This window comes from Megascapheus bottae, chromosome 37 (assembly GCF_031878675.1).
Source record: "Megascapheus bottae isolate mThoBot1 chromosome 37, mThoBot2.hap1, whole genome shotgun sequence".
Taxonomy (NCBI): Eukaryota; Metazoa; Chordata; class Mammalia; order Rodentia; family Geomyidae; genus Megascapheus; species Megascapheus bottae.
In genome coordinates this window covers 5647663-5719751 of record NC_143545.1, presented here as the reverse complement: position 1 = coordinate 5719751, position 72089 = coordinate 5647663, and the positions used below count along the sequence as shown (strand labels likewise).

At 38.3% G+C, this 72089-nt stretch overlaps 1 pseudogene; it reads right to left on the bottom strand.

The window, feature by feature from the left end:
• Positions 1–28144: 28144 nt before the first annotated feature.
• LOC150042146 (vomeronasal type-2 receptor 116-like) lies at positions 28145–66035 on the bottom strand (annotated as a pseudogene).
• Positions 66036–72089: the final 6054 nt, after the last annotated feature.

Here is a 72089-nt window from a genome sequence, read left to right as displayed (position 1 = left end):
ATGAGTGTTCCATTGTCTGTTTATATTGAGTGGGGGATGTTATTCCTTGATTTGACATTTTTCTTGAGTTTCTTATTCTGCCCATTTGAAAATGGGAGCAAGACTAATACTAAACAAGATTATAAATTTTCAGATATAACGAACCTAGACCTCTTTAGCTGGGAGACACTAGATGTTCACAATTTTTGATCGGTGTTATCGCTCTTTCTTTTTGTGTACTTACAGACCAGTCTAATACAACCACTGATAACTGATTTATGACCAAAACAATAAGCCTCTCAATCAAATCTCTATTATATTTAGGTCCCTCTGGATCTAGAGTATAATTGAACATCTAGATATACAGTATTGCTCAACAACCATCAAGAGTAGTTCCATGCATTATAAGGGTTGAAAGATGAACAGAGGACCAGAGATAGAAAAATAGTATGAGAGAGAACAGGGGAGGTACAAGGGGAATAACGTAGGAGTGTAAGATTATTATAGTAATGAAGAAAAGGTATAGTGTAAGGATAACTGACCTAAGTTGATAAGCAGATAGCATATTTGAGTACAAAGTTTGGAAAGGATTAGATAAAAATTATGAAAGTAAGAAGGGTAATAAGAAGAATATATCGAGAAAAAAGGGAGGTAGATATAGGAGATTACAATGATGAAAAATTTTGAAAAGAAAGAAAAAAACAAAGTAAGACAAAAACAACAACAAGCACAAAAAACAAAAAAACACAGAACAAAAAACACAGAAACAAAAACAAAAACCAACAAGCAAAATCAACAACAACAACACCAACAAGAAAAAGAAAACAAAATCAAAAAAAGAAAAGAAAAAGAAAAAGGTGGGGGGAGATTCCTCAATACTGTGAGCTCTTACTTAAGAAATACTAGGGATGAGACTATCAGATTAAAAAGCAGGTGACTCTATCAATATAGATATCATTTGTATTCAGACTGTACCCAGAACTGTCACTGTTTCAGGAACAACCACAATGACAGAGGGATGCGGGAGAGGAAAGAGAAAAAAAAAGGTGCAGGTAGGATAGTTAAGAAAAAATAAGAACACCTAAAAATGCAAATAAAAAAGGGATGGGAGAAAAAAAAGAAAAAATCCCCAAAACAAAGAAAAAGAACAAAAATTAAAAAAAAATATAAAAGGGTATTCTTCAGGATTTTTTTTTAGGGGGAGTGGTCAGGGCAGGATAGAAAACTTTTCTCTTCACTAAATTCGGGATCCAAATACTTCAGAAAGTCTTTTTCTGTTGTGATTTGGCTATGAGGTTTTTCAGTTCTGATTGTTTGTTTGTGAAAACAAGCTGAAAGATTCGTGGGTGGGTTTTGTGCACCAGCCTTGTGGCTGGCACCGGGGATGGACTTCAGCAGCACTGGGGCTGGATTTCTGGCAAAGGGATCACTGGGAAATCCTTTTACAGTAAGAAAGTTGGTGCTGTCAGCAACACATCCCAGGTTATCAATGTTTTGGCCAGGTCCTTGCCAGTAGTCAAGATGGCGCTGCTCTCAGCTTGTTGGGGAGGGGCTCCCTCCCAATGCCAGTCCTTGAGCAGAAGTGGAAACTTGTCCTCGGAGGTACTCACAAATTGCTGGATTTCCAGTTCCATGAAGCTGGCAGGTCCCTTCACGGCCGGGTTTCGGCTTTGGGCTCACGCAGGCTCTGTGTGGTTATGTCTGAAGCCGGTTGGTCTGCGACACTGAGCAGAGCTTTTGCTCAGATTCAGAAGAGCCGCATTGTCTCTGTGGCTGCTCAGAGCGACTGGAACCGGTCCCAGCTGTCTTCTTTGTGCCGGATTTCTACCTTTTTCCTCTGTGACTGAGGTCTATGTATCTCTCTAGAGCTTATTTAGGATTGATTTGAGGTATGTACTGTCCCATACGCTGCCAAAAATGGTATCTTGGCGAGAGCTCAGAAAGACTCACACTGAACCACCGCCATCTTCCGGGTCATTAACCTATAAATACAAACCAATCAGAATAACCCCAGATTTCTCAGCAGAGACCATGCAAGCAAGAAGAGATTGGAAAAACGGGTACCAAGACACGTGAAAGGGTATCAATGCATGTGAATTAATGCACCTTCTATCTGGCAAATATCATGTAACCCTTTTACTAATTACAATAAAAAAATAAATAAAAATTGCCAGAAAAGATAAAAAAAAGAAGAGATTGGAAGCATATATGTCATGCCCTTGAATCAAATAAATACCAACCAAGAATAATGTAACCAGCTAAGCTCTCATTCATAACGGAGGGAACAATAAAAACATTCCATTCCAGGGAAAAGCTGAAACATTATGTAGCACCCAAATCAACATTACAAAATATTCTCAAAGATGTTATACACATAGAAAACCAACATAAATGCAATACAGAGAAAGAAATGACACCAAAACATCATACCATCTAAGTACCACAAGAACTGACAAGACACGGGCCCTAATAAAACCTTTTAAAAATAGTAGGAACAAATGAATAACTCTCAATCCTAACTCTCAATGTCAATGGACTTAACTCTCCAATTAAATGGCATAGACCGACTAGTTGGGTCAAAAACCAAGATCAATCGTTCTGCTGTCTTCAAGAGACACATCTTACCCCAAAACCCAAATATTTTTAAAGTGAGAGGTTGGAATAAACTCTATCAAGCTAATGGCCCCCATAAACAGGCTGGAGTTGCCATCCTCATAACAGATAAAATAGACTTCAAACTAAAATTAGTAAGAAAAGACAAACAAGGTGACTACATACTACTAAAGGGATCTTTCCTCCAGGAAGACATAAGGTTCCAAAATATGTACACACCTAATCCCAAAGCTCCAAACATCATCAAGCAAACTTTACGTTCACTGAAACCATACATAGATCGACACACAGTGTTTGTTGGTGACTTTAACACTCCACACTCACCTATGGACAGATCAACAAGGAAAAAATTCAACAGAAAAATCTTAGAATTACACAACCATATACACCAACTAGATCTAACCGACATCTGCAGAATATTCCACCCAGCAACAACACAATATACGTTTTTTTCAGCAGCATATGGAACATTTTCCAAAATAAACCACATCTTAGGCCATAAAACAAACCTGGACAGATTCAGAAACACTGAAATTATTCCATGCACGCTCTCAGACCACAAGGGCATCAAATTGGAACTGAACACACATCTCCACCAACGAAAAACATGTAACTCATTGAGATTGAACAACACATTGTTGAATGATCAATGGGTCATCGAAGAAATCAAAACAGAAATCCAAAGTTTATGAAATTTAACAATAAGGAGCACACGAAATACCAGCTCCTTTCGGGCACGGTAAAGGCAGTACTCAGAGGAAAATTTATAGCTCTGAGTGTCTACAACAACAAGTTGGAAAAATTACAAACCAACAAGTTAATGTGTAACCTTAAGCTCCTGGAAAAAGACCAACAAACCAACGCTAATCCCAGTAGAAGGAAGCAAATTATTAAAATCAAGGAAGAATTAAATGAATTGGAGTCCAAAAAAACAAACATAGAAAAAATCAACAAAACAAGGAGTTGGTTCTTTGAAAGAATTAACAAAATTGACAAGCCCTTAGCAAATCTTACCAAAAAAAGAAGAGAGCATACCGAAATAAACAAAATCACAGACAAAAATGGTAATGTCATGACAGAAAATACCATGATTCACAGTATCACGAGGGACTATTTCTCAAAACTTTACGCCAACAAATTTGAGAATCTAGAAGAAATGGATGAATTCCTAGCCAATATTAACATACCCACACTGAACCAAGAAGAACTAACCCAACTAAACAGGCCTGTTTGAAGCACTGAAATAGAAATGGCAACAAGAGACCTTCCACCTAAGAAAATCCCAGGGCCAGATGGATACACAGCTGAATTCTATGAGGTCTTCAAAGCAGAGCTCACACCAATACACCTCAAGCTTTTCAGCGAAATTGAAAATGAAGGTTCTTTACCAAACTCATTCTATGACGCCAGTATAACCCTCATTCCAAAACCAGACAGATTCATGAAAGAAAGAGAACTATAAACCTTTTTCTTTGATGAAAATCGATGCAAAACTTCTCAACAAAACACTGGCCAACTGTCTACAACAACTAATCAAAAAAATTTACACTATGATAAAGCAGAATTCATCACAGAGAGACAAAGCTAGTTCAAAATGCACAACTCTATTAATATAATTCAACACATCAAGGGAGCAAGGACAGAAATCACATGATTGTCTCAACAGATGTAGAAAAGGCATTTGACAAGATACAACAACCCTTTATGTTTAAAGCACTGGAGAAAGTAGAAATCCATGGAACATTCTGCAATATAATAAAGGTTGTGTATGCCATACCCACAGCTAGTATTATACTTAATGGCAAAAATCTAAGGCCATTCTCTCTAAAATCAGCAATGAGACAAGGATGTCCACTCTCTCCACTTCTCTTTAACATAGTATTAGAATTCCTATCCAGTGCAATAAGGAAAGATGCAAGCATAAAGGGGATCCAAAGAGGGAAAGAGGAAGTAAAACTATCCCTCTTTGCAGATGACATTATTCTGTAATTAAAGAATTCTATAGACTCTACTTCCAAGCTCCTTGACCTGATTCAAAACTTTGAAGGGTAGCAGGCTACAAAATTAAACCTCAAAAAATCATCTGCCTTCCTTTCCGCCAACAGTGAGAGGAACGAGGCAACAATCAGGAAATCAACTCCCTTTGCAACAGCCACAAAGAAAATAAAGTACCTAGAAATTACCTTAACTAAGAATGTAAAGGACAATTTTGATGAAAACTTTAAAATCCTGAAAAAGGAAATTAAAGCACAACTGGGGAAATGGAAAAACCTCCCATGCTTCTGGATTGGAATAATCAACATTGTGAATATGACAATCTTGACAAGTGCTATCTAGAAATTCAACGCAATACCCATTAATATACAAATGTAATTCTTTAAAGAATAGAAGAGGCTTATCCAAAATTTCATATGGAATAATAAAAGACCCCGTATAGCAAAAACACTTCTTAGCAGAAAGAATAGCGCTGGAGGAATTTCACTTTCAAACTTTAGACTCTATTACAGAGCTATAATTATCAAAAGAGCTTGGTACTGACACAAGAACAGGCCTGAAGACCAATGGAATAGAACTGAAGACCCAGATATTATACCACAGGCCTATGGCCACCTAATCTTTGACAGGGAGCCAAAAATATACAATGGAAGAAGAGAGCCTCTTCAACAAGTTGTGCTGGCAGAACTGGTTAAGCACCTGCAGAAAACTAAACCTGGATCCTTCTTTGTCACCCTGAACTAGAATTAACTGTAAATGGATCGAAGACCTCGAGATAAGAGCTGACACACTGACAACTTTATAAGAAGGAATAGGAGATACACCAGGCCTCCTTGGCACAGGTCGAAACCTTCTTTTTTTTAATTTTTTTATTTTTTATTGTAATTAGTAAAAGGGTTACATGATATTTGCCAGATAGAAGGTACATTACTTCACATACATTGATAGCCTTTCACATGGCTTGGTACCCATTTCCCTCCCCCCCACACCCCCCACCCATCTTGGTTTTCCCCCCTTCCCTATCAACTTTCAAATATCCAAATACAAATAAATTCAATATATCAGATAACAAAGTGAGATACTATACCAATATGAGATAACCAAGGGACAGCAAAGGAGATGAGAGACAACATAGTACATTAAGGACAACAATCATTCATTATATGGCTTTTGTTTCACTATCCTGGAGGTCCTTTCAATTAGCTTCACATTATATGTCCTTATGTATCAAGATTTTGCTCTATTGCAGATCTCTGCTAGTAGAGCCCAAGGTTTCTACTGATTATGATGAATGAGGGAAACCATTGAGCCTAAGTTCCTTTGAGTCTGGCTTACTTCACTTAATATGATTTTTTCTAAGTCTTTCCATTTCCTAACAAATGGGGCGATGTCATTCTTTCTGACAGCAGCATAAATTCCATTGTGTACAAATACCACAACTTGTTGATCCACTCATCAACTGAGGGACATCTAGGTTGGTTCCATATCTTTGCTATGGTGAATAGTGCTGCAATGAACATTGTTGTGCTAGTGGGTTTAGTATGTCCTTGTTTCTGGATGGTTGGGTAAATGCCAAGTAGTGGAATTGCTGGGTGATAGGGGAGTTCTATGTTTAGCCTTATGAGGCAGTGCCACACTGCTTTCCATAGTGGTTGAACGAGTTTGCACTCCCACGAACAGTGTAGTAGTGATCCCTCCTGGCCACATCCCCTCCAGCATCTGTTGTCATTCGTTTTCCTGATCCTGGCCATTCTAACTGGAGGGAGGTGGAATCTTAGAGTTGTTTTGATTTGCATTTCTTTTATGACCAGAGATGTTGAGCATTTCTTCATGTGTCTATAGGCCATTTTTGTTTCTTCTTCAGAGAAGACTCTCTTTAAGTCTTTGGCCCATTTTTTAATGGGATGGTTGTTACTTTGGAGGTAAGTTTTGGAGTGATTCAATTTTGTGAGTTGTTGATATATTTTAGATATGAGGCCTTTGTCCGTTGTTTGGTTGGTGAAGATCTTCTCCCACCCTGTAGGCTTCCTGACTAGTTTACTAGCTATGTCCTTTGCCATACAAAAGCTCTGCAGTTTAATGCAGTCCCACTTATCCAGCCTTTCTCTGATTTGTTGTGATTCTTGGTCCTTATTAAGAAAGTTTCGACCTGTGCCAAGGAGTCCTAGTGTATCTCCTATTCCTTCATGTAAAGTTTTCAGTGTGTCAGCTTTTACCTGAAGGTCTTTGATCCATTTGAAGTTAATTCTAGTGCAAGGTGACAAAGAAGGATCCAGCTTTAGTTTTCTGCAGGTGCTTAACCAGTTCTGCCAGCACAACTTGTTGAAGAGGCTGTCTTTCTTCCATTCTATTTTTCTGGCTCCCTTGTCAAAGATTAGTGGCCATAGGTCTGTGGTTTAATATCTGGGTCTTCAGTTCTATTCCATTGGGCTTCAGGCCTGCTCCTGTGCCAGTACCAAGCTGTTTTGAGAATTATACTGTGTAATAGAGTCTAAAGTTTGGAACTGAAATTCCTCCAGCGCTGTTCTTTCTGCTAAGAAGTGTTTTTGCTGTACGGGGTCTTTTATTATTCCATATGAAATTTTGGATTGCCTCTTCTATTTCTTTAAAGAATGACATTGGGATGTTGATGGCTATTGCATTGAATTTGTAGATAGCTCTTGGCAAGATTGTCATTTTCACAATGTTGATTCTTCCAATCCAGGAGCATGGGAGGTTTTTCCATTTCCTTAGTTCTGCTTTAATTTCCTTTTTCAGGGTTTTAAAGTTTTCGTCAAAAAGGTCCTTTACATTCTTAGTTAAGCTAATTCCTAGGTACTTTATTTTCTTTGAGGCTATTGTGAAAGGAGTTTCTTTCCTGATTATTGCCTCATTCCTCTCACTGTTGGCATAAAGGAAGGCAGTTGATTTTTGAGGGTTGATTTTATAGCCTGCTACTCTTCCAAAGTTTTGAATCAGCTCAAGGAGCTTGGGATTAGAGTCTATAGGATTCTTTAAATACAGAATCATGTCATCTGCAAAGAGGGATAGTTTTATTTCCTCTTTCCCTACTTGGATCCCCTTTATGCTTGCTTCTTGCCTTATTGCACTGGCTAGGAATTCTAGTACTATATTAAAGAGTAGTGGAGAGAGTGGGCATCCTTGTCTCGTTCCTGATTTTAGAGGGAATGGCTTTAGATTTTCACCATTAAGTGTAATACTAGCAGTAGGTTTCTCATACACAGCCTTTATTACATTGAGAAATGTTCAATGGATTCCTAGTTTCTCCAGAGCTTTTAACATTAAGGGGTGTTGAATCTTCTCAAATGCCTTTTCCGTGTCTATTGAGACATCATGTGATTTTTGTCCTTGCTCCTGTTGATGTGTTGAATTATATTAATTGATTTTCTTATGTTGAACCAGCTTTGCCTCCCTGTGAAGAATCCAGTTTCATCATAGTGTATAATTTTTTTGATCAGTTGTTGTAGACGGTTGGCCAGGATTTTGTTGAGAAGTTTTGCATCGATGTTCATCAAGGAAATAGGTCTATAGTTCTCTTTCTTTGAAGAATCTCTGTCTAGTTTGGGGATGGGGGTTATACTGGCTTCATAAAATGAGTTTGGTAAGGAAGCTTCATTTTCAATTTCGTTGAAGAGCTTGAGGAGTATTGGTGTGAGCTCTGCTTTGAAGACCTTGTAGAATTCAGCTATGAATCCATCTGGCCCTGGGCTTTTCTTAGGTGGAAGTTCTCTAATTGCCATTTCTATTTCAGAGCTTGAAATAGGCCTGTTGAGTTGGCTTAGTTCTTCTTGGTTCAGTGTGGGTATTTTAATATTGGTTAGGAATTCATCCATTTCATCTAGATTCTCAAATTTGTTGGCGTAAGGTTTGAGAAGTATTCCCTCATGATATTCTGGATCTTGGTAATTTCTGTCGTGATATTACCATTTTCATCTGCGATTTTGTTTATTTTGATATGCTCTCTTCTTTTTTTGGTAAGATTTGCTAAGGGCTTGTCAATTTTGTTAATTCTTTCAAAGAACCAACTCCTTGTTTTGTTGATTCTTTCTATTGTTTTTTTGGATTCTAAATCATTTAATTCTCCTTTGATTTTATTAATTTGCTTTCTTCTACTGGGATTAGGGATGGTTTGTTGCTCTTTTTCCAGGAGCTTAAGGTGACATATTAACTTGTTGGTTTGCAATGTTTCAACTTGTTGTTGTAGGCACTCAGTGCTATAAATTTTCCTCTGAGTACTGCCTTTGCTGTGTCCCAAGGAGTTGGTATTTTGTGTGCTCCTTACTGTTAAATTTCATAAACTGTTGGATTTCTGTTCTGATCTCTTCGATGACCCATTGGTGATTCAACAATGTGTTGTTCAGTCTCCAGGAGTTACAGGGTTTTCGTTGGTGGAGATGTGTGTTCAGTTCCAGTTTGATGCCTTTGTGGTCTGAGAGTGTGCATGGAATAATTTCAGTGTTTCTGAATCTGTCCAGGTTTATTTTATGGCCTAAGATGTGATCTATTTTGGAAAATGTTCCATGTGCTGCTGAGAAAAATGTATATTGTGTTGTTGCTGGGTGCAATATTCTGCAGATATCTGTTAGATCTAGTTGTTCTATATAGTTGTTCAGTTCTAAGTTTTCTCTGTTGAGTTTTTGCCTTGTTGATCTGTCCATAGGTGAAAGTGGTGTGTTAAAGTCACCGACAATCACTGTATTTCAATCTATGTATGGTTTCAGTGTAAGTAAAGTTTGCTTGATTAAGTTTGGAGCTCCGGGATTGGGTGTGTAAATATTTAGGATCGTTATGTCTTCCTGGAGGAAGGATCCCTTTAGTTGTATGTAGTAACCTTCTTTGTCTTTTCTTACTAATTTTGGTTTGAAGTCTATTTTATCTGATATGAGGATGGCAACTCCAGCCTGTTTATGGGGGCCGTTAGCTTGATAGAGTTTATTCCAACCTCTCACTTTCAAAAGATGCTTGTTTTTTTGGGTAAGATGTGTCTCTTGAAGACAGCAGAACGATGGCTCTTGCTTTTTGATCCAACTAGACAGCCTATGCCGTTTAATTGGAGAGTTGAGTCCATTGATATTGAGAGTTAGGATTGAGAGATATTTATTAGTTCCTACCATTTTTAAAAGCTTTTATTTGGGCCTGTGTCTTGACAGTTCTTGTGGTCCTTACGTGGTATGCTGTTTAGGTGCCATTTCTTTTCCTATATTGCATTTATTTTGGTTTTCTATGTATAGAACATCTTTCAGAATTCTCTGTAGTGTTGGTTTTGTTGCGACATATTGTTGCAGCTTTTCCCTGGAATGGAATGTTTTTATTGTTCCCTCAGTTATGAATGAGAGCTTGGCTGGGTACAGGATTCTTGGTTGGTGGTTATTTGACTTAAGGGCATGACATATATGCTTCCAGTCACTTCTTGCTTGCATGGTCTCTGCTGAGTAATCTGGGGTTATTCTGATTGGTTTTCCTTTATAGGTTACTGAACCCTTTTCCCTGGCTGCCTTTAGGATCCCTTTTTTGGTTTCTACTGATCCAGTTCGGATTACGATGTGGCGGTGAGATGTTCTTTTCTGGTCAGGTCTGTTTGGGGTTCTAAAAGCTTCTTGTATCTGGATGGGCCTGCCCTTCTGGATATTTGGGAAATTGTCTGAGATGATTCCCTGAAGTATATTTCCAATACCATTGACCTCTTTCTCCAGACCCTCCTCAATACCAATTAGCCTTAAATTAGGCTTCCTAATTGTATCTTGGACCTCCTGAAGTGCTCTCTCATTTTTCCTAGATTTGGATTGACTCATTTTCTGTTCTTTCTCTATAATAACTAAATTATCTTCAGCCCCGGAAATTCTCTCCTCTGCATTGTCTAACCTGCTATCAAAGCTATCTACTTTATTTTTCATCTCCCTTGCTTCTAATTGCTCATTTTTGATGCCTTGCATCTCTTCTTTTAGATCATGTATGGATTTCTTTAGCTCCTTGATTTCCATTTGAGTGGTTAGCTCAGTAGCTTTATTTTCTTTGAACATTTGCTGGAGTTCAGTCACCTTTTTATTTGTGGATTCTATGAATTCATCCATCTTTCTTTGAAAAACCTTTATTATGGCCTCCTTTATGGCTTCTTTTTCACTTATCACCTTGTTTATGGTTTCCTCTTGTACAGCTATGACTTCCTCCCATATCTGTTTCTTTATATTTTCACATTTTTCATTAATGATGTTTATCAATTGCATTTGGACAGCACTTGGAAGACTCTCCTCTAGGTTTACCAGTGACTGTTCCATTGGCTGTTTACATTGGGTGGGAGGGTGGGGGATGTTGTTTCTTGATTTCACATTTTTCTTGAGTTTCTTGTTCTGCCCATTTGAAAATGGGAGCAAGATTAATACTAAACACGATTATAGTTTTTCAGATACAACCAACCTAGACCTCTGTAGCTGGCAGACTCTAGATGTTCACAAGTTTTGATTGGTGTTATCACTCTTTCTTTTTGTGCAGTTACCGACTAGTCTAATAATTCACTGATAAGCGATTTATATCCAAAACAATCAGCCTCTCAATCCAATCTCTATTGTCTTTAAGTCCCTCTGAGCCTAGAGAATAATTAAACACCTAGATATACAATGTTGCTCAACAGCCATCAAGTGTAGATCCATGTAGTATAAGGGTTGAAAGCGGAGCAGATGTCCAGAGAGAGAAAAATAGACTGAGAGAGGTCAGGGGGTAAGTATGTAGCATATTTGAGTACAAAGTTTGGAAAGTATTAGAATAAAACTTATGTGTTGCTGCATGACTAGCTCTTAGCCCAACCAGTGGCCTCACAGTGGACCATGGGATGGATCTGCGAGCTTCCGTCTGAGCACGGTTGGCGGACGTTTTCCTGTGCTGCTTCCAGGGGCGGCCCCAAGCCAAGGGTCTGGGGATTGAGAGTTTCAGGGGCTCTCAGCAGGACCAGCAGGAGACCCCTCTGTTCCCAGGGGCGTGGCCCAGCTGGGGACGTGGGCTCCAAGGGCGGAGCCGCGCCTTTTTGGTTCTCAGAAGGGAAGCTTGGCTGCTGGTCGGCCCTTCAGATCCCTGCTGTGTTTCCACTGCTTTGTCAGAGTCTGTGACTGTGGGGGGGGGCCCTCGGTGGTGTCTTGCTCATTATTCCCAGCTGGAGGATGCCCCACTCAAGAATTGAGGGGGGGCAGATGCACGCTCCTATTTACCCGCACCCCCTACCCACTGTTGTAAGGCAGGGTCCCAATGCCCTCCACTCTCCAGATCCAGTGGCCTGGGAGAGGAGCCTGGTGGGCGGGTGGGAGCTGGGACAGCTCCGCCTCCCCTGGTGGGGTGCTGAGTCTTAGGGTCCACCCGCTTGTCAGTCTGCAGTCAGAGGGCTGGGGGTTGAGCCCGTTGGGCGGTTGGGAGTTGGGACAGCCCCGCCTCCCTTGGTGGGGTGCTGGGTCTTATGGGTAGCCCGCCTGTCAATCTCTAGTCAATGGCCTGAGGGAGGGGGCTGTTGAGGGAGGGGACGGGATTCTAAATTCCTTGCCCCCCTGCTCCCGCCAGTCTTTCTCGGGCGGGGTGTTGGAGTCTGGGTTAAGTTCTATTGCTTGGCACCCGCTCTGCTTTCCTGATGTGTTTGGGGAAGCGCTGTATTACTCACGCCTCTGCGTCCCTCTGCGGGTGCTCCACGGTGGTGGGGAGCCTTTCACTCCCCTCGGGTCTCCGCCACCGCCTGTGTTCTGCCTCTGGGTTCCGCTGCTTGCTGTTCTGGTTCCGCGTCTGGTTTCCACTGCTTCCGCCGTTCGATGGCCCTGTTCTGTGCTGGTTTCTGCAGCCTTTGGGCTCCCAGCCTGGTGCCCTCCACTGCCGCTGCTTTTCGTGGATTAGAGCCGGTGCCCGCCCCCGCTTTCCTGGCGTGGAGCCGGCACCCGCTGAAGCTGCTTTTCGAGGCTTGGTCCAGCGCCAGCTGCTGCTTTTTGTGGCTTTCCACGGCTTTGGGAGAGAGGTGGGGGAGGGGTCCTCGCGTTCCGAATTCTTTGAGAAAGTTGGATGTGAGCTTTATCTGGATTTCTTTTCCGGTTTGAGTCCTTCTCTGTTGCTTTTTGAGTTTGTTGTTGTGGATTTCTTTAGGTAGTTGGCTCGTGGGACTCCCTGGTTCTCTCTTTTTGTCAGAGAAAACTAGGCAGCGTCCCTATTGTCTCGGCGCCATCTTCCTTAGTCCAGATTTATCTTTAAGTACTACCAATTTTCTTTGGCCTTGACTTTTGCTATGAAGAGATCAATGAAAACCCTTATCTTTACATAACTTGAGTCTGGGGTTTGATGTATGTAATGTTCAATGTGAGTCTTGAAAAGCATTTAAAAACATTCCCAACTACTCCTATATGAGAGAGAGAGAGAGAGATCAAATCTCTAGCAGCACTTACAGGACTATCAAGATTAACAAATGCTCAAGTTGGGACACTTTTGGACCTCTACCATTTTCCAAAAGTAAGGGTGGGAGGAGTGGAGTGATATTGTTTAAATGTCAAGTTTGGTATTAGAAAATTATATAAAGAGACTGGATTTATGAGCACATAAAATTGGAAATATTAAAAAATAAGAATTCAAGATAATGGGAATATTGTCCAATTTATTGGCAATGATGAAGGAAATGTGGAGCATGCAAATGGAGTTTTCTGAAGCTTTAGCTTTATCAATTATTTTCTTTAAACTACCAGGAAATGAAAATAGAATATAAAGGCATGTTGAGCTGGTGCTTTTGGCTCACAAGTGGAATATTAGCTACTCAGGAGATATATTCCTAATTCACTAGCAAAAAGAAAGGAGGAATGTGTGGTGCAAATGGTACAATGCTACCTTTGTTATTTATTCACAATGGAATTCTGTGCTGTTATCAGAAAGAATGACATCCCACCATTTGTAAGGAAATGGAAAGGCTTATAAAAAATTACATTAAGTGAAGTAAGCCAGACTCAAAGGAACATAGGCTCAATGGTTTCCCTCATTTGTCATAATCAGTAGAAACTTGGACTCTCCTATCAGATATTTACTATAGAACAAAACCTAGGTACATACATATAGTATGACGCTAAATGAAAGATATCCAGGATATAGAAACAAAAGCCATATGATGTGTGATTGTTGTCCTTAATGTACTATGTTATCTCTCATCACTTTTGCTATCCCTTAGTGTGGTTACTTTTAAAAGAAATCCTCATACTAGACATTTCTTAAAGACATAATACTAATGAATTCACTTTCTTGAAAGTACATTGAATGCTAGGCATTGGAGGTTTATATTTGTAATCGTAGTTATTCAGGAGACTGGGATCTGAGTACAAAGCCAGCCCAGGTAGAGAGGATCATAAGGCTCTTATTTACAACTAACTATCAAAAAGCCTAAAGTGGAGCTATGGCTCAAGAGGGAAGTACCATCCTTGAGTGAAAAAGCTAAGAGACAGAACTTAGGCTCTGAATTTAAGCTCCATTACTGGCACACACAGACACACATAGACATAGACACATACACACACACACACACACACACACACACACATACACACACACACACTTGCACAACAGACGTGTGTTATGGATCTAAACTAAGAATATGATGTTTGTATGAATCCTTCTTTTTTAAAACTTTTTTCATGCTACAAATATTTTTATTGTGAAGGTGATATACAGAGAGGTTAGTTATAGAAGTCAAGTAATAAGTGGGTTGCTTTTTTCATGTTTAATAAACAAGTATTCAAGGAAGGATTCTTTTTTATATATTTTTATTGTAATTAATAGAAGGGTTACATGTTATTTGCCAGATAGAATGTGCATTAATTCACATACATTGATTCCCTTCCACCTGACTTGGTCCCCATTTCCCTCCCCACCACCCCCACCCCTTATCTTGTTTCTGCCTTCCCTATTCAATTTCAAATAACCAAATACAAATATGTCCCATATAGCAGGTAACAAAGCGAGATACTGTAACAATATGAGATAACCAAGGGACAACAAAAGAGATAAGAGATAACATAGTACCTTAAGGACAACAATCATTCATTATATGGCTTATGTTTCTACATCCTAAAGATCCTTTCATTTAACATCATACTGTATGGCCTTTGGTGTCAAGCTTTTGCTCTATTGCAAACCTCTGCTAGGAGAGCCCAAGGTTTCTACTGATTATGACAAATGAGGGAAAACTTTGAGTCTAAGTTCCTTTGAGTTTGGCTTACTTCACTTAATATGATTTTTTTCTAAGTCAGTTTCCTAACAAATGGGGTGATGTCGCTCTTTCTGACAGCAGCATAAAATTCCATTGTGTACAAATACCACATCTTGTTGATCCATTCATCACCTGAGGGACATCTAGGTTGTTTCCATATCTTTGCTATGGGAAATAGTGCTGCAGTGAACATTGTTGTGCTGGTGGATTTTTTATGTCCTTATTCTGGATGATTGGTAAATGCCAAGTAGTAGAATTGCTGTGTCATAGGGGAGCTCTATGTTTAGTCTTTTGAGAAACTGCCACACTGCTTTCCATAGTGATTGAACGAGTTTGTAGTACTGCCAACAGTGTAGTACTGATCCCTCCTGGCCACATCCCCTCTAACATCTGTTGTTATTAGTTTTCTTGATCCTGGCCATTCTAACTGGGGTGAGGTGGAATCGTAGAGTTGTTTGGATTTGCATTTCTTTTATGACCAGAGATATTGAACATTTCTTCATGTGTCTATAGGCCATTTTTGTTTCTTCTTCAGTCTTTGGTCCTTTTTTTTAATGGGATGGTTGTTACTTTGTAGATTAGTTTTGGATTGATTCAATGTTTTGAGCTGTTGATATATTTTAGATATTAGGCCTTTGTCCATTGTATGGTTGGTGAAGATCTTCTAATACTCTGTAGGCTTCCTAATTTACTAGCTATGTCCTTTCCCATACAAAACTTCTGCAGTTTAATGCACTCTCACTAATCTAGCCTTTCTCTGATTTGTTGTGATTCTTGGTCCTTATTAAGAAAGTTTCCACCTGTGCCAAGGAGGCCTAATATATCTCCTATTCCTTCTTGTAATTTTCAGTGTTCAGCTTTTACCTCCAGGTCTTTGATCCATTTGGAGATAGCTAATGCAGGGTGACAAAGAAGGGTCCAACTTTAGTTTTCTGCAGGTGCTTAACCAGTTCTGCCAGCACCAGTTGTTGAAGAGGCTATCTTTCTTCCACTCTATTTTTTTGACTCCCGTGTCAAATATTAGGTGGCCATAGGCCTGTGGTTTAATATCTAGTTCTTCAGTTGGCGTAAAGGTTTAGAAGTATTCCCTCGTGATAATGTGGATTGTGGTAATTTCTGTCATGATATTACCATTTTCGTCTGCGATTTTGTTTATTTCGGTATGCTCTCTTCTTTTTTGGTAAGATTTGCTAAGGGTTTGTCAATTTTGTTAATTCTTTCACAGAACTAACTCCTTGGTTTGTTGATTCTTTCTATAGCTTTTTTTGGACTCCAATTCATTTAATTCTGCTTTGATTTTAATAATTTGCTTCCTTCTCCTCTTTTCCCAGGAGCTTAAAGTGACACATTAAATTTTTGGTCTACCACCCCTCCCACATCAGACTATCTTCTACTTATTGCTATCTATCAATCATCCACCCAACCATTTATCATTAGTCTTTTGGGTATCTATCTTTAATCAATCTACCTATCATCCATCTATGTACCTGTCTATGTATGTACGTTTGTATGTGCATACGTATGTACATATGTATGTATGTATGTATGTATGTATGTATGTATGTGTTTATGTGTTTATGTGTTTATGTATGTATGAAAGTATGTATTCATGTATGTAATCTATCTATCATTTGATCGATCTGTCTATCTGTGTATCTTTATTTTCTATCATCTGTTTTTGCTATTCAGTTGAAACTCTCAGGTTGGTATGCTAGATAATTTTTACTGATTACCCAAAGGCTTTATTTCTTTATGAATTTTAAAAAGTGATATGGTACATATTTTTGATATTATATATTAGAAGAACATACCTGAATTATTACTGTTCTCAAACAATTCAGATATTAAATAATTCCCTGGTTCAATTCTTCTTGATTTATAATCACCTAGGGATGGTGTTTTATAAATCTCTTTGCTTTATAAAGTTTATTTTATTTTATTTTTTTAGTCCTGGGAATTGAACTCAGGGCCTAAGCACTGTTCTTGGGCTTTCTCAAGCCTGGATCTTTACCACTTGAGCCACAGCACCACCTGTGGCTTTTTCTATGTTTGTGTCACCAAGGAATTGAACCCAGGTTTTCATTCATGCTAGGCAAGTACTCTACCATGAGGCCAAACTGCCAGCCCCTCTCTTACCTTTTTTATGATAATTTTGTCCAGACACACAGTTTAGTCTTTTCAAATGTCCCATGAGTAGCTGGTATTGGGATTCTGTCTGCTTCATATTAGCATTGTGTTTGTGTGTGTTTGTCTGTGTGTGTGTGTGTGTGTGTGTGTGTGTGTGTGTGTGTGATCTTTGTGTCACTAGAAACATTATTCTCTATTATCATACTATGGAAAAATTACCTGTGCTCCCTAATGGTCCCTCCTGGTCCACTGCTCCAGCATTCCAAAAATGATGTAAAATCCTGGAACTCACTTTCTCTTACTGTTACAATGACAGATTCATTTCTAAAATTGTTCTTACCAACATGCCATTGAAAGTGAGATGTATTGAGATGTGTTGTTTATAGTTCATGTTCCAGTCAGGGAAGCCCTGGCAGTTTCTTCCTAGATGAGCAAAATCTGTCTTGGCTGTGTTTCTTTGACTATATGCTGACATTATACATTCTCTTCTACCTAAATGAATCAATATATGGTACTTGAAATATCTGAGGAAGAAAGCTGTTGATCACAGAATTTAGGTCAGGGATAATGGGAAATGTGTTACATTTAAAGTGAAGACTTGAAAATTATTTGGTTAGAAGACAATTGTCTTTCAGAAATATTCCAGATTTTTACAGTAAATGCAACATAATATAAATGACATAGGTGCATTATATATGAATAAAAATTTCCAATGGGTTGCCAGTGGCTAATGGTCAAAATCCTTCTCAAGGGTCCTAAGATCCAAGGATCCTAAGATCCAAGGATCATGATTTGAAACCAGCACAGTCAGGAAAATACGTGATACTCGTATCTGCAAAGATCCACCAAAAAGCCAGAAGTGGAACTATGGCTCAAATGGTAGAGTTCTAGCCTTGGGCAAAAAGAAGTATATGGACAGTGCCCATGCTTGAGTTCAAGCAAAGACTGGCACAAAAAATAAAAATAAAGTTTCCAGCCCAAGTGAGTTCAGAGAAGTTTTTGTACCAGCCTCCAGAGATGCATTGAGACCATAAGTTTCATTTATTAAAATGACAAACCCTTCAGACATCTATGAGTGGTTCAAATAAAATGCTTTCCTTTTTTCCAGCAAGACATCTTCACTTTGTTGGGTTTGTTTTCTTGCCTTCTCATTCTTATCAGAGATTTATAATCTGATCTGTTTTGCACTTATAGAGAAGAGTCATATTCTCTTTAGGGCGTTAGAATCTAAAGTCAGCGAGCAAATTATGAAGGATCTATAATCAAAATTTCTCTGAAAAAGTTTCCTGACCTGAACAATCTACAAAGTACAAGATAAATACTTGGAGAGCTAATACCTCCAATGGTATTTTTGAAATCGTTTTTCTGTCCTGTCAGTACTGCAGCCTGGGAAGTGTCCTTTAGCTCTTTTGCTCAATGATTGTACTCAACCACTTCAGACATACCTTCACTCCCAGGTTTTGGCTAGGTAATTGAAGGTAAGTCTATTTTTTCTATTTTTGTATATTATTGTAGGGGTAATATATAGAGGGGTTACAGTTACATTTGTCAGGTAGTGAAGGTCAATCTTATGGACTTTCCTGCCGTCACTGGCTTTGAATAGAGATCCTCAGATCCCAGATATCTGAGTAGTTCAGTAGCAGTAATTCCTTAAGAATAACGAGTTATGAGACTAAATAAAAAAGAAACTAGTTAGACTCATTTAAAGAATTGTACTTTAATGAAAAGCATAAAATGACATTGATAAAAAAAAAACTTCTCCTAAAATAAAATGACTCTCTTAATGCTGTCTCTATGTTTAATATTCCTTCGAATGAATAGGGGGAAATTTATGTGAAATTAAGTAGTAAAGTGCTTTTTTCATCCATATATATATTTATTGTAATTAATAGAGGGTTACATTATATTGACCAGATAGAAGGTGCATTGCTTCACAAACATAGATACCCTTTCTCATGTCTTGGTCCCCATTTCCCTTCCCCCATCCCTAGTACAGAGCTTTATATAAAGTGCTATATTAGTTTCACACTGCTACAATAAAATACCTGAAAGGCTTATTTTGAATCACAGTTCCAAGATTTGGGTCTATCATGAAGGTTTCATATAAGGAGGGAATATATATTTGAGTATTTACATTTTGAGCCAGGAAGAAGAGAGGGAGTGAGGGATTGAAGGAAAGGGAGAGAGAGAGAGAGAGAGAGAGAGAGAGAGAGAGAGAGAGAGAGAGAGAGAGAGAGAGAGAGAGAGAGAGAGAGAGAGAGAGGGAATTTTATAATCTATCTTGAGGATATAATTTCAGTAACTTTCAAGTAACTTTTAACTAGGCAATGCTTCTCAAAGTTAAAATAGCATTTATCAATCTTAGGGCAAAAACCTTTAGAACAGAGCTTTGGGGAACACAATTGTATTTAGGTGGAAACCAGATGGTCACACACTTAGCTACACAGGAGGCTGAGATCTCAGGATTGGAAGAAAGCCTGTGAAAATCTTATCTCCAAAGAAGCATTAAAAATGTTAAAAAATGGAGTGGTTGGCTTAAGTGATAAATCACTAGCCTTGAGCACAAAAGCTCAAAGAGCACTAAGTTCAACCCCCAGAACCAACAGGCGCGTGAGTACAAAGACACAGACACAGACACAGACACAGACACACACACACACACACACACACACACACACACACACACACACACAAGAGAGTTAAATAATAGAAAATAGTGAATAAATATTTGCTGAAATTGTATCAAGTACAGCTTGATCCTGTCCATTAGTACGCTATGTTTGGAAAAGTTAAACAACAGTTATTTTGTTTGTTGATTCACTTCTGTCTTAGCTGCCCCATTGAACATATTATTCTCACACAATCTTCGTTTTCTTAGAGTTTATCATATGTTGATGGAGTCTATGAATATCAGAAAAAAAGTCTTAGTTTTTGTTTTCAATAACTTCTCTCTCTTTTCTTCCAATATGAATCCTTGTTGCCAAGGAAACAGTTTGCTTTCTAGGGTCAAAGACCCTCAGGTTATCTTTGTGAATTCTTTTGAACTTGAAAGCTGCCTCTGATGTTGGCTACCGTGTCTGGAGAAAGCCAGCAGATGGACATCTTTGCCCATTACTTATGTTTGCTTGACCTAGTTGTTCTGTGCTCTTGGGGATCAAACGACACAAAAAGGCAATGGCTGTGGTTAGACTGAGCCTAATTCTCATCTCTCCCAGAATTCTCCTTCCTTGTTCATTTACATGATTGAAATCTCTGGGGCTATATGATATCCATAATATGAAATGCACAATTTATTTTTGAGAGTCGTGCGACTTGAACCCTGGACCTGGGCGCTGTCTCTGAGCACTTTGGTTCAAGGCTACCACTCTACCCTTGATCCAAGCCTGGTAAAATGCACACTTTCTAAGCTGTTTGTCCTAGATTCGTAGTGTATTTTCTAAACACTTCTATTTCTTCCCCATTAAGTACAAGGAGAACAAGTTGTTCTACTTAAAATGGGGAAATGTGAGATCTGCTGGAACAGAATCAGAATGTTGGATGTTAAAACAGAATGTTGGTGCTTTCCTGGGCATACGAAGGCACAAGTTACATTTGGTTGGACCATTCCTCAGCTCTTCGATTTTGAGCACAGAGCTTCTCCATTCTCCTAATTGGGTGCCAGTGGCTCATGATTGTAATTCTAACTACTCAGGAGTCTGAGATATGAGAATCGAGGCCAAAACCAGCCAAGCAGAAAAGTCTGTGAGACACTTTTTCTCCAAATAACCCACGAAAATTTGGAAGTGGACCAATGGCTCAAGTGTTAGAGCACTTGAGCAAATTGTTACAGGAAGAGTTCCCAGGCCTTGAGTTCAAGCCGCAACACTGATACACATACTGACACAGGTAACATACATACACACAAACACACACACACACACACACACACACACACACACGCACACACTTCTCCAAGCCTCACATTATTTTGCTGAACAAATGATGAGGATAAATGCATTTTCTACCACAATCTTCCATCAGGTCCTTCACTACTCTTAAATATAGATATATAGATATTTGCACATTTCTGAATCCAGATATTTGTAAAAGAGCACTACTGGCAGATCTATTTATCTTTGAGGGGGTGGCTTTTGGTAAGCATTGGAATTATACTCTTCAAATGGGTACATCTGCATGCATGTCAATGACCTGGCCATATGAGTCAGAATTATATTTAGATCCTTCCAATGAAGCAAAAATATTCTCATGAAATTTTCTATACCTCATGCCCTAGAGCTATGCAGACAAGGACAATGAGTTATTCTACATTTCTATAAATTAAGTAAAAATGATATCGTTTGACTCAAATATACATTTGAATGTATCTCTTTCTGATTTGAAGAGAACACTATCCTTTTCTTTTTTTTTCTTTTTTTTCACTGTCCTTTTCTTTTTTTGTATTGTAATTAGTAAAAGGGTTACATGATATTTGCCAGATAGAAGGTGCATTAATTCACATACATTGATACCCTTTCACATGTCTTGGTACCCGTTTCCCTCCCCCCACACCCCCCTCCCATCTTGGTTTGCCCCCCTTCCCTATCAAATTTCAAATATCCAAATACAAATAAATTCAATCTATCAGATAACAAAGTGAGATACTATACCAATACGAGATAACCAAGGGACAGCAAAGGAGATGAGAGAATACATAGTACATTAAGGACAAGAATCATTCATTATATGGCTTTTGTTTCAATATCCTGGAGGTCCTTTCAATTAGCTTCACATTATATGTCCTTATGTATCAAGATTTTGCTCTATTGCAAATCTCTGCTAGTAGAGCCCAAGGTTTCTACTGATTATGACGAATGAGGGAAACCATTGAGCCTAAGTTTCTTACAATCTACTGACTTAAAGAAGAGAAGAGGAAATTGAATTATTACTGTCTTTTAATTTTAGGAAGGAGTTTATATTTTTATACAGTAATTACTTTGTGTTAGAAAATTCATTATAGCCGACCACTTGTGGTTCATACTTATAATCCTAACTACTCAGGGGGCTAAGATCCAAGCATCAGAATTCAAAGCCAGCCTGGGTAGGAAAGGCCATGAGACTCTAATCCCTGATTACCTACCAAACACACACACACACACACACACACACACACACACACACCTCAAAATGAAACCAAACCAAACCTAACATATCATAAATGGAGCTGTGGCTCAATTGGTTGACAAATACCTTGAGCAATAAAGCTCAGGCTTAGCACCCAGGCACTGAGTTCAGGGCCTATGACCAGCACCGAGAAGTATATATCTATACTTACATCTATAAATAATAGGTAAATTATATAGTGTATATGGAATGATAATATAACAATACATATAATTAATATACTATTATTTTAATATTATATATAATTCAATATGTAATAATGCATACATATGCATAATAATATTATGTGTAAAATTATATGATATATATCACATAATATTCATATTCTATGCTATGTAATTGTATATACTATACTATACACATTCTATAGTGTATATACAATTATATGTGACATACTATATAGTAATACATATTATTCATTATGTAATAGACATTATATACTATATAATTGTATAGTGTCTACAAATTATATTATATATACTATATAGTATGTTATCTGAATTTATTTCAATATAAATCTAGCATAATTATTAATCCACACAGTTAATACAATATAGTGTAATAATATAACTAAGATAATTGAGTTAATATAATTAACAGAATAATTTATACTAAATGTAAACAAATTATGCCTTGTTGTGTATTATTCTGGTTTTGCATGATATGATACTGATACAATCCATTAGTTCCAGGAATGTTTGCACATGTTACTATACAGACACTAATGTCCTATGTGGACAAAGATACTTATCTTCTTAAAATATGTTATCATATACTTGGACACTTTTGTATGGTGTTCTAGGTGGACCCTATTTCCTCAAGCATACTGGGTACTAAGTGAGCTCACTGCTAGTAACCTACATTCTTGTCTCTGTATCCTGGGAACCTTTAAGTTTCCTGAAGGCTTCCCCTTCTGTGTGCAGCTTAAAATTTGTGGATTACTTGTTTGTTTCTCCAGAGGATTTAAACCTGCTGCTTTCTAGTATTATTTCAGTATAGCTTTATAGATAAAGAGGATATAATGCAGTATTTATGAACATTAAAATCTATAATGTATTTTGTAGAATACGGCATCATCTGGTGGTGAATGCACTATGTTATTTGATAGATTATGTACATTGCAGTTGTTGTCATGAAATGTTCTGTCATGTTAAATGAGTCCAATAGATGGAATATGCTATGAACTGCAGCAATGTCGTTTCTGACATTCTAGACTTTTTAATGTATAACTGATCTAGATGCCTCAAAATCACCACATAGAGTTATGGATCTTGATTTTGGTTTTCTCTTTCTCCTGTGATTTGATGCTCTCTTTAGCATACCTTTTATCACAAAACATATTAAAGATCAGTACATTTCTAGGAAAACACTGTAATCTTAATTAGTCCCATTATTCCTTTAGTCATCCTTTTCCTGAGATATGATTTGACCAGTTTCACATAAATATATTTGTTATGCCTTTATGTCTATGTCTCTTCATGATTATTTTTAAGATATCCATATCTAGCTTTAAGAAAACCCAAGGAGAGTGCTCAGGCCCTATGTTCAAGCCCCAGGAATGGAAAAAACAAAACATACCAAAACAAAACAAAAAAACCAATATTTCCACCTGAGTACTTTACCCTTTTCTCCCCAATCTCAGAAGAAGTCAGGGAATTTGAACTGTTTGTCAGGGTGACATGGCATAGATTTTTGTTCATGTTCAGTTTTCAGTATAATTCATTTTTCAAACCAGGTGCTGGTGGTTCATGTAATCCTAATTACTCAGCAGTCTGAGACCTGCGAACTGTGGTTTAAAGCCAGCCCAGGTACAAAAGTCCATGAGACTCCTATCTCCAATTAGCTACCAGAAAACGAAAGTGTTGCTGTGGCTCAAAGTGGTAGAGCAATAGCCTTGAGCTGAAGATCAGGCCCAGAGTTCAAGCCGCACGACTAAAAGACAAAACAAAAACCCAAAGAAAAGAAGGCTAATTTTCCTTTAACCAAAGGGCTGTTAAAGTATATATGTTGCAATCTTTAAGAAAACGTAAGATTTTAAGTCCCTTTTTTTTTGAAATTCGATGTAAACTAAGTATCAAACTTTAGTCCATAAACACAGTATTTTTTATACCTGAAATGTGAAAATATTTTTTATTCTAAGGAATCAGGAACTTTGAATAAAATGTTCTCAGTAAAGTGGTCAATGCAATTTTACCATAACTAGAATGTGTGAGACTGGTGCAATATATTTGCATTACCGTCCTTACTACTGCATTATGACCAATTTCCTACCAAAGTTCCTTGTATTTTAAAGAGCCTTTTCATGTCTCTCTTCTAGGATGTCAGGATAGCTCTGCTACCACATTGGGGTAAGGAGAGAAAATACAGGCCACATGTTCATTTCAAACTACAGGGAGAAGAACTGAGGCAAAAGAAATGAGACTAGATTTTGCAGCTTATGAAAGACCAAGAGTATATGTTGTACGATTCTGATAGAAGTATGTTAGAATGTAGTATTTATTTCCAGATTATAAATGTAATTGCTAATTTTCTTTTACTTGGCTGCTTAAATTTCCTATTTCAAAGAATTTTGTTTGATCTTTATCTGAAAAACATCCTTGCTTGTCATTTTTTTTCTTTTAATCAGGAGAAGACTAGGAATGTGAAGGCCAATAGGATCCAAGGATTGTCAAATATACTCAAATGTGGAAGACTAAGTGAAAGATTTGAACCACCCCAGATGATGTCTGAAAGTCTGCTTCACATGTTCCTGTCCGTGTGTGTGTGCGTGTGTGCGTGCGTGTGTGCGTGTGTGTGTGTGTGTGTGTGTGTGTGTGTGTGTGTAGATGTGTGTAAAGGTCATTGGGCCTGGGTGCTGTCTCTGAGCATTTGCACTCAGAGGTTAGCATTCTGCCACTTGTGCCACAGCTCCACTTCTAGTTTGGGGAGTGGTGATGGTGAATTGTACTTGAGGGTCTCATGGACTTTCCTGCCTAAACTGGCTCTATGATCCTCAGATCTCAGCCTACTCAGTAGATAGGATAATAGATGAATCTTGTTTTCATCACCAGTATATTTGCTATGAATTGTATTTCATCTTGTTTTTCTGCATCTAAAAGAGTGGTTCCTTTTTTTCTTTACTTTTTCTTGTGTGCTTAAGAAGATATTTTCTATATCCTTTCAGCAGGAATTATAATGTTAAAATATGTGACATCGTTCAACCATGATGGTAAGGGAGTTTCACTCTGATTTTGTGAAAATAAAGTGATCAGAAGCCTGGGGACGTCATCCTAATGAAAGGGGACTCAATCCAGTCATACATCTGCCCTTTTCAGTGAATCTATAAATACATAAAATACTATTTGTATTTAAGATGTACTTCCCTGAAATACTTGCTACCACTTTGAGTGGCCTTCTCATCTCATGAACTATCATTTCAGGGAGTAGAAAGCCTTTACATGCCCTCTTGAATTTTTGCCAGTCTTGAGGCCTGAACTCAGGTCCTGAGCGCTGTCCTTGGTCTTTCTCAAGGCTAGAACTCTAGCACTTGTGCCACGGCACCATTTCTGTCATATTTTGTGTATGTGGTACCGAGGAATCACACCCAGGTATTCGCCTATGCTAGTCAAGCACTTTAACACTAGGCCAAACTTCCGGCCTGTCTCCTTGATTTTTATGCTTATTATCACTATTGTGAACACCAGAGCTTCTATCTACAATGGGTATAACATTTGCACAACACGGATGGGATGTCTTAAGGACCATCATTTGTCTCTTTTTCCTTACTCAGACTTGATAACCTGCTCCCTTCCTGATGGTCAACATACACTCTGACTTCTGCACAGTTGATACTGGGGAGTTTGTATATTGTGATAATTGATTATTGGATTGCTACTGAATGGGTAAGCAGTGTTTAACTCAACAATAACAAACCAACCCTGTTGATAAAATTAAGAAAAAATTTTAAAAAATGGGCTTCATTAGAAACAAAGAGTTTCACCATCTCTTATAAAATATTAACAATTTAGAAATATTTGCTCAGTGCTATCCCTTTTTAAAAGGAAAACAAGCACAGTGTTATTTTTGGCCAATACATTGTTATACTTCCAATTTCAAACTAAAGTAATAGAAGTCCACTGTCAGTAAGTGATTGTCAGTATGTAATCACTTACTTATTAGAAACATAAATATAAAAAGGTAAAATAAAAATGAACAGGAAGGATGGCCATTATGTGACACTATGTCTTAAATAGTGATGTTTCATTAAACATGTATACAGCCCAATAATTCAGTCTGTTTAAAATAATGAATAATGCATTACATAAAAAGAAGGTAAGAGAAATGTAACATTGTTATAATCATCAGATAACCAAGTACATATCTAATATATGTATGTTCCATAATTTAAAAATAATTAAACAGAGATTTGTAATAGAGCAAAACCTAGATACATAAGGCCCTATAGTATGACGCTAAATGAAAGGACCTCTAGGATATAGAAACAAAATCCATGTAATGAGTGATTGTTGTCGTTAATGTACTATGTTATCTCTCATCTCTTTTGCTGTCCCTTGGTTATCTCATATTGTTTCACTATCTCACTTTGTTATCTGATATATTGGATATATTTGTATTTGGTTATTTGAAGTTGGATAGGGAAGGGGGGAAAATAAGATGAGGGGTTGTGGTGGGGGGGGGGGAAATGGGGACCAAGGCAGGAGAAAGGGTATCAATGTATGTGAATTAATGCACTCTGCACCTTCTGTCTGGCGAATGTAATGTAACCCTTATGTTAATTATAATAAAAATATATGAAAAAATAATTAAACAAGGATATGTTGAAAAGCATATCCAGCAATGTATAAGCAAACTTAGGAATCCACATTTTTCTTCAGCTATTCCTTCATAAATCTAATACATTGTAATATACATTAGAAGTATATTTTTGTAGGATATATAAGCAATACTGACATTCTAAAAACCATATAGAAAAAGAAGCCTTATAGAAAACCATAGAGAAGAAGGAGGAGGAGGAAAAAGAGGGAAAAAGAAAAGAGAGATGGAAGGGAACTACAGAAGATGGGGCAAGGTAGATTGATTCAAAGAAACAGATTTATAAATACTGCAAAACAGATGTGGGAATAGAAACTATTAAATAAAATGCAGTAATGAGTATATGAAATCATGGAACATGTTAATAGGAAAATATTATTAAATATATTTGAGGACTAAGCAGCATAATGATATGCATGCAAGAAGTTAATGTACTTTAAAATTTAGTTCCTAGGTACTCAAAGAGCTGGGATCTGATTAACACAGTTGGAAACCAACCTGGACAAGAAAGCTCATGAGAATTTTATCTTGAGTTAACCACCAAAGATCCAACAGTGAGGCTGTGGCTTAAGAGGTAAAGCACTTAGCTTTGAACAAATACACTCAGTGACAGTACCCAAACTTTAAGTTGAAGCGCCAGAACTGACACAAAATAAGAAATTTTAGACAAGTTATTAATAAAGCAATATAAGAAAACAAGTCAGAAGTGAAAATATAATAGTGAAGCTGGTTATGGTGGCTTAGGCCTATAATCCTAGCTACTCAGGAGGCTGAGATCTGAGGATCAAGCTTCAGAGAAGCCCGGGAACAAAAGGACCTGAGACTCTTACCTCCAATTAACCTCTAGAAAATGGGAAGTGGGACTTGTCTTAAGGGGAATGTGGTATCCTAGAGCTGTAGAGTTCGGGGACAGTGGCCAGGCCGAGTTCAAGCCCTATTATATATGTACACACAGACATACACATACATGCACACACACACACACACATAAACACACATACGCACACATACACACACATATACACAAACACACACACACACACAAAATATAATAGTGAAGATGAAAGGAGATGGAAGGTTAAATAAAGAGCAAATAGAAAGAACCAAAAAATTCAGAATTAAACTCAAATTTACCTGGTTCTGGCTACTACTTGTGACTGTACCATTACTAGAGAAATGAATGTCACTCATATGTTGAAGTGATTCCAAGAACACAAATGAGTATATTTGGTCAAATATTTAAATTTCAGCTTAAGAGTGCCTATTTGTTTGAGGATGTCTTCTATCCCAGAAGCCATGCAGAGAATATCTATCTGGCCTTAACAAAATGATGTGCACTTGGGGACAAAGATTCAGCCCAGAAGCCCAGTACTGGAGGCCAAGATAGAGAAGACCTCTACAGCCACCATGACTTTCCCTGTGGCACTGTGGTAAATAGGCAGGAAAGTGAGCCAGACACTGCACAACAACAGCTTTCTGAAGGTCAGGAACTTGGCTTCATTGAAGGTGTTAGGCAGGTTCCTGGCAAAGAAAGCCCCAGTGAAGCTGGCCAAGGCCAGGGAGCCCAGGTATCCCAAGACACAAAAGAAAGAAGTGAGGGAGCCCTTGCTACATAACACGATGAGGTGACATTGTTCAGAGTATGCATCTGTGTCAATGAGGGGAGGAGAGGTTCCCAGCCAAATTCCATAGAGAGTCACCTGGATCAGAGTGCAGATGGGAATGATGAAGTTAGGAGCCCCTGATACCAATAGCCACCTCATCCTTCTTGATGGAAGAGTGACTTGAAGACCAGAACTACACTTACAGTTTTGGCCAAGACAGCAGAAACAGCTACAGTGAACACAATTCCAAATGTGGTTTCCCATAGAATGCAGGTGACTGTGTTGGGATGGCCAATAAAGAGCAAGGATCAGAGAAAGCAGAAGATGAGGGAGCTGAGCAGGTTGTAGCTGAGAGCCTGGTTATTAGCCTTGACAATGGCAGTGTCTTATATTTCAGAAACACCCCAAGAACAACTGCTGTGAGTGCAGATAAAGAGCCATGCAAGCCAAGGCCACCCCCAAGGGTTCTCCATAAGCCAGGAAACTTGCAGCTCTTAGGAAGCACTGATTGCTCTCTGTGTTGGCATACTGTGTTGGCATTTCACACACTGTTCCAAATCTCATAAGAAAATCAAATTCCCATTACTCCCTTTTCAGTACTTAAAAAGCAAACATTATGACATGTGAAAATTTAGTAATATAAAATAAATATTACCAGATATTCTCAGTATTACTTTTATGCATTCTTCATGTTCTTACAGGAATTCTTACATCCTCATATTTTAGTCTCAGTGAAACTCTTTACGGCCAATGATGATTGTTCATATTATTTATTGCCATTTTTAATACCCAACAAATTATTTCATTTCTTCTTCATACTGACATAACTCTCAGACTTATGTACACAAGTCCAAACCTCATTCAAAATTTTATATATTGGGGCCAGGAATGTTGCTAGTGGTATAGTGCCTGCCAAATATGCATGAAGCTCTGGGTTTGATTCCTTAGGGCCACATACACGGAAAAAGATAGAAGTGGTGCTGTGGCTACGTGTTAGAAAGCTAGCCTTGTGAAAATCAAGGACACTACCCAGTCCGTGAGTTCAAAGGCCAGTACTGGCAAAAAAGAAACATTTGTGGAGTAAACCTTGAATGTTCCTGTATGTCTCTGTAGCACACTCTGGTTTTTCTTTTCAGTTGTTATGTTTGTCTCTTCTATTCATCTGTACAGGAACAGATAATCAAATCAGTCTTTGAAGATATAAAGTCATGCTATGCACAATACTTGTGCCTGATTCTGATTCTTTTTGTTATTTTTTTTCAGTCCTGGGGTCTGAACTCAGGGCCTGAGCACTGTCTTTGGGCTTTCCTCAAGGCTGGCGCTCTACCATTTGAGCCACAGCACCAGTTCAGGCATTTCTATGTATGTGGTACCAAGGAATTGAACCTGGGTCTTTGTGCATGCTAGGCAAGAACTCTACCATTAGGCTAAACTTCCAACGCCGTGCCTGATCCTTAAATCAACCCAACCCAGAATACTTGCTCTCCTGCCCCAAGATTTCTAAGTAATAGGATGTAATGATGTGCAAAATCTGTGTTTTCTTTGTTCAAAGGTAATATTGAAGATATAGATCTTGTTCTTAAAAATTCTTTGCATGTAATGTGATGGAAGTTAACGTTACTTACTGAGTAGTTGAGTAAACATACATACAACAGACCAGAAAAAATCCTACATGTAAATCACAGCTCATGTCTTTTTTTCCCCTGAAGAGAAGTAGCAATCACTGTCACAATTAAATTACTAAGTGAAGGAGGAATAATTTCAGTCTGCAATTCTGCATTTGTATTGACTTGCATGGATGAGGATAATAGGAGACAGTATGAATTTCCCCCTAAGACATGAGCTTACCTGTTCCATTAGCAATCTCATTGTCTGGGCAAGGTGTGCCATCAAAGCAACAGGCAGCCTTTCCCTACTGAGGAGATTTTCTGAATCCAGGACCACAGCTGTCACTGCAGACAGAGTGAGTAGGCTGAAGAAAATCAGATATGTGTCAGTAACTGCTCAAAATTTTACATAATACTCAAAAATATATTATTTTAACATAATGTTCCATTAAGCATATTATTTCTTTTTTATTGCCGGTCATGGGACTTGAATTCAGGGTCTGGGCACTTTCGTTGAACTTTCTCAATGCTAGTGTTCTAGCACGTGAGCTACCACTAGCACTCTACCACTAGGCCAAGGCATAATTTCATCTTACTTTCTAGTGGCCATGAAGTGAGAATCTTCTCATTCAAGGATTCCTTGAAGATGCTTAAAATAGTAGACCAACTAACCACTGAATGAAGCCTCCACACAATGTAGCAAAGTAAACACTTCAACCACATGAAGTGATTCCTGTGTTACTTTGAAAAAGTGTTAAAAACTTGCTAAGAAATATGGGAATTATATTTTATGGTGCTATTCTATATCATTGCTATTCTAAACAATCAGTGTTAATGTCTACTTTTTTCATACTGGTCCTGGGGTTTGATCTCAGGTTCCAGTCCTGAGGCATGAACTAAGGGCCTAGGCACTTTCTTTGGACCAAAGCATCACTTCAAGATTTTTGTGTGTATGTGGTACCGAGGAATTGAACCCAGGTGTTCATACATGCTAGGCAAGCAAATCTACCACTATGACAAATTCCCGGTCCCGGACTTTTTTTTCCCATAAGGGTAGCACTCTACCACTTGACCCACAGTTCTACTGAAGATTTTGGTGGCCAATTGAGATGAGAATCTCAAACAATTTTCTGACAGGTTAAACTTCAAACAGAACCATAATCTTAGATGTGAGGACGTCGGCTTCATCAGTAGATAGGCATGAGTCACTAGCCCCAACCCTTCGTTCCTGCTGATTAAATGAATTTAAGTCTCACAAAAGGTCTTTGTTGGACTGCCTTCCAATTATAGTATTTGTAGCTCACCTACCTAAGTAGAAGTTATTGCAGCAGTATATTGCTTGTATCCAACCAGCTATAAATTTTAAGGGTGAAAGCCTACAGAATAGGAGATCTTCAAAAAACAAAGGCCTAATATCTAAAATATATCAAAAGCTCAACAAATTGAATCACTCCAAAACTAATCTCCAAACAACCATCCTATTAAAAGATGGGGCCGGGAGTTTGGCCTAGTGGTTAAAGTGCTTGCCTAGCATGGATGAAGTCCCGGGTTCGATTCCTTGGTACCACATACATAGAAAAAATCTGGAAGTCGTGCTAAGGCTCACGTGGTAGATCAATAGCCATGACAAAGTCCAAGGACAGTGCTCAGGCCCTGAGCTCAAGCCCAGGACTGGCAAAGAAAAACAAAAGAAATAAAAAAAGATGGGCCAAAGATTTAGAGTATTCTCTGAAGAAGAAATAAGAGTGGCCTATAGACACATGAAGAAATGCTCAATGTTTCTGGCCATAAAAGAATTGCAAATCAAAACAACTCTAAGATTCCATCTCACTCCAGTTAGAATGGCCAGGATCAAGAAATATAATAACCAATGCTGGTGGGAATGTGGCCAGGAAGGATCACTACTATACTAATGTTGGCAGTGCAAATTCATTCAAACACTATGGAAAGCAGTATGGTGGTTTCTCAAAAGACTTCACATAGAGCTCCGCTATGACCCAGCGATTCCACTACTTGGCATTACCAAATGGTCCGGAAACAAGGATATACTAAATGCACTAGCACAATGATGCTCATTGCAAGACTATTTTCCACAGCAAATCTATGGAACAAAACTAAATGCCCCTCAGTAGATTATTGGGTCATCAAGATGTGGTATTTATTAACAGTGGAATTCTATGCTGCCATGAGAAAAATGATATAAAGGAAACAGAAAGACTTAGGAAAAGTAATATTAAGTGAAGTAATTCAGAGTGAGAAGAGCATAGGGTCAATGGTTTCCATCATTTTTCATAATTAATATAAACCTTGAACTCTTAGCAGAGGTTTACCATAGGGCAAAACCTACATACATAAGGCCACAAAGGATGAGGCTAAATGAAAGATATTCAGGACATAGAAAAAAGAACCATATGACGTGATACAGTTGTTCTCAATGTCCTAAGTTATTTCTCATCTCTTTTGTTGTCCCTTGGTTATCAAATATTGTTACTGTATCTTACCTTGTTATCCGGTATATTGCATTTGTTTATTTGAAATAGGATGGGGAAGGGAGAAAAAAGTTGAGGGGAGGGTGAGGCTGGAGGGAAAGGGGGACAAAAGCATTAGAAGGGTATCAATTTTTGTGAAGTAATGCACCTTCTATCTGACGAATATAATGTAACCCTTCTATTAATTAAAAATTTTTAAATAATGTGGAAGAAGCTTCAGTTAATGCAGAGAACAAGTAACATATTAGCTGTGTTGCGATGTGATCTGTCAACCTCGACTGTGAATGGAAATGCCAGAAATTCAACCAATAAAAATTAGAATTGCCAGGTGTGGTGGCTCACACCTGTCATCCTAACTGTCCTGGGCCTGAGATCTAAGGATCAAAGTTCAAAGCCAGCCCAGGAACTAAAAAGTCTGTGAGACTCATCTCTAATTAACTGCTAGAAAACTGGAAGGGGCAGTGTTGCTCAAGGGTAGGATGGTTGCCGTGGCTCACACCTGTCATCCTAACTGTCCTGGGCCTGAGATCTAAGGATCAAAGTTCAAAGCCAGCCCAGGAACTAAAAGTCTGTGAGACTCATCTCTAATTAACTGCTAGAAAATTGGAAGGGGCAGTGTTGCTCAAGGGTAGGGTGGTTGCCATGAGTTGAAGAACTCAGTGTCAATGTCCAGACCCAGAATTCAAGCCCTGATGGCCAAAAAAGAGTTAAAATGGCTAAATGTAGCAAAACACAAGGTCAAAGGATACCTTGATGTCAACACCCCTCAGTGAGTATAAGAAAGGGTAGTCCATGCAAATGAAATCTAAAAGAAAGCTGCCGTATCTTAACATTTCACATTCAATAGACTTGAATTAAAGTGAAAAAAGTGACACAATTGTAATGTAATGAAAGGATTAAATGTACAAGATGAAATTGCAGTTGGGAAATGTGTATTTACTTACACACTATCCAACCACTGAACTATGTTAATCAGACTTTGAAATAGTCCTCAATACAATACTAGCTGAAGATTTTTATGGAGGGATCATCCAGACAAAATTAACAGGGAAGAATCAGAGTTTAATTTCACACTTGATCAGGATAGCCTCATACAGACTTACAGAATATTTTGTTCAACATCTGGATAAAACTTGGCTCATCAACATACTGAGCATTCACTAGGAGAAATTATCGTATGGGACACAAAGTCAGCCAGATTTTAAAAAGTAACACTGAAAGTGTATTGAGCACACATGCAGACATACGGTAAGAAAGCCAGAAATTAATGAGGAAAGACTCACATAATATGAAAGTTAACTTAATCACTGTGAACCATAATTAAATAGTAAAATAATAATACGAAAACTGTTCAACTTAATTAAATAAATAATTTATGATAGTGAATTGTTTTTCAAGACAAATTTCATCAAGTAAATTTATCATCGGAAAAAATGAAATTGAAAATCATATGTATATAAAAGGGGGTGGGAAGAATAACAGGAAACTGTAACCTTTTATTAAATCAAGCAGACAGATACTGGGCTAACGAATCTGCACTAGATCTCAAGGAACTAGAGAATTTTTATAGTACTATTTGCTGTTCTTTTTTCCTCTTTTTTTCTGTTTTTTTCTATCTTTTTTCTTTGGTTTATTCAATTTCATCATCGTTTTTATTCTCTACTTTATCTTGCATATAAGATGGTCTGATTTGGGGAAGAGAATGTGAAACACAGAAAGGGCAGGACAAAGCGTGAACCAATTCAGCAGACATTACATAGTATGGTGGAAACATACTGTACAACTTGGCATGGAGACAAGTCTGAATGTTTAAAACAGAAAATAAAGGAAGGATTTACACTGATCAACAAGAAATATACTCATAATCTGAATTATGCAAATACTCTGTTCATCATGTACAATAAAATTTTAAAAACTTAAAGTAAAAATAAAACAAAGTAAGGGAACAGACACTGAACTGAAGAATTTACACAGAATCTCAAAGAACTAGAAATAACAATCTTCAAGTTAGTAAAAGGAATGAAATAATCAAGCAGAAAGAGTAGGTCAAAGGATGAGCCAACTCAGTGATATGAGACACTGTATTCGAAGTGAACTTTACAGTTTGATGTGGGGAGTGGAGTGGAGTTAGGAGGTCAAAGAGTGGGAGAAAATGAGAGAAGAGTGACACTTCCAAAAAAGGCACTCATTACTTGACTTACATAAATTTAACCTCTCTATATTTCAACTTTATAATAAAATCTAAATTAAAACAGTAAAGGAGATGGTTTGAAAATGCAGTATCAAGAAAAAAGAAAAAAAGAGGAGTTTCTACAAAAACAAAAAGGAGATAAAACAAGTAAAAATTATGAAGTGCTTACTGTCCTGGAAAGATGATACACAAAAGGAAACTGAGAGTCCTCTTCTACAAACAGGCAGAAAATCACTTAAAGGTAGATTCAAGATAAAATAATGAAACGAAGGTGTTTCTCTTGCATAGGGATTGGAGGTAATGGTAGAGGATACAGAGAGCATTCATGTGTGAACATAGAAGTCCATCAGCCATGCCCATCCTCAAAACTAATCCGCAAATGGAAATGAAATGTTGAGTTACTTATGGATTGTACTGTTCATCTCCAGAATAATCACTGTTTCTGTGATCTGTTCCCAAAGCGTAGAGAGCAAAAAACCCATCAATCATCTCATCTCCATCCATGTGTGTTTGCTGCTTCATTGTAGAAAAGCAGCTAGTGCCAGCCAAGAAACTGACAGAGAGAGGAAGCTGAAGAAGAATGAGTATGGGAATCAAATGGTACATCTCTAAAGCATCTGCCCAGCTGAAATTCTGCCTGGAAGTGGGGTCCACTGGGTCAGGTATGTGTATTCATAAATCTCTGTATATGTACATATGTGTCTTTTTATTGACAGAGATGTATGCTGTAGAAGTAGATGTGTAAGCCTACAGTGAATTCCCAGAAAGAATGAGTAATCAACTTCCCTGGGGCTCTGCATTTGTGGACTTGAATGCAGGAGAAAAACACGAGTTGGAAAACATGTTTGCACATTCTCCTTCACTATCCCAGGTGCTATGATTTCCTCCAAGACACCAGAGACTGACTCCCATGGAGGAGGGTATCTTTGATATGTTTCGTTAATGTCTGTGTCCAGAAACTATTTGCATGAAAGCCATTTTGGATGATTCAGCTGGATTGCATCAGAGTATGCCATTTTAGGTATGCAGTGAAATGGGTAGAAAAAATTGTACGCTAGTGAGATGTCAACCAAAGATATTAGTGCATCATACCCAGATGGTCAATTCGCACACACATTGCCCAAAACAGCTACAGAACGTTGGTAGTTGATTCAAGCAGGTTTCAATAAGAAGTCGACATACAGATGCCTCCACACATGCATCCATTTACTATTGCCTAAGGAAACAATGATGTTCCTGATACCACATATTGTTTACTTATGCTGAAGAGTCTGATGTAATCCATTTTTCAATTCTTGCTTTTATTTTGTGAGCTCTTTGAAGTTTTAATCAGGAAGTTACTGCCTAAACAAAAGTTTTCTTTTTTTTGTTATCCACATTGTAATGCTTTAAGTTTTAGCTCTTTAATATATGGGTACTAGAAAAACAAGGATCATTCAAAACTTATGGTATCCTGGGATGCCTGGTTACAGGTTCCCAGGTGTGAAGTGTGTTCATAGAGAAAAAAAGGTCTGTGAGGAAATAATCAGCACATTTTTTAGTTTTGGTGTGCACAGATGGGGGGCATATAGAGCTGAAGTCAACATGGTGGCTAAGAATTTCTCAGCAGCTAGCATTGCTTCCAGGACTCAGAATAAAGTCCCACAAAGGACTAAAGGATCAAGAAAGGAGATATTGAAATTCTCTACTTCCATAAGATTCTGCACCATTCAGAAGGAAATGGAAAGATGTGGAAAAATATTATATGAAGTAAGCCAGACCCACAGATATATTGGTTGCATTGTTTCCTTCATTTTTTGCTATCTAAAATATGTATATAAATCTATAAGTAAACACAGTAGATGGTAAAAGAAAATAAATATACACTTGGACATTATACTGAACTCCAGATAGTCACACTATAAGATCTAAGGAGGGAATTCTGTTTTCCATAATTAGAAGATTTTTAATTGGAATGTATACATAAAATCTTTACATATTATTACATATCCATATCTATTTATCATTGATCCAACTATCTAATGGTATTTATTAAATAACTAAGGAAGGGATCATATCTACCAAAACAAAATAGTTAACCGTGTTCCTTTGTTTTAATTGGACACATTAAAATGTGTGAAACAGGACACTGAAGATGAATATTTACATCACTTTGGTCAACATGATTCAACTCCATTTCAGAATATAGTTAAACATTAAGTACATTTTTAAGAGGAAACAAAATTAAGTTAAATCACTTAACGGTGTTTCCATGAAGATTCTGGAGGATAAACATTTCATGTAGCAGATCTCCAAATGTAAAGTATTCCATATATGTTTGAATTTCTGCTGACAAAAATTAAAACCTATTAAATTATAAAGAGAACCAGCACATAGGAAAGTGACCTGATGTTAGGATGCTAGATTGTTGTACTTCTAGGTCATTATAAAGAAAGTTTGACCTGTGTCAAGGAGACCTATTGTCTCTCCTATTACTTCTTGTAAAGTTTTCAGAGGATCTGATTTACCTCAAGGACTTTTATCCATCTGGGATTAATCCGGACACAGGGTGACATAGAATGATCCAACATTAATTTTCTGTGTGTGCTTAACCAATTCTGCCAGCACCCCTTGTTGAAGAGGCTGTCTTTTTTGCATTCTATTTTTTGGCTCCTTTAACAAAGATTAGGTGGGGTTGCCTTCTGGGTCTTCAGTTCTATAAAATTAGTCCTCAGTCCTATTCATATCCCAATACCAATCTGTTTTGCTTACTATAGCTTAATAATAGAGTCTAAAGATTGATATTCATATTCCTCCATGGCTGTTCTTTCTGCTAAGGATTGTTTGTGCTATACAGGGTCTTTTTTCCATATATTTTTATGGTAATTAATAGAAGGGTTACATTATTTTCACCAGATAGAAGGAGAATTTCTTCATAAATGTTGATACCCTTTCTCATGTCATGGTCACCATGTCCATCCCCCCCACTCGTCTTGATTTTCCCCCTTCCCTATCCAATTTCAAATAACCAATTAAGCATATATAAAATATATCAGATAACAAGGTGAAATATTATAACAGTATATACAGGGTAATTTAATAGTCCATATGAAATTTTGAATTGCCTCTTCTATTTCTGTAAAGAATGACATTGGAATACTGATGGGTATTGCATTGACTTTGTAGATAGTCCTTGGCAGGATTGCCATTTTCATGATGTTAATTCTTCCAATCCCAGAACATTGCAGGTTTTCCCACTTCTTCAATTCTGCTTTAATTTCCTTTTTCAGTTGTTTTAAAGTGTTCATCATAAAGTCCTTTAAATTCTTAATTACATTAATTTCTAAGTGCTTTATTTTCTTTGGGGTTATTGCAAACGGAGCTGCTTTTCTGATTTTCTGCCTCTCTCTCATTGTTGGCAAATAAGAAAGCAGTTGATTTTTGAGGGTTAATTTTATACACTGCTACCTGCTCAAGTTTCAAATCAGCTCAAGCAACTTGTGAGTGAAATGTACAGGATTCTTTAAATATAGAATCATGTCATCTGCAAAGAAGAAAGTTTCACTTCCTCTTTTACTATTTGGATTCACTTTATATTTGCATCTTGCCTTATTGCTCTAGCTAGGAATTCTAATAGTACATTAAAGATGAATGGAGAGAATGGGCTTTAGTTTTTTTGCCATTAAGTATAATGCTAGCTGTGTGTATGTCATACACATCCATTATTATACTGAAGAATGCTCCATGGATTCCCAGTTTCTCCAGAGTTTTTAGCATGAAGGCATGTTGTATCTTATTAAATAGCTTTTCTGAATCTATGTAGATAATCAGGTGATTCTTTTACTTGCTCCTGATGATGTGAATTATATTTACTGACTCTTGTGTATGGAACCAGTTTTGCACTATTCTGATGAATCCTGTTTGATCATAGTGCATAATTTTTTGATTAGTTGTTGAAGATAGTTGGCCAGTATTTTGTTGAGAAGTTCTGCATCAACATTCATCAAAGACATAGGTCTATAGTTGTCTTTCTTTGACGAGTCCCTGTTTGGTTTTGGGATGAGGGTTATGCTGGCTTCATAAAAGGAGTTTGGTAAAAAGTTTTCTCTTTCAATTTCATTGAACAGCTTGAGGAATATTGGTGTGAGCTCGAATTTGAAGGCCTTATAGAATTCAGCTATGAATCCATAGGGCCTGGTCTTTTCTTGGATGGGAGGTCTCCTATTGCCATTTCTATTTCAACACTCTAAGTATGTCTGTATAGTTGGTTTAGGACTTCTTGGTTGAGTTGGGGTATGTCAATATTGCATAAAAATTCATCCATTTGTTCTAGATGCTTAAATTTGTTGGCATAAAGGTGTGGAAAATATTCCCATATGAGGGTATGTATCTTGGTTATTTCTTTATGATTTTCCATTCTTTTTCCATCATTCTGTTTATTTTGGTATGCTGCCAAATTGGGTGGGGGGAGGTATTTCCTTATGGTCTGTCAATTTTGTTCACATTTCAAAGAAACAATTCCTTCTTTTGTTTATTCTTTTTTTTTGCTTTATTTATTTATTTTAATTAGTAAAAGGGCTACATGATATTTGCCAGATACAAGGTGCATTAATTCACATACATTGACACTCTTTCACATGTCTTGGTAGCCGTTTCCCTCCCCCCACACCCCCCACCCATCTTGGTTTTCCCCCGTTCCATATCAAATTTCAAATATCCAAATACAAATAAGTTCAATATATCAGATAACAAAGTGAGATACTATACCAATATGAGATAACCAAGAGGCAGCAAAGGAGATGAGAGACAACATAGTACATTAAGGACAACATTCATTCATTATATGGCTTTTGTTTCACTATCCTGGAGGTCCTTTCAATTAGCTTCACATTATATGTCCTTATGTATCAAGATTTTGCTCTATCGCAAATCTCTGCTAGTAGAGCCCAAGGTTTCTACTGATTATGACGAATGAGGGAAACCATTGAGCCTAAGTTCCTTTGAGTCTGGCTTACTTCACTTAATATGATTTTTTCTAAGTCTTTCCATTTCCTAACAAATGGGGCGATGTCATTCTTTCTGACAGCAGCATAGAATTCCATTGTGTACAAATACCACAACTTGTTGATCCACTCATCAACTGAGGGACATCTAGGTTGGTTCCATATCTTTGCTATGGTGAATAGTGCTGCAATGAACATTGTTGTGCTAGTGGGTTTAGTATGTCCTTGTTTCTGGGTGGTTGGGTAAATGCCAAGTAGTGGAATTGCTGGGTCATAGGGGAGTTCTATGTTTAGCCTTTTGAGGCACTGCCACACTGCTTTCCATAGTGGTTGAACGAGTTTGCACTCCCACCAACAGTGTAGTCGTGATCCCTCCTGGCCACATCCCCTCCAGCATCTGTTGTCATTCGTTTTCCTGATCCTGGCCATTCTAACTGGAGTGAGGTGGAATCTTAGAGTTGTTTTGATTTGCATTTCTTTTATGACCAGAGATGTTGAGCATTTCTTCATGTGTCTATAGGCCATTTTTGTTTCTTCTTCAGAGAAGACTCTCTTTAACTCTTTGGCCCATTTTTTAATGAGATGGTTGTTACTTTGGAGGTTAGTTTTGGAGTGATTCAATTTTGTGAGTTGTTGATATATTTTAGATATGAGGCCTTTGTCCGTTGTTTGGTTGGAGAAGAACTTCTCCCACTCTGTAGGCTTCCTGATTAGTTTACTAGCTATGTCCTTTGCCATACAAAAGCTCTGCAGTTTAATGCAGTCCCACTTATCCAGCCTTTCTCTGATTTGTTGTGATTCTTGGTCCTTATTAAGAAAGTTTCGACCTGTGCCAAGGAGGCCTAGTGTATCTCCTATTCCTTCCTGTAGAGTTTTCAGTGTGTCAGCTTTTACCTCCAGGTCTTTGATCCATTTGGAGTTAATTCTAGTGCAAGGTGACAAAGAAGGATCCAGCTTTAGTTTTCTGCAGGTGCTTAACCAGTTCTGCCAGCACAACTTGTTGAAGAGGCTCTCTTTCTTCCATTCTATTTTTTTGGCTCCCTTGTCAAAGATTAGGTGGCCATAGGTCTGTGGTTTAATATCTGGGTCCTCAATTCTCTTCCATTGGTCTTCAGGCCTGTTCCTGTGCCAGTACCAAGCTGTTTTGAGAATTATAGCTCTGTAATAGAGTCTAAAGTTTGCAATTGAAATTCCTCCATCGCTGTTCTTTCTGCTAAGAAGTGTTTTTGCTATACGGGGTCTTTTATTATTCCATATGAAATTTTGGATTGCCTCTTCTATTTCTTTAAAGAATGACATTGGGATGTTGATGGGTATTGCATTGAATTTGTAGATAGCTCTTGGCAAGATTGGAATTTTCACAATGTTGATTCTTCCAATCCAGGAGCATGGGAGGTTTTTCCATTTCCTTAGTTCTGCTTTAATTTCCTTTTTTAGGGTTTTAAAGTTTTCGTCAAAAAGGTCCTTTACATTCTTAGTTAAGCTAATTCCTAGGTACTTTATTTTCTTGGAGGCTATTGTGAAAGGAGTTTCTTTCCTGATTATTGCCTCGTTCCTCTCACTGTTGGCATAAAGGAAGGCAGTTGATTTTTGAGGGTTGATTTTATAGCCTGCTACTCTTCCAAAGCTTTGAATCAGCTCAAGGAGCTTGGGAGTAGAGTCTATAGGATTCTTTAAATACAGAATCATGTCATCTGCAAAGAGGGATAGTTTTATTTCCTCTTTCCCTACTTGGATCCCCTTTATGCTTGCTTCTTGCCTTATTGCACGGGCTAGGAATTCTAGTACTATGTTAAAGAGTAGTGGAGAGAGTGGGCATCCTTGTCTCGTTCCTGATTTTAGAGGGAATGGCTTTAGATTTTCACCATTAAGTGTGATACTAGTAGTAGGTTTCTCATACACAGCCTTTATTATATTGAGGAATGTTCCATGGATTCCTAGTTTCTCCAGAGCTTTTAACATAAAGGGGTGTTGATCTTGTCAAATGCCTTTTCCGTGTCTATTGAGACAATCATGTGATTTTTGTCCTTGCTCCTGTTGATGTGTTGACTTATATTAATTGATTTGCGTATGTTGAACCAGCTTTGCCTCCCTGTGATGAATCCAGTTTGATCATAGTGTATAATTTTTTTGATGAGTTGTTGTAGACGGTTGGCCAGTATTTTGTTGAGAAGTTTTGCATCACCTGTGTTCTGCTTCTGGGTTCTGCTGCTTGCTGTTCTGGTTCCGAGTCTGGGTTCCGCTGCTTCCGCCGTTCGCTGGCCCGGATCTGTGCTGATTTCTGCAGCCCTTGGGATCCCAGCCTGGTGCCCTCCACTGCCGCCACTTTTCGTGGATTAGAGCCAGTGCCCGCCCCCGCTTTCCCCGCGTGGACCCCGTGTCCGCTCAAGCCGCTTTTCGTGGCTTGGTCAGACACCAGCTGCCGCTTGTCACGGCTTTCGGCGGCTTGGGCGAGAGGTGGGGGAGGGTTCCTTGCATTCCGAATTCTTTGAGAAAGTTGGATGTGACCTTTATCTGGATTTCTTTTCCAGTTTGAGTCCTTCTCCGTTGCCTTTTGAGTTTGTTGTTGTGGATTTCTTTAGGTAGTTGGCTCATGGGACTCCCTGGTTCTCTCTTTTTGTCAGAGAAAGCTAGGCAGCGTCCCTATTGTCTCGGCACCATCTTCCTTCCCCCCTTGTTTATTCTTTCTATGTGTTTTGTCTGTAATTCCTTTAATTTTGCAATGATTTTTAATAATTTGGTTCCTTCTACTGATATTTGGATCGGTTTGTTGCTCTTTATCCAAGTTGTTAAGGTATAATATAAAACTGTTGGTTTGAGACAAGATCCAATACCCCTTTATACTAAAATTTCTGGAGAAACTAGGAATCCATGGAACATTGCTCAGCATAATACAGACAGGGTACCACAAACCCACAGCTACCATAATACTTAATGGGGCAAAGCTAAATACATTTCCTCTAAAATCAGGAAAAAGGCAAGGATGGCCAGTCTCTCAACTTCTCTTAAACATAGTATTAGAATTCTTATCCAATTCAATAAGGCAAGAAGCAAGCATAAAAGGGATCCAAATAGGAAAGAGAAAGTGAAATATTCCCTCTTTGCAGATGAAATGATTCTGTATTTAAAGAACCATATATACAGCATTCCCAAGCTGTTTGAGGTGATTCAAAACTTTGGCAAGGTAGCAGGGCATAAAATTAACTCTCAAAAATCAACTGCCTTCCTCCATGCCAACAATGAGAGGAATGAGGCAACAATCAGAAAAGCAACTACTTTGGCAATAGCCTCAAAGAAAATTACGTACCTAGGAATTAACTTACCTAAGTATGTAAAGGACCTTTTGATGAAAAATTTAAAACCCTGAAATAGGAAATTAACGCAGAGCTGAGGAAATTGAAAAACCTCCCATGCTCCTGGATTGGAAGAACTAACATCATGAAAATGACAATCTCGCCAAGGGCTATCTACAAATTCAATGCATACTCATGAATACCCCAATGTCATTCTTTAAGGAAATAGAAGTGGCAATCCAAAATTTCATATGGAATAATAAAAGACCCATATAGCCAAAACAATTCTTAGTAGAAACAACAGCACTGGAAGTATATCAGTACCAAACTTTAGACCGTATTACAGACCTATAGTAACCGAAACAGCTTGATACTGGCACAAGAGCTGCACCAATGGAATAGAACTTGGACTTTGATATCATGCCACAGACCTATGGCCACCTAATCTTTGATAAGCGTGCCAAAAATATAGAATGAAAGAATGATAGCCTCTTCAACAAGTGGTGCTGCCAGAACTGGTTATGAACCTGTAGAAAACTAAAGTTGGATTGTTCTTTGTCACCTTGCACCAGGATTAATTTAAAAAGGATCAAAGACCTTGAGGTAAAAGCAGATACACTGAAAACTTGACAAGAAGTAATAGGAGGTAAAGGAAGATGGCGCCGAGACAATAGGGACATTACCTAGCTTTCTCTGACAAAAAGAGAGAACCAGGGAGTCCCATGAGCCAACTATCTAAAGAAATCCACAACAACAAACTCAAAAAGCAATGGAGAAGGACTCAAACCGGAAAAGAAATCCAGATAACGCTCACATCCAACTTTCTCAAAGAATTCGGAACGCGAGGACCCCTCCCCCACCTCTTGCCCAAAGCCACGGCCACGGAAATCTGCAGAAAGCGGCTGCTGGCACCTGACCAAGCCGCGAACAGCAGCTTGCGCAGGCACCGGCTCCACGCGGGGAAAGCGGGGGCGGGCACCGTCTCTAACCCACGAAAAGTGGCGGAAGTGGAGGGCACCAGGCTGGGAGCCCAACGGCTGCAAAAACCAGCACAGAACCGGGCCAGTGAACGGCGGAAGCAGCAGAACCCAGACACGGAACCAGAACAGCAAGCAGCGGAACCCTGACGCAGAACACAGGCGGCAGCGGAGACCCGAGGGGAGTGAAAGACTCCCCACCACCGAGGAGCTCCCACAGAGGGACGCAGAGGCGTGAGTAATACAGCGCATCCCCAAACACATCGGGAAAGAAGAGCGGGTGCCAAGCAATAGAACTTAACTCAGACCCCAACACCCTGCCCGAGAAAGACTGGCGGGAGCAGGGGGGCAAGGAATTTAGAATCCTGTCCCTCTCCTCAACAGCCCCCTCCCTCAGGCCATTGACTGGAGATTGACAGGCGGGCTACCCATAAGACCCAGCACCCCACCAAGGGAGGCGGGGCTGCCCCAACTCCCACCCACCCAACGGGCTCAACCCCCAGCCCTCTGACTGGAGACTGACAAGCAGGCAGACCAGAAGAATCACCACCCCACCAGGGGAGGCGGAACTGTCCCAGCTCCCACCCGCCCACCAGGCTCCTCACCCAGGCCACTGGATCTGGAGAGTGGAGCGCTTTGGGACCCTGCCTTACAACAGTGGGTAGGGGGTGCGGGTAAATAGGAGCCAGCATCTGCCCCCCCTCAATTCTTGAGCGGGGCATCCTCCAGCTGGGAATCCTGAGCAAGACACCACCGAGGGCCCCCCCCACAGTCACAGACTCTGACAAAGCAGTGGAAACACAGCAGGGATCTGAAGGGCCGACCAGCAGCCAAGCTCCCCTCCTGAGAACCAAAAAGGCACAGCTCCGCCCTTGGAGCCCACGTCCCCAGCTGGGCCCCACCCCTGGGAACAGAGGGGCCTCCTGCTGGTCCTACTGAGAGCTCCTGAAACTCTCAATCCCCACACCCTTGGCTTGGGGCCTACCATGGAATCAGCACAGGAAAATGTCCGCCAACCACGCTCAGACTGAAGCTCGCAGATCCATCTCATGGTCCACTGTGAGGCCACTGGTTGGGCTAAGAGCTAGTCGTGCAGCAACACATAAGTTTTATTCTAATACTTTCCAAACATTGTACTCAAATATTCTACCTACTTACCCCCTGACCTCTCTCATTCTATTTCTCTATCGCTGGACCTCTGCTCCTTTTTCAACCCTTATACTGCATGGATCTACACTTGATGGCTGTTGAGCAACATTGTGTATCTAGGTGTTTAATCATTCTCTAGGCTCAGAGGGACTTAAAGACAATAGAGATTGGATTGAGAGGCTGATTGTTTTGGATATAAATCGCTTATCAGTGAATTATTAGACTAGTCGGTAACTGCACAAAAGGAAAGAGTGATAACACCAATCAAAACTTGTGAACATCTAGAGTCTGCCAGCTACAGAGGTCTAGGTTGGACATATCTGAAAAACTATAATTGTGTTTAGTATTAATCTTGTTCCCATTTTCAAATGGGCAGAACAAGAAACTCAAGAAAAATGTCAAATCAAGAAACAACACCTCCCACCTCCCCCACCCAATGTAAACAGCCAATGGAACAGTCACTGGCAAACCTAGAGGACAGTCTTCCAAGTGCTGTACAAATGCAATTGATAAACATGATTAATGAAAAATGTGAAAATATAAAGAAAAAGATAAGGGAGGAAACCATAGCTGAACAAGAGGAAACCATAAACAAGGTGATAAGTAAAAAAGAAGAAGCCATAAAGGAGGCCATAATAAAGGCTGTTCAAAGAATGATGGATGAATTCATAGAGTCCACAAATAAAAAGGTGACCGAACTCCAGCAAATGTTCAAAGAAAATAAAGCTACTGAGCTAACCACTCAAATGGAGATCAAGGAGCTAAAGAAATCCATACATGATCTAAAAGAAGAGATGCAAGGCATCAAAAATGAGCAATTAGTAGCAAGGGAGATGAAAAATAAAGTAGATAGCTTTGATAGCAGGTTAGACAATGCAGAGGAGAGAATTTCCGGGGATGAAGATAATTTAGTTATTATAGAGAAAGAACAGAAAATGAGTCAATCCAAATCTAGGAAAAATGAGAGAGCGCTTCAGGAGGTCAAAGATACACTTAGGAAGCCTAATTTAAGGCTAATTGGTATTGAGGAAGGTCTGGAGAAACAGGTCAATGGTATTGGAAATATACTTCAAGGAATCATCTCAGAGAATTTCCCAAATATCCAGAAGGGCAGACCCATCCAGATACAAGAAGCTTTTAGAACCCCAAACAGACCTGACCAGAAAAGAACATCCCACCGCCACATCGTAATCCGAACTGGATCAGTAGAAACCAAAAAAAGGATCCTAAAGGCAGCCAGGGAAAAGGGTTCAGTAACCTAGAAAGGAAAACCAATCAGAATAACCCCAGATTCCTCAGCAGAGACCATGCAAGCAAGAAGTGACTGGAAGCATATATGTCATGCCCTTAAGTCAAATAACTACCAACCAAGAATACTGTACCCAGCTAAGCTCTCATTCATAACTGAGGGAACAATAAAAACATTCCATTCCAGGGAAAAGCTGCAACAATATGTCGCAACAAAACCAACACTACAGAGAATTCTGAAAGATGTTCTATACATAGAAAACCAACATAAAGGCAATATAGCCAAAGAAATGGCACCTAAACAGCATACCATGGAAGGACCACAAGAACTGTCAAGACACAGGCCCAAATAAAAGCTTTTAAAAATGGTAGGACCTAATAAATATCTCTCAATCCTAACTCTCAATATCAATGGACTCAACTCTCCAATTAAACGGCATAGGCTGTCTAGTTGGATCAAAAAGCAAGAGCCATCATTCTGCTGTCTTCAAGAGACACATCTTACCCCAAAAAACAAGCATCTTTTGAAAGTGAGAGGTTGGAATAAACTCTATCAAGCTAACGGCCCCCATAAACAGGCTGGAGTTGCCATCCTCATATCAGATAAAATAGACTTCAAACCAAAATTAGTAAGAAAAGACAAAGAAGGTTACTACATACTACTAAAGGGATCTATCCTCCAGGAAGACATAATGATCCTAAATATTTACACACCCAATCCCGGAGCTCCGAACTTCATCAAGCAAACTTTACTTACACTGAAACCATACATAGATCGAAATACAGTGATTGTCGGTGACTTTAACACACCACTTTCACCTATGGACAGATCAACAAGGCAAAAACTCAACAGAGAAACCTTAGAACTGAACAACTATATAGACCAACTAGATCTAACAGACATCTGCAGAATATTCCACCCAGCAACAACACAATATACGTTTTTCTCAGCAGCACATGGAACATTTTCCAAAATAGATCACATCTTAGGCCATAAAACAAACCTGGACAGATTCAGAAACACTGAAATTATTCCATGCACACTCTCAGACCACAAAGGCATCAAACTGGAACTGAACACACATCTCCACCAACGGAAACCCTGTAACTCATGGAGACTGAACAACACATTGTTGAATCACCAATGGGTCATCGAAGAGATCAGAACAGAAATCCAACAGTTTATGAAATTTAACAGTAAGGAGCACACAAAATACCAACTCCTTTGGGACACAGCAAAAGCAGTACTCAGAGGAAAATTTATAGCGCTAAGTGCCTACAACAACAAGTTGGAAAAATTGCAAACCAACAAGTTAATGTCCCACCCTAAGCTCCTGGAAAAAGAGCAACAAACCAACCCTAATCCCAGTAGAAGAAAGCAAATAATTAAAATCAAAGCAGAATTAAATGATTTGGAATCCAAAAAAACTATAGAAAGAATCAACAAAAGATGGAGTTGGTTCTTTGAAAGAATTAACAAAATTGACAAGCCCTTAGAAAATCTTACCAAAAAAAGAAGAGAGCATATCGAAATAAACAAAATCGCAGATGAAAATGGCAATGTCACGACAGAAATTACCAAGATCCAGAATATCATGAGGGAATACTTCTCAAACCTTTATGCCAACAAATTTGAGAATCTAGATGAAATGGATGAATTCCTAGCCAATATTAACATACCCACACTGAACCAAGAAGAACTACACCAACTCAACAGGCCTATTTCAAGCTCTGAAACAGAAATGGCAATTAGAGAACTTCCACCTAAGAAAAGCCCAAGGCCAGATTGATTCACAGCTGAATTCTATAAGGTCTTCAAAGCAGAGCTCACACCAATACTCCTCAAGCTCTTCAACGAAATTGAAAATGAAGGTTCCTTATCAAACTCATTCTATGAAGCCAGTATAACCCTCATCCCCAAACCAGACAGAGATTCATCAAAGAAAGAGAACTATAGACCTATATCTTTGATGAACATCGATGCAAAACTTCTCAACAAAATACTGGCCAACCATCTACAACAACTCATCAAAAAAATTATACACTATGATCAAACTGGATTCTTCACAGGGAGGCAAAGCTGGTTCAACATATGCAAATCAATTAATATAATTCAACACATCAACAGGAGCAAGGACAAAAATCACATGATTGTCTCAATAGACGCGGAAAAGGCATTTGACAAGATCAACACCCCTTTATGTTAAAAGCTCTGGAGAAACTAGGTATCCATGGAACATTCGTCAATGGAATAAAGGCTGTGTATGAGAAACCTACTGCTAGTATTACACTTAATGGTGAAAATCTAAAGCCATTCCCTCTAAAATCTGGAAAGAGACAAGGATGCCCACTCTCTCCACTACTCTTTAACATAGTACTAGAATTCCTAGCCCGTGCAATAAGGCAAGAAGCAAGCATAAAGGGGATCCAAGTAGGGAAAGAGGAAATAAAACTATCCCTCTTTGCAGATGACATGATTCTGTATTTAAAGAATCCTATAGACTCTACTCCCAAGAATGAACATTGTGAAAATGACAATCTTGCCAAGAGCTATCTACAAATTCAATGCAATACCCATCAGCATCCCAATGTCATTCTTTAAAGAAATAGAAGAGGCAATCCAAAATTTCATATGGAATAATAAAAGACCCCGTATAGCAAAAACACTTCTTAGCACAACGAACAGCCCTGGAGGAATTTCAATTGCAAACTTTAGACTCTATTACAGAGCTATAATTCTCAAAACAGCTTGGTACTGGCACAGGAACAAGCCTGAAGACCAATGGAATAGAACTGAGGACCGAGATATTAAACCACAGACCTATGGCCACCTAATCTTCGACAAGGGAGCCAAAAAAATAGAATGGAGGAAAGACAGCCTCTTCAACAAGTTGTGCTGGCAGAACTGGTTAAGCACCTGCAGAAAACTAAACCTGGATCCTTCTTTGTCACCTTGCACCAGAATTAACTCCAAATGGATCAAAGACCTGGAGGTAAAAGCTGACACACTGAAAACTCTACAGGAAGGTATAGGAGATACACTAGGCCTCCTTGGCACAGGGCGACACTTTCTTAATAAAGACCAAGAATCACAACAAATCAGAGAAAGGCTGGATAAGTTGGACTGCATTAAACTGCAGAGCTTTTGTATGGCAAAGGACATAGCTTATAAACTAATCAGGAAGCCTACAGAGTGGGAGAAGATCTTCACCAACGGAACAACGGACAAAGGCCTCATATCTAAAATATATCAACAACTCACAAAATTGAATCACTCCAAAACTAACCTCCAAAGTAACAACCATCTCATTAAAAAATGGGCCAAAGAGTTAAAGAGAGTCTTCTCTGAAGAAGAAACAAAAATGGCCTATAGACACATGAAGAAATGCTCAACATCTCTGGTCATAAAAGAAATGCAAATCAAAACAACTCTAAGATTCCACCTCACTCCAGCTAGAATGTCCAAGATCAGGAAACGAATGACAACAGATGCTGGAGGGGATGTGGCCAGGAGGGATCACGACTACACTGTTGGTGGGAGTGCAAACTCGTTCAACCACTATGGAAAGCAGTGTGGCAGTGCCTCAAAAGGCTAAACATAGAACTCCCCTATGACCCAGCAATTCCACTACTTGGCATTTACCCAACCACCCAGAAACAAGGACATACTAAACCCACTAGCACAACAATGTTCATTGCAGCACTATTCACCATAGCAAAGATATGGAACCAACCTAGATGTCCCTCAGTTGATGAGTGGATCAACAAGTTGTGGTATTTGTACACAATGGAATTCTATGCTGCTGTCAGAAAGAATGACATTGCCCCATTTGTTAGGAAATGGAAAGACTTAGAAAAAATCATATTAAGTGAAGTAAGCCAGACTCAAAGGAACTTAGGCTCAATGGTTTTCCTCATTCGTCATAATCAGTAGAAACCTTGGGCTCTACTAGCAGAGATTTGCAATAGAGCAAACTCTTGATACATAAGGACATATAATGTGAAGCTAATTGAAAGGACCTCCAGGATAGTGAAACAAAAGACATATAATGAATGAATGTTGTCCTTAATGTACTATGTTGTCTCTCATCTCCTTTGCTGTCCCTTGGTTATCTCATATTGGCATAGTATCTCACTTTGTTATCTGATATATTGAACTTATTTGTATTTGGATATTTGAAATTTGATATGGAACGGGGGAAAACCAAGATGGGTGGGGGGTGTGGGGGGGAGGGAAACGGGTACCAAGACATGTAAAAGGGTATCAATGTATGTGAATTAATGCACCTTCTATCTGGCAAATATCATGTAACCCTTTTACTAATTACAATTAAAAAAAAGAAGTAATAGGAGGTACAGTAGGTCTCCATGGCATAGGCCAAAACTTTCTGAATTTTGACCCAGAAACACAACGAATCAGAGAATGTCTGGATAAATGGGACTACATTAAACTGCAGAGCTTCTGAAGGGCAAAGGACATAGCTAGCAAGTTAAATGGAAAGCCTAAAAATGGGCGAAGATCTTCACTCACCATACAACTGAGAAACACCTCATATCTAAACTATATCAAGAGCTCAAAAAATTGAATGACTCCAAAACTAATCTCCAAAGTAACAAACATCCCATTAAAACATGGGCCAAAGACATAAAGAGAGTCTTCTCTGAAAAAGAAATAATAATGGCCTATAGACACATGAAGAAATGCTCAACATATCTGGCCATAAAAGAAATGCAAATCAAAACAAATCTAAGATTCCACCTCACTCCAGTTAGAATGGCAAGGATTAAGAAATCTAGTAACAACAGTTGCTGATGGGGATATGGACAGGAGGGATCACTACTACACTGCTGGTGTGAGTACAAACTCATTCAACCAGTATGGAAAGCAGTATGGCAGTTCCTGAAATGACTACACACAGAGCTCCCCTATGAACCAGCAATTCCACTTCTTGGAATATACCCAGTCATACAGAAATAAGTGCATACTAAATCCACTAGTACAACAATGTTCACTGTAGCATTATTTACCATAGCAAACATAGGGAACCAAACCAGATGCCCCTCAGTAGATGAGTGGATCAACAAGATGTGGTATTTATACACAATGGAATTCTATGCTGCTGTTAGAAATAAAGAAATCACCCCATTTTTAAGGAAATGGAAAGACTTAGAAAAAATCATATTAAGAGAAGTAAGCCAGACTCAAAGGAACATAGGTTCAAAGGTTTCCCTTATTTTTCATAATCAGTAGAAACCTTGGGCTCTCCTAGCAGAGATATACAATAGAGCAAAAACTAGATACATAAGGACTTACAGTATGAGCCTAATGAAAGGACCTCCAGGATGTAGTATTAAAAGCCATATAATGAGTGATTGTTGTCCTTAATGTACTGTGTTATCTCTCATCTCTTTTGCTGTCCATTGGTTATCTCATATTGGTACTGTATTTTTCTGTTATCTGATATACTGTATATATGCCTATTTGTTTATTTGAAATAGGATATGGAAATGGAGAAAACAAGATGTGGGGTGGAGCTTGGGAAAGGACATGGAGACCATGACATGAGAAAGGGTATCAATGTTTGTGAAGTAATGCACCTTTTCACTGGTGAATACAATGCAGCCCTTCTATTAATTACAATAGAAATTATGTTAAAAAAAACTTAGTAAAAGAAAGTAAGTTCTAGGATTTTTGCCTCATTTTTTGAAAGCTGAAGCAGAGGATCAGTAGAGAGCACCATAGTAGATAGAGAATTATCTGTTTCTAGGGAGACAAAGATCACATACACACACACACACACACACACACACACACACACACACACACACACAACTAAAATGAAGCTGAATGAATTCCAATATCAGCTACTCCTTGGTCATTTGAAAAGGTCAAAGTCTGTGTCTTCCCTGTGTCAGGACAAAATTATCACATAAATGGAAAGAGAGGGGCTGGAAGTTTGGCCTAGTGATAGAGTGCTTGCCTAGCATGCACGAAAACCTGGCTTCAATCCTTAGTGGCACAAACATAGAAAAAGTCAGAGATGCTGCTGTGGCTCAAGTGGTAATGCTCTAGACTTTAGAAAACCCAAGAACAGTGCTTAGGCCCTGAGTTTAAGCCCCTGGACTGGAAAAATGATAAAATAAAATTTTAAAAGGAAATAGATTTTTAAAACACTATCACTAGATTATTATAAATCAAGTAGCATTGAACCATGCAATTATTTAATCTCTGAATTGGCTATGAACAGAAATAATTCAGGTATGTTCTTCAAATAAATCATGTGAAAAACATGTATCACATCATATTCTAAAATTGAGAAAGAAATATAGCCATTGGCTAATCAGTAAAAATTATCTAACGTACAAACATGAGAATTTCAGATGAATAGCAAAAAGAGAAAATGGAAATAGAGACACATGGATAGACCGACAGATCGATCGATAGATACGTAGATAGATTGATGATAGATAGATAGATAGATAGATAGATAGATAGATAGATAGATAGATAGATAGATTAGATACATACATACATACATACATACATACATACATACATACATATATACATGTGTACATATGTACATACATAGAAAGGTACATAAATGGATGATAGTTGGATTTATGGAAGATAGATACCAAACTACTGATGATAAATGGTTGGGTGGATGATATAAACATAGATAGATATATAGATAGATACATAGATAGCAGAAAGATTGATGATAGATGAGAGATAAGTAGAAGATAGTCAGGGGGTGCTGGGAGCATAGCCTAATGCTATAGTACTAGCCTAGCATGCACAACCACTTGGGGTCAATTCCTGAGTACCACATACACAGAAAAACCTGAAATTGGTGCTATAGTTCATGTGGCAGAGTGCAAGTCTTGAGCAAAAAGTGTCCAAGAATATTGCCCAGGCCCTGAGTTCAAGGCCCAGAACTGGCAAAGAAAAATGAAACTAAATTAAAAAAGAAGATAGAGACATACATACATACATACATACATACATTATATTTTAGTTAGTTTTAGATCCATAACAATTTCTCTTTTATTCTCTTTGTAAAATTATGTGAGGTATTGACTATGAATGAGAAAACCAGCTCTTACTCGAGCTTCCATGAAGCAAGCTTAGGATAGACTGCTCAAATATCTGTGTGTGCAAGTGTGTGTGTGTGTGTGTGTGTGTGTGTGTGCGCGCCAGTATTGGTGCTTGAACTCAGAGACAAAGTTCTGTCTCTTAGCTTTTTTCACTCAAGGCTGGTGCTTCATTCTTGAGCCATAGTTCCATTTCAGGCTTTTGATGTTTAGTTGTAAATAAGTGCCTCATGATCTTTTTCACCTGGGCTGGCTTTGTACTCAGATCCCAGTCTCCTGAGCAACTACAACGACAAATGCAAGCCTCCAATGCCTAGCTTTCAATGCACTTTCAAGGAGGTGAATTCATTAGTGTGAGTCTTTAAGAAATGTCTAGTATGAGGATGTTCTTTTACAAGAAACCAGACTGCACTCTGCCATCAGACTAAGGTTTAATTCTTAGCTCTGCCATTTAGAGAATGAATGGCTATATAAAACACTCTGGGTTCTGCTTTAACTATAAATTAAGTTCATTGTATTACTCTCATATGGTGGCTGAGCTAATGGTGCCTGAGTATAGCCCAAGACAGGCACAGTCAATAAATGTTAGTTTCTGCTCTTCATTTGACAATTTACATGTCATCACTTTCTCATTATACTTAATTTTTATTTCCATGGTAGATAAAAATAGAGTAAAATAATATGAATTTTTGGCAAGACACCAGTGGCTCATGTCTGTAATCCTAGCTACTTAGGAGTCTGAGATCTGGGGATTAGAGTTTAAAGCCAGCCAGGGCAATAAACTCCACGAGACACTTATCTCTAATTAATCACTGAAAAGTTGGATGTGTTTATATAGTTCAGGTGGTAGAGCACTAACTCATGGACACTGCCCAAGCCCTGAGTTCAAGTCCCAGGACTATCACAAAGGAAAAACAAAACAGCAACAACAGGAAAAACCCAGAGTATAGATTTATTTTACCTCCTAATCAATAAATCTGAAAATAAACAAAATACATATGAAACAGCTTCAGGAAGTGAAGGATTTTCTCTCTGTCTGTCTATCTGTACTATCTCTCTGTCTCTGTTTCTTTCTCTGTCTCTCTCTCTGTCACACACACACACACACACACACACACACACACACACACGAAGAGAAAAATATAAAATCCTCAAACCGCTATAGACTCCTGATTACTTAGAGAGCATTTGTTTGACTTCATTGGAAGTCTTGACACACCTTGGCCTTGGGGTCTGCCAGTCACTCAGAGGAAAGACGAGCTGAGAATCTGGGAAATATTTCCATGTTTATTACAGCACAGGAGAGGAGAGAGATGTACAAACACACAACTGTCGGAAACTCCAGAAGGATGCCTACAACTTTTCATTTGATTATTAATTAACCACGTAGAGAAGGAAATTACCGATGGCTTTGGAAAAATTCAACAGAAATTATTAGGAGAGCAAGGTCTATAGCTCAAAAAATGCCAAGAGGTGTGTTTAACCAAATCCCCCAAATGGAAAACTTCATAGTTTATGGAATACTAACAAGGGTTTGGCCTCAGTCATATGTAAATAATTAACTCTAGATTAAACATTTCTTTGGTCCTTGTTTATAAAATTTAAATCATCACCCAAAAGAATCAACTTCCCAAATATCTTCAACATATCCCAGAACAAATATCAAACATAAACATGGATAAATTTTTCTCAAACTATCCAGCAGCCCCTTCAAAATGAAAAACATCTAGGATCTGACTTAAAATACAACAATTAAAAACAAACAAAGCAAAAATTTCAAAGCCAGGTGAAGGCTGCTCACACTTGTAATTAAGCTACTCAAGAGACTGAGATCTCATGAAAGTTTGAAGCCAGCCTGAACAGTAAAAAGCTGGAAGTGGAGGTATGGTTGAAGTAGTAGAACCCTGAGCCAACAGCCAAGAAAGAGTGTGATTCCCTAAGTTCAAGTCCTGGTACCAGCACAAAAAGAAAGGAAAGGCAAGAAAGGCAAGGCAAAGCCAGGCTTGAGCATATTAAACAGAAACCTAGAAAATACATAAAAAGAATGGGGCTGAGAGCATGGCCTAGTGGTAGAGTGCTTGCCTAACCTAGTATGCAAGAACTCTGGGGTTGATTCCTCAGTAACACATACACAGAAATAACCAGAAGTGGGCTGTGACACTCAAGTGGTAGAGCGATAGCCTTGAGAAATTCCAAGGACAGTGCCCAAGTTCTAAATTCAAGGCCTAGATCAGGCCAAAAGAAAAAGTAAGAGAAATGAATTCAACTATCAAAGATGAAATCTATATTCAGATCAAAATATACTGGATTAATTTGAGAAAGGATGAAATATATCAAAATAAATCTTGATTATCTTAAAGACATAGATATTGAAATTATTTAAAATAAACCCAAATATGAACAGAACATTAGCTGGCTGGAACTGGTGGCTCACATCTGTAACCCTAGCTACTCAGGAGGCAAAGATCTGTGAATCACAGTTCAAATCCAACCCAAGCAGGAAAAGTACATGAGGCTTTGAAGTATTTAAATACTAATTAAGCACCAAAAAGCCAGAAGTGGATCTCTGGACCAAGAAGTAAGTGATAGCCTTGAGCAAAATATTCTCAATGACAATACTCAGGCCCTGAGTTCAAGCCCCATGGCCACAAAAGAAGAACATAATCCTATGAGGTTCATCATATGAAAAACTGGTTAAGTAATGAACTGAGTCTCAAACAGAGCACAGAAGAAATGATGGAACCGATGTGAAGAAATTCTGGCCAAACTTTTCCCAAATTTGATTCATTTTTAACTTACAAATGCTGAGATTTAAACAGAATATTCTCCTACCATAATTAATGAAAAGATGTCTAAGGCCAAAGTTACCATACTACTGCAATTGAAATTTTTAAAAAAATGTCTTTTATATTCCTGTTGCTGTTGAATATTCCTTTTTTTGTTACTGTATTTTATTGCCATGGTGATATATACAGGGGTAACAGTTACATTCGTGGATGGTGGGTAAATGCCGGGGCCAACCAGCAGCAAACCAGGGTTTGCAGATTGGGATTCCTGAAATAGGGGGCAAGGACTAGGAAAAAATAGAAGAGAGACAAACAGATGGGGTTCAGGAGGGCTACAGCCCAAATCAGGAGCCACAGCTTAAGAAGCCTGTAGCCCAAGACCGTAGCCCAGTTTATTTCCAGTTCTCAATCTTAAATACACTTCTTTAAACTAGGGAACTGCCAGGGGCTACATTCCTACAAACAGTATCAGGTCTGAAATAGGTTGAATGAGAAGCTATCAAGTCCCAAACAGGTTAAATGAGAAGCTATTGACACAGCCCAAAATCATGATAAGAGCTTACTTCCTTGTGTACTCAATTGTGCGGGTCCAAGGTCACTGACCCCACAGTCACGGTCACTGACCCCACAGTCAGTCCCCAACAGGTAAATTACTTCTTGAACATTGTTACCCCTTCCCAGGTTTTTTTCCCATTTTCGCTTCCCCCAACCTCTCCCAATCATCTTGTTTTTCTCCTTTCCCTTTCTTCTTTCAAATAAATGCATTTACAAAATGCTAGGTAACAAAGTCATATACAGTAACAACATGATGTAAACCATAAGGGAAAAAAAGAGAACAGAAAAAACTTCACATTGTATACTAACAACAACAATTCCCAAGATTTTGTGATCCTCTGCTAGGAGAGTCCTAGATGTGTACTAAACATTACTATTGAGGGAAATCATGAATGTTTCTTTGGGTCTAGCTTATTTCACTTAATAAAATGTCTAAAACGTCTTTGGGGATTAGAAACATTACATATAAAAGGGATGCAAAGAGCAACATATTTTCTAGCAAAATGTTGAAGTCTAGAAAGAACAACAAACCAGAATTTAAAAAAAAAAATCTCTGGGCCTAGAAGTTGTTACCTGGTAGAAAATACCTCTCAGAATTAAAAGATGAATAACATGTTTTCCCAGGAACATAAAAAGAGTAAGAATTGGCATCCATCTGTAGTCCTTTCTACTCAGGAAGCTGACATCTGAGGATCATGATTAAAAGCCAGCCCAAACAGAAAACTCTGTGTGATTTTACCTTCAGTTAACCACAGAGAAAGCTGGAAATGACAATGTAGGCCAAGGGTAGAGCACTAGCCTTGGCAAAAGAAGATCAAGGATAATGCCCAGATCCTGAGTTCAATCACCTGGACAGACACAAAACACGGGTGGGGATAGTAGTAACCAAAACCCAGACTTCATACTTCAAAATATGTGAACAGAAATCCTAGAAGTAGAATAAAATAACTGAAACCAAAAATGCTAATAATTTTGGTAGATAATAAAGAATGTTCTTTATTATTTAAAAGCCTTGGAAGGTTAGTAGATGGAACTAAAAGATTCAGAATCATTGTAATGTTTATTACCTATCCACAAAGGGAAAAAAAGTGCACAAATCCAGGAGTTCATAGATTTTGTTTTTTCTACTGGTGATGAAAACAAGGTTGTTCCGGTGTATGCAATGTAAAAACTCTGGCCCTAATTCATTCATTTCATGGTGACAGCTGTTTTGAAAATGCTGCAGTTAAAGAGCTTTATTCAGGCTAGACAAGTCCTGTATCACAGGAGCCGTGTCCCTAACCTTATGGCGTCTGTGGTTGTTTTGATGATGATGATGGTGATGTTTTGACCCCACTAATTTGAGAGGGCAGGGCTGTGTTGTATCACACAAGATATAAGAGCTAAGCCAGCTCTTGTTGATTCTATAACAGAATATCTTATATTACCTTATAATTGTAATAAAATTGGATTCAATGCTAGACTGTAATAAGTTAAAGATGCACAATGAAATGCCCAAGAAAGTAAACACACACACACACACACACACGCACACAAAAAGAGTACAAAAACTAGGTAGAACTAATAGGTAAAACTACTCAATAAAAAATATTAATTAGGAAAATCATGAAGAAAAGAACTTAATATAAATAGAAAATCAGTGCCAAATAGTAGGTTAAGCCAAGGACCAGTGACTTAAGGTGTAATCCTAGCTGCTTAGGAAGATGAATTCTGAGTTTTCACAGAGCATTGCCAGCACAATTAGAAAAGTCCACGAGACTCTGATCTCCAATTAACAAGCAAAGAGTCAGAAGTGGAACAGTGGCTCAAGAAGTGGAGTACCAGACTTGGAGTAAAAAGATAATGCACAAATGAGGGAGACTATTGGGCCTATGTTCCTTTGAGTCTGGCTTACTTCACTTAATATGATTTTTTCTAAGTCTTTTCATTTCCTTACAAGTGGGCTGATGTCGATATTTCTGACTGAAGCATAGAATTCCATTGTGTATAAATACCATATCTTGTTGATGCACTCATCCAGGGAGGGACATCTGAGTTGGTTCCATAACTTTCCTATGGGAAATAGTTCTGCAATGAGCATCATTGTGCTAGTGGATTTAGTATGCCCTTGTTTCTGGACGGTTGGGTAAATGACAAGTAGTGGAATTGCTGGGTCATAAGGGATCTCTATGTTTAAGTCTTTTGAGGAACTGCCATACTGCTTTCCATAGTGGTTGAACGAGTTTGCACTCCCACCAACAGTGTAGTAGTGATCCCTCCTGTCCAATATCCCCTCCAACATCTGTTATTAGTTTTCTTGATCCTGGCAATTCTACCTGCAGTAAGGTGGAATCTTAGAGTTGTTTTGATTTGCATCTCTTTTTGGCCAGAGACGCTGAGCATTTCTTCATGTGTCTATACACTATTCTTATTCCTTATTCAGTGAAGTCTCTTTTTAAGTCTTTGGCCCATCTTTTAATGGGATGGTTGTTTCTTTGAAGATTTTTGGACTTTAGGAGAGATTCAATTTTTTTAGCTATAGATGTATTTTAGATATGATTCCTTAGTCTCTTGTATGGCTAGCTATGCCCTTTGCCATACAGAAGCTCTGCAGTTCAATGCAGTCCCATTTGTCCAAAATTTCTTAATTTGTTGTATTTCTGGGCCTTTATTAAGAAAGTTTCAACTTGTGCCAAAGAGTCTACTGTATTTCCTATTCTTTCCTGCAAAGTTTTCAGGATATTTGCTTTTTAATTTCAAGGTCTTTGATCCTTTTGGAATTAACACAGAAGGAGGGTGACATAGAATGATCCAACTTTACTTTTCTGCAGGTACTTAACCAGTTCTGCCAGCAGCTCTTGTTCAGAGGACTGTCTTTCTTCCATTCAATTATTTTTTGCTTCCCTTATCAAAGATTGGGTGGCCATAGGCCTACAGTTGTCTTCTGGGTCTTCAGTTTTATTCCATTGGTACTCAGGTCTATTCTTATGCCAGAACCAAGCTGTTTGGGTTACTTTAGCTCTATAATAGAGTTAAAAGTTTGGTATTGATATTCCTACAGCAATCTTTTTTCAGCTAAGATTTTTTTTACTATACAGGGTCTTTTATTATTCCATATGAAATTTTGGATTACCTCTTTTATTTCCTTAAAGAATGACATTGGGATACTGATGAGCATTGCAATGAATTTGCCCATAGCCCTTGGCAAGATTGCCATTTTCACCATGTTAATTCTTCCAATCCGGGAGCATGGGAGGTTTTTCACTTCCTCAGTTCTGCTTTAATTTCTTTTTTCAGATTTTTAAAATTTTCATCGTAACTGTCTATTACATTCTTAGTTAATTTAATTCCTAACTACTTTATTTTCTTTGAGGTTATTACAAAAGGAGTTGCTTTCCTGATTTCTGCCTTGCTCCTCTCATTGTTGGCACATAGGAAAGAAGCTCATTTTTGAGGATTTTATATACTTTATTGTAAATAATAGAACGATTACATTATATTCAGCAGATAGAAGTTGCATTACTTCATGAACATTAATACACTTTCTCATGTCTTCATCCCCATTTCCCTCCCCCAACTCCACCCCTTATCTGTGTTCCCCCTTCTCTATCAGATTTCAAATAACCAAATATGCATATATACAATATATCAGATAACAGTGTAACGTACTGTAACAAGCCTGCAACTTTGCCAAAGTTTGAAATCAGCTCAAGCAACTTGGGAGTGGGGACTAGAAAGATTTTTTTAATAAAAGAGAATCATTTCATAATGATAAGGAGGTCAACAGATCAGATACCACAATCCACAATCCTAAGTCACTAAGTAATACACTTTGCAATATTTGAAACCACAACAAATTTGTAACAAATATAAGGTAAAGGCATGATTAGAGGTAGGCAGTAACTCCAATACTGGTTTTCTGTGTTATTAGACAATTGATGGTTGATAAGTCTGCAATGTCATTCTGTTTGGGGTTTCAGGTTTTTTGCTTGTATATGTCTACCAGTCTGAGGGTTTGAACATAGATCCTGGGCACTGTCCCTGAGCACTTTTGCTCAATGATAGTGCTCTACAAATTGCGCCACACTTCTGGATTTTTGGTGCCTAATTGGAGGTAAAGTTTGTAATAGACATTCCTGCCTGAGTTGGCTTTGAATTTTTATCCTCAGTTCTCATTCTCTTGAGAAGAATTTCAGCCCAAAGCCAGGCAGGCAGTAAAGTGTATAAAACCCCAATTAATTAGAAAGAAAAAAGAGCCTCTTGAGTAGCCAGGATTTACAGGTATGAGCCACTAGTGCCTAGCTATAGTGGAGTCTCATAAGAAAATTCTGCTCCTTATTGTTTATTCATTTATCACCATGTTATATGTGCTACTGAGAAACATTTTCAAACAGTGAATTGCCTCACATCAAGCACCTTATTACAGTAAATGCTAAGTCTGTTGTAATTTTTCTGGCCACAATCCTATTTAATCTACTTACAGAAAATCTCAGTCAAGGTGCACACACTAAGCCATTATGACAGTTTTTCTGCCTTTGGTAACACTGAGAAAATAAAATTCATGACCTTTCAGCTTAGTTGGCAAACCAGAGTTGTAGACAATATTTCTTGACATTTGAGAGCTAGTTCTCTAATAAATACAGAGAAAAGAACCACTGATGGTATATGAAGGGAATAGGCCCCAGACATTCTGGATTTCAGACCAAACAAAAAGGCTTATGAGACTTGCATAACAAATGTGCTGAATCAGGTGAGATTTTTCTGGATGAAAGAAATATTGTGATCATTCCCATACCCATTTATGAGCAAAATTTCATGGACTCTTCCTAGGCTGGCTTCAAACCACAATCCTCAGACCTCAGCCTCCTGAGTAACTAGGATCATAGACAGAATAAAAGCACTGATAAAAGCACTTGGTCAGTTTTTTAGTCCTTTATAAACAGAAGTATATTAAAAGCCCTCATTTTTCTTAGTTGTATCACCTATACTGTTGTGTGTTTGGTGATTTATGTTGTCTCATCACTGTGTACTGCTCAATTACATAATTGTTCGAAGATTCTACTCATCCATTGTAATGTCATTGATATTTTGGTAGTTTTTAATTCCTACCTATTCTGGATGGTGATCTATGCATATACTTTTAGTGACTATCTTACATGAATTTGTCCTTGTTATGTCAGGGTAGACATACATTCAGCTTTTGTCAACAGTGAGAACCATGATCCTAGAACACAATGATGCTTCAACTTCCATTCCCAAAAACATTCCACTGGCTCTAGATTCTCACCTCACCTAGTTTTTATTACAAGATTATATTGTGTTGTTATTATTATATGCCTATAGTTAAGTAGCACATGATTTTTTGGAAACACTGTAACTTTAAATAACAAAAATGGATACTCATTATAGAAAAGCATTCCATAAAAATATTTTATATATAATATACTATATATCTCATACCGAGTCTATGATATGTAATACATAATATATATTATAAAATACATTAAATATAAATCTTTTAAAATATGTATTATGCATTATATATATACAATCAGTTCTAAACAAAAGATACTGTTTACATATATTTTTATTATAATTAATAGAAGGGTCACATGATATTTGCCAGATAGAAGGTGCATTAATTCACATACATTGATACCCTTTCACATGTCTTGGTGCCCATTTCTCTCCACTCACACCCCCCCTCAACTTTTTCCCCCCTTCACTATCCAATTTCAAATAACCAAATACCAATATATCCGATATATCAGGTAACAAAGTGAGATACTGTAACAATATGAGATAACCAAGGGACAGCAAAACAGATGAGAGATAACATACTACCTTATGGACAACAGTCATTGGTTATATGGCTTTTGTTTCGATATCCCGAAGGTCCTTTCATTTAGCGTCATACTATATGGCCTTTTGTGTTAAGGTTTTGCTCTATTGCAAATCTCTGCTAGGAGAGCCCAAGGTTTCTACTAATTATGACAAATGAGGAAAACCATTCAGCCTAAATTCTTTTGAGTCTGGCTTACTTCACTTAATATGATTTTTTTCTAAGTCTTTCCATTTCCTAACAAATTGGGCAATGTCGTATTTCTGAGAGCATCATAAAATTCCATTGTGTACAAATACCACATCTTGTTGATCCACTCATCAGCTGAGGGACATCTAGGTTGGTTCCCTATCTTAGCTATGGTAAATAGTGCTGCAATGAACATTCTTGTTCTGGTGGATTTAGTATGTCCTTGTTTCTGGATGATTGGCTAATGCCAAGTACTGCAAATGCTGTGTCATAGGGGAGCTGTATGTTTAGTCTTTTGAGGAAATTCCATACTGCTTTCCATAGGGGTTGAATGAGTTTCCACTCCCACCACCAGTGTAGTAGTGATCCCTCCTGGCCACACTCCCTCCAGCATCTGTTGTTATTAGTTTTTTTGATCCTGGCCATTCTAACTGGATTGAGGTCGGATCTTAGAGTTGTTTTGATTTGCATTTCTTTTATGAACAGAGATGTTGAGCATTTGTTCATGTGTCTATAGGCCATTTTTGTTTCTTCTTCAGAGAAGGACTTTTGTCCATTGTATGGTTGGTGAACATTCATCAGTATAATAAAGGCTGTGTGAAACCAACTCACAGCTAGTATTGTAATTAATCGTGCAAAGCTAAAGCCATTCCCATTAAAATAAGGAACGAGACAAGGATGCCCATTCTCTCCACTCCTCTTTAAAATAGTATTAGAATACCTAGTCAGGGAAATAAGGCAAGAAGCAAGCATAAAGGGATCCAAATATGGAAAGAGGAAGTAAAACTATCCCTCCTTGCAGATGACATGATCCGGTATTTAAAGAATCCTATAGACTCTACTCCCAAGCTCCTTGAGCTGATTCAAAACTTTGAAAGGGTAGCAGGGTATAAAATTAACCCTCAAAAATCAACTGCCCTCCTCTTCGCCAACAGAGAGAGGAATGAGGCAACAATCAGGAAAGCAACTACTTTTGCAATAGCCTCAAAGAAAATAAAATACCTAGGAATTGCCTTAACTAAGAATGTAAGGGACATTTTTGATGAAAACTTTAAACTCCTGAAAAAGGAAATTAAAGCAGAACTTAGGAAATGGAAAAAACTCCTATGCTCCTGGATTGGAAGAATCAATATCATGAAAATGACGATCTTGCCAACGGCCATCTTCAAATTCAAAACAATACCCATCAATATCCCAATGTCATTCTTTAAAGAAATAGAAGATGCAATCCAAAATTTCACATGGAATAATAAAAGACCCAGTATAGCAAAAAAAAAAAACTTCTTAGCAGAAAGAACAGTGCAGGAGGAATTTCAATACCAAACTTTGGAATCTATTACAGAGCTATAATTATCGAGCTTGGTACTGGCAGAAGAACAGGCCTGAAGACCAATGGAATAGAACTGAAGACCCAGATATTAAACCACAGACCTATGGCCACCTTATCTTTGACAAAGGAGCCAAAAATATAGAATTGAAAAAAAGATACCCTCTTCAACAACTGGTGCTGGCAGAACTGGTTAAGCATCTGCAGAAAACTAAAGCTGGATCCTTCTTTGTCACCGTGCACTAGAATTAACTCCAAATGGATCAAAGACCTGGAGGTAAAAGCCGACACACTGAAAACTTTACAAGAAGGAATAGGAGATACACTAGGCCTTTTTGGCACAGGTCGAAATTTTCTTAATAAGGACCAAGAATCACAACAAATCAGAGAAAGGCTGGATAAGTGATACTGCATTAAACTTCAGAGCTTTTGTATGGAAAAGGTCATAGCTAGTAAATTAATTAGGAAGCCTACAGAGTGGGAGAAGATCTTCTAAAGATTCTTTTGTTCCAGTACTGCAGTTTGAACTCAGGGCCTCATGTTTTTAGTTTTGTACTCAAGGCATGCACTCTATCATTTGAGCTACACTTCTACATTCACCATTTTTGGTGTTTCATTGGAGATAGAACCTCCTGGACTTTCTCACTAAGACTGGCTTTGAAATATATTCCCCATATTGCAGCCTGTTGAGCAGCTAAGATTATAGGATTAAGCCATTGGTGCTTGGCTAAAAGAAATCTTTAAAATGATGAAGTTTGTCAATTCTCTGTAAATATGTTGTTTAGGGGCCGGAGTTGGGCCTAGAGGTAGATTCCTTGCCTAGCATGCAAGAAAATCCAGGTTGGGTTACTCAGTACCACATGCACAGAAAAAGCCAGAAGTGATGATGTTGCTCAAGTGGCAGAGCACTAGCCTTGAGAAAGTCTGAGGACAGTGCTCACATCCTAAATTCAAGAGTAGGACTGGCAAAAAAGGAAAATATGTTTGTATTTTTTATTGTATTTATATGAATAGACACTGGGTGGCGATGTTGTTTCACTGTTGTTTTACTGTGATGATCAGAGGAGAAAGGAGGGAGGTATGAAAGGAGGATGAGGGGCATAGAAGGGCAGGAAAAGGAAGAGAATGTGAAGAAGGAGAGGGAGAAAAAGGAAGGGAAGGAGAAAAGAAAAGAAGGGAGGGGAGGGTAAGGGAAAGAGAAGGGAACCATCACAGCCACACTAGAGATAATTTTATGATTTGTTCTTTATAATTAATTAGTGGTTTAAAGACTATATTTGTTGGGTACTACTGGGTCTTGCTTGTGATCCTAGCTACTCAGAAGGCTGAAATGTGGGGCTCACACTTTTAACCTAGGCAGACAAATCAGAGAATCCCTATATCTAGTTAACTAGTAAAAATCTGGAAGTGCGTGCGGGGCAGAAGGTGGCGGTGGTTCAGTGTGAGATGTACTGAGCTCCCGCCAAGATTCAAGTTCTGGCAGTGTAGGGGACAGGTCTTTACCAGAAATTGATCTTAAGTAAGCTTTAGCACCACAGAGATCTCAGCCCGGCAGAAAAAGGGAGAATACCGGCGCGAGAAGACAGCGTGAAGCCCAGCCACCACGGGGCAGACAGCGCTTCATGGTGGCACAGACCGGGGGCCTGCAGATAGAGCCACACAGAGCCTGCATGAGCCAGAGCTGACACCCCACCGTGCACGGCCCTGCCAGCTTCACAGAACTGGAGAATCCAGCAATTTGTGAGTACCTGCGAGGGAAGTTTGCACTTCTGCTCACGGAATGCATTGTGAGGGAGTCCCTCACCCTCCAGCGAGAGCAGCGCCATATTGACTCCTGGCAAAGACCAGGCCTAAGCAATTGGAGCCTGAGGGGTGTTGCTGACAGCGCCATCATTCTTACTGGCAAAGGATTTCCCAGAGATCCTTTAGCCAAAAATCCGGCCCCAGCGATGCCGAAGTCTGTTCCCTGTGCCAGCCACAGACCTGGTAAAAAAAAAAGGCGCCCTCGGATCTTTCAGGTTTGTTTTACCAATGAAGCAATCTGATGTGAAAACCCGCAAAGCCCAATCACAAGAGAAAAAGACTTTGTGAAGTTTTTGTATCCCAAATTTAGTGGAGACACAAGTCTCCTATCCTGCCCCCACCGAAAAAACGGAAGAATACCATATTTCTTTTTTTTTTGTTCTTCTAAACCTTTTCATTTGCATTTTTAGGTGTTGTTAATTTCTCTATGCCATTATACCTAAACCTTTTTGTCTAATGTTATCATTCATTCCTTTTTTTTCTCCTCTCTTTTCCTGCATCCTTTCTGTCACTGTGGTAGTTCCTAGAAACTCAGTGACAGCTCTGGGTACAATCTGAATTAAAATGATATCCATATTGGTACACCCACCTGCTTTATAACTCCTGGTTCTCAACCTTAGTATCTTATGGTTAACAACTCACAATAGTGAGTTTTGTTTTTGGTTTGTTTTCTTGGTTTTTATTTTTGTTTTTTGGGTTTTTTTGTCTATTTATATTCTGATTGCTTTTATTTTATCGTTGTTTTGCTTATATTTTCTTTTTAAAATTTGTACCATTGAAATCTCCTATATCTACCTCCCTCTTTTCTCTATATATTTTTCCTTTTACTCTTCTTATTTTTGTAAGTTTTATTTAAGTTCATCTAAATTTCTACTCAAATATTCTACCTGTCTGTCACCTTAGGACACTTAACCTTACACAATATTTTTCTTCATTACTATAATAACCTTACGGTCCTGCAGTATTCTTTTCCTACCTCCATTGTCGAATTTCATTTTTTTTCCTCTCTGGTCCTCCGTTCATCCTTTTACTCTTATAATGCATGGAACTACATTTGATGGTTGTTGAGCAATGCTGTGTCCCTAGGTGTTCAATTATACTCTAGGTCCAAAGGGACTTAAATACAATAAAGTTTGTATTGAGGGACTTATTATTTTGGTGATAAATTGGTAATCTGTGGTTGTATTGGATTTGTATGTAAGTACACAAAAAGAAAGAGAGAGTGATATTACCAATCTAAAAGAGCGAACATATATTGTCAGCCAACTAAAAAGGTCTAGGTTGGTTATATCTGAAAAAGTATACTTTTGTTTAGTATTAATCTTGCTCCCATTTTCAAATGGGCAGAAAAAGAAACTCAAGAAAATGTTCAAATCAAGGAACAGCATCTCCCTCAACAAAAACAAGCAATGGACCAGTCAGTGGCAAATCTAGAAGAGTCTTCCAAGTGCTATACAAATGCAATTGATAAACTTCATTAATGAAATATGTGAAAACTTAAGGAAAGTGATGAGGGAGGAAGCCATAGCTAAACAAGAGGAAACCATAAACAAGGTGATATGTGAAAAAGGGGAAGCCATAAAGGAGGTCATAATTAAGGTTTTGCAAAGAAAAATGGATGAATTCATAGAATCAACAAACAAAACAGTGACTGAACTCCAACAAATGTCCAAAGAGTATAAAGCTGCTGAGCTAACCACTCAAATGGAAATCAAGGAGCTACTACATAAGCTAACACAAGACATGAAAGGCATCAAAAATGAGCAATTAGAAGCAAGGGAGATGAAGAATAAAGTAGATAGCTTTGATAGGAGGTTAGACAATGCAGAAGAGAGAATTTCTGGGGTTGAAGATAATTTAGTTGTTATAAAGAAAGAACAGAAAATGACTCAATTCAAATCGAGAAAATATGAGACAACACTACAGAGGTCCAAGATACAATTAGGAAGCCTAATTTAAGGCTAATTGATATTGAGGATGGTCTGGAGAAAGAGGTCAATGGTATTGGAAATATATGTCAGTGAAATATCTCAGAGAACTTCCCAAGTATCAAGAAGGGCAGGACTATCCAGATACAAGAAGATTTTAGAAGCCCAAATAGATGAGATCAGAAAAGGACATCCAATCACCATATTGTAATCCATACAGGACCAATAGAAACCAAAGACAGGATACTAAAAGCAGCCAGGGAGAAGAGAACAATCACCTATAAAGGCAAACCAATGAGAATAACCCCAAAATTCTCAGCAGAGACCATGCAAGCAAGAAGAGATTGGAAGGATATACGTCATGCCCTGAAGTCAAATAAATACCAACCAAGAATACTGTACCCAGCTAAGCTCTCATTCATAACTGAGGCAACAATAACATTCCATTCCAGGGAAAAGCTGCAACATTATGTAGCAACCACCAATATTACAGAAAATTCTCAAAGATGTTCTACACATAGAAAACCAACACAAACATAATACAGACAAAGAAATGGCACCTAAAACTCCTAACATCTAAGTACCACAAGAACTAATGAATGCTTGTAAAAATGGCAGGAACTAATAAATATTTCTCAGTCCTGACTCTCAATAGCAATAAACTTAACTCTCCAATTAAAGGACAGAGAATATCTAGTTGGATAAAAAGCAAAATCCATCGTTCTGCTGTCTTCAAGAGACACATCTTACCCCCCAAAAAACAAACATTTTTGAAAGTGAGTGGTTGGAATAAACTTTATCAGGCTAACGGCCCCCATAAAGAGGCTGGAGTTGCCATTCTCATATCAGATAAAATAGACTTCAAACTAAAGTCAGTGACAAAAGACAAAGAAGGTTACTACATACTACTAAAGGGATCTTTCCTCCAGGAGGAAATAATCACCCTAAATATCTACACACCTAATCCCAGAGCTCCGAACTTCATCAAGCAAACTTTACTTTCACTGAAAGCATACATAGATCGAAACACAGTGATTATTGGTGACTTCAACACACCACTCTCACCTATGGACAGATCAGTAAGGCAAAACTCAACAGAGAAACCTTAGAATTGAACAACTGTATAGACCAACTAGATCTAACATACATCTGCAGATTATTCCACCCAGCAACAACACAATACAGTTTTTTTCAACAGCACATGGGATATTTTCCAAAGGAGACCACATTTTAGGCCATAAAAGAAACCTGGGTAGATTCAGAAACGCTGAAATCATTCTCTCCACTCTCTCAGACCACAAGGGCATCAAATTAGAACTGAACACCCAACTCCACCAATGAAAACCCTGTAAATCATGGAGACTGAACAACACATTGTTGAATCACCAATGGGTGGGTCATCAAAGAGATCAGAACAGAAATCCAACAGTTTATGAAATTTAACAAAAAGGAGCACACAAAATATCAGCTCTTTGGGAGACGGCAAAGGCATTACTCAGAGGAATATTTATGTATCTGTGTGCCTACAATAACAAAGAGGAAATATCACAAACCAACAATTTAATGTGTCACCTTAAGCTCCTGGAAAAAGAGCAACAAACCAACCCTAATTCCAGTAGAATGAAGCAAATTATTAAAATCAAAGCAGAATTAAATGAATTGGAGTCCAATAAAAACTATAGAAAGAATCAACAAAACAAGGAGTTGGTTCTTTGAAAGAATTAACAAAATTGACAGAACCTTGGCAAACCTTACCATAAAAAGAAGGGAGCATACCGAAATAAACAAAATCACAAACAAAAATGGTAATATCATGACAGAATTTACCAAGATCCAGAGCATCATGAGGGAATACTTCTCAAACCTTTACCCCAATAAATTTGAAAATCTAGAACAAATGGATGAATTTCTAGCCAATATTAACATACCCACACTGAATCAAGAAGAACTAACCCAACTAAACAGGCCTATTTTAAGCACTGAAATTGAAATGGCAATAAAAGACCTTCCACCGAAGAAAAGCCCAGGGCCAGATGGAGTCACCGCTGAATTCTATAAGGTCTTCAAAGCAGAGCTCACACCAGTACTACTTAAGTTCTTCAAGGGTAGTGAAAATGAAGGCTCTTTACAAACTCATTCTATGAAGCCAGTATAACCCTCAACCCCAAACCAGACAGAGATTCATCAAAGAAAGAGAACTATAGACTTATTTCCTTGGTGAACATCAATGCAAAACTTCTCAACAAAATACTGGCCAACTGTCTAAAACAACTCATCAATCAAATTAAACACTATGATCACACAAGATTAATCACAGTGAGGCAAAGCTGGTTCAACCTAGGAAAATCAATTAATATAATTCAACACATCAACAGGAGCAAGGACAAAAATCACATGATTGTCTCAATAGATGCAGAAAAGGCATTTGACAAGATCCAACAGTCATTTATTTTAAAAGCTCTAGAGAAATTAGGAATCCATGGAACATTCATCAGTATAACAAAGGCTGTGTATGACAAAACCACAGCTAGTATTATACTTAATGGCAGAAAGGTAAAGCCATTCCCATTAAAATGAGGAATGAAAAAAGGATGCCCACTCTCTCCACTCTTCTTTAACATAGTATTAGAATTCCTATCCAGTGCAATAAGGCAAGAAGCAAGGGATCCAAAGGGGATCCAAATAGGGAAAGAGGAAGTAAAACTATCCCTCTTTGCAGATGACATAATTCTGTATTTAAAGAATCCTATAGACACCACTCCCAAGCTCCTTCAGCTGATTTAAAACTTTGGAAGGGTAGCAGGCTATAAAATTAACCCTCAAAAATCAACTGCCTTCCTCTACGCCAACAGTGAGAGGAATGAGGAAACAATCAGGAAAGAAACTACTTTTGCAATAGCCTCAAAGAAAATTAAGTACCTAGGAATGTAAAGGACATTTTTGATGAAAACTTTAAAATCCTGAAAAAGGAAATTAAAGAGAACTGAGGAAACGGAAAAATCTCCCATGCTCCTGGATTGGAAGAATCATGAAAATGGCAGATTTGCCAAGGGCTATCTACAAATTCAACATAATTCCCATCAATATCCTAATGTCATTCTTTAAAGAAATAGAAGAGGCAATTCAAAATTTCATATGAAATAATAAAGACCCAGTATACCAAAGACACTTCTTAGCAGAAAGAACAGTGCAGGAGGAATTTCAATACCAAATTTTAGAATCTATTACAGAGCTATAATTATCAAAAGAGCTTGGTACTGGCACAAGAACAGGCCTGAAGACCAATGGAATAGAACTGAAGACCCAGATATTAAACCACAGACCTATGGCCACCTTATCTTTGACAAGGAAGCCAAAAAAATAATAGAATGGTATAAAGACAGCCTCATCAACAACTGGTTCTGCGAGAACTGGTTAAACCCCTGCAGAAAACTAAAGTTGGATCCTTCTTTGTCACCCTGCACTAGAATTAATTCTAAATGGAACAAAGTCCTCGAATTGAAAGCCGACACACTGAAAACTTTCCAAGAAGGAATAGGAGATACACTAGGCCTCTTTGGACAGGTCGAAACTTCCTTAATAAGTATCAAGAATCACAACAAATCAGAAAAATGCGGGATAAGTAGGACTACATTAAATTGCAGAGCTTTGGTCTTGCCAAGGACATAGCTAGTAAATTAATTAGGAAGCCTACAGAGTGGGAGAAGATCTTCGTCAACTATACAACGGACAAAGGAGTCATATCTAAAATACATCAACAGCTCAAAAAATTGAATCACTCCAAAACTAATCTCCAAAGTAACAACCATGCCATTAAACAATGGGCCAAAACATAAAAAGAGTCTTCTCTGAAGAAGAAATAAAAATGGCCTGTACACATATGAAAAAATGTTCAACATCTCTGGTCATAAAAGAAATGCAAATGAAAACAACTTTAAGATTCCACCTCACCAACCGTTAGAATGGCCAGGATGAAGAAAACTAATAACAACAGATGCTGGAGGGGATGTGGCCAGGAAGGATCACTACTACACTGTTCGTGGGAGTGGAAACTTGTTCAACCACTAAGGAAAGCAGTATGGCATTTTTTTTAAAAGAGTAAACATAGAGCTCCCGTAGGACTCAGCAATTCCACAACAAGGCACTAAC